We start from the raw sequence: 72,089 nt of genomic DNA, 5'->3' as shown, positions 1-72,089 counted from the left end.
GACGGGAAGTATGCGGTGTGCTTCCTGCAAGAAACCCACACCGTTCCGGGAGACGAGGCCACGTGGCTCCTGGAGTGGCAAGGAGGGGTCAACATGAGTCACCTCTCCAGTGTTTCCAGTGGGGTGGCTATCTTGTTGGCCCCGCATTTTCAGCCGGAGATCTTGGGGGTCAAGGAGCTGGTGCCGGGCCGCTTGCTCCAGGTCACCGTTCGCCTGGGGGGCGTGCCGTTCCATCTAGTGAACGTGTACGCCCCCGGGGCCGGTGCGCAGCAAGCGCGCTTCTTTGAAGAAGTGTCCACTCTTTTGGGCTCCGTCGACGCGGGCGAGTGCGTCGTCCTCGGGGGGGATTTTAATTGTACCCTCGAGGCGAGGGACCGCACGGGTACCCAGCCGAGCCCGGCGTCGGTGGGGAAGTTGAGGGACCTGGTCGGGTCCCTCGACTTGGTGGACGTCTGGCGTAATCTCCATCCCGACTCCAGCGCCTTCACCTTTGTGAGGTCTGGGGGAGGAGCGTCCAGGATCGACCGCCTCTACATTTCCCGGGCGTACGTCTCCTGCGTTCCGACGGCTTCCGTGCGGCCGGTGCCGTGCACGGACCACCACCTGGTGTGGGCGGAGCTCGTGCCGCCGCGCGCCGGGGGGGGGTCCGCGTACTGGCACTTTAACAACCTGCTGCTGGAGGACGCGCGGTTCCGGGATTCGTTCGGTCGGTTCTGGGCCGGCTGGAGAAGGAAGCAGGGGGGCTTCCCCTCCTTGAGGCTATGGTGGGATGTGGGCAAGGCTCACATCCGTCTCTTCTGTCAGGAGTACGCGAAGGGGTCGACCAAGAGGCGGGAGGCCAGGGTCGGGCAGTTGGAGAAGGAGGTGCTCGACCTGGAGTCCCGTCTCGGTCAAGTCGCCGAGGACCCGGCCCTGCGGCTGGCGTACGAAGAGAAGAAGGGCGCGCTGAAGGACCTGCGGCTCGTCGGGTCCCGAGGCGCGTACGTGAGGTCGCGGATCCAGTTCCTGCGGGACCTGGACCGCGGCTCCCCCTTCTTCTACTCGCTGGAAAAAAGACAGGGGGTCCGTAAGCAGCTTTTGGAGCTGCTGGCCGACGACGGATCTCCGGTCTCGGATCCGGAGGGAATCCGCGCGGAGACCCGCGCCTATTACGGGGCTCTGTTCTCTCCGGATCCGTCCAGCGAGGACGCGCGCAGAGTTTTGTGGGAGGACCTGCCGAAGGTCGGCCTGGAGGGCGCCGAAAAACTGGACGCTCCTCTGAGTTTGGAGGAGCTGTCCGGCGCCCTCCGCCAGCTCTCTAGGGGGAAGTCCCCGGGGCTGGACGGGCTGACCGTGGAGTTCCACAGGGCGTTCTGGGGCGTCCTGGGGGGCGACTACGTGCGGGTCCTGGGGGAATGTCTGGCGACCGGGGAGATGCCCCTCTCGTGGCGCAGGGCGGTGATCGTCCTGCTGCCTAAGAGGGGTGATCTCCGCCTCCTCAAGAACTGGCGCCCGGTCTCCCTCCTCAGCACGGATTACAAAATCTTTGCCAGGGCCATGTCTGTTCGCCTTGGCGCCGTGCTGGCCCGCATGATCCATCCCGACCAGTCCTACACGGTCCCGGGCCGGACCATTCACGATAACATCCATCTGGTCCGGGACCTGGTCCACCATTCCCAGAGGGCTGGTCTGTCGGTCGCCTTCCTTTCCCTGGATCAGGAGAAGGCGTTCGACAGGGTGGATCACGAGTATCTTTTCGGGACTCTGCGCGCTTTCGGGTTCGGGACGCATTTTGTCGCCCGGATCCGACTTCTGTACGCTGCCGCGGAGTGTCTGATTAAAGTTAACGGGTCCTTGACGGCGCCCCTTCGCTTCGGGAGGGGGGTGCGTCAGGGATGCCCCATGTCCGGCCAGTTATATGCCATTTGCGTGGAGCCTTTCCTGCGCCTCTTGCGGAAGAGGTTGGCGGGATTGGCTCTGCGAGGGCCGGGCGTGGAGGTGGTCCTCTCGGCTTACGCCGATGACGTACTCCTCGTGGTCACGGATCCCGTTGACTTGCGGAGGATGCGGGAATGCCAGCAGATTTACTCGGACGCATCCTCCGCCAGGATCAACTGGGGGAAATGTTCTGGACTCCTGGTGGGTCAGTGGCAGGTGGACTCTCTGCCGGAGGAGTTCAGGCCCTTCGCCTGGAGTACAACGCACCTCCTCTACTTGGGAGTCTACCTCAGCCCGGCCGAGGACGCCTGGCCGGCGAACTGGCACGAGCTGGAGGCCAAAGTCACCGCTCGCTTAGGACGCTGGACAGGATTGCTCCGAGTGTTGTCCTACAGGGGTCGGGCGTTGGTCATAAACCAACTGGTGGCCGCCATGTTGTGGTACCGGTTGGTTACTCTGATCCCCCCCCCTGCGTTTGTCGCCAAGATACAGAAGAAGCTCGTCGACTTCTTCTGGAACAACAGGAGACACTGGGTCGCTGCCGCGGTTCTGAGTCTCCCGCTTAGGGAGGGCGGTCAGGCGTTGGTGTGCCTCCGCACCCAGGCTGCGACTTTCCGTCTTCAGACGCTGCAGAGATACCTGTACGTCGAGAATCCTCCAAGATGGTGTGCGCTGGCGACGCATTTTTTCCGCCAGCTGCACGGCCTCAATTACGACACGCAGCTCCTGTTTTTGGAGGTGAGCGGCAGGCGTGAGAGCCTGCGGGAGCTGCCTGTCTTTTACCAGGAACTACTATGGGTTTGGAACTCCGTCGCCTCCAGGCGGAGCTCTCCCCCGTCAGGAGCGGCGGCTGTCCTCCGGGAGCCGCTGTTCAGGAATCCGCACCTCCACGTCCGCGAGTTCGGGTGGCTGGCGGAGCGCAGGGCTGTGCCTGGCAGGGTGACTAGAGTCGGGGACCTACTCGATGGCGGAGGAGCGGGCTGGATGGCGCCAGAGGAGCTGGCGCGACGCATGTCGTGGGACGACGTCCGGCTCGCGGTCAATGCCATCGGGGCGGTGAAAGCGATGCTGCCCCCCGGCGCCACGAGGTGCGTCGAGGCGGCTCGGGCACGTGGGGAGATCCCGTCCGAGCTTACTCCCGTTCGGACGGAATTCCTTATCGGCGCCTTGCCCCGAGACTCCCCTCGGGGATCGGCGCCTCACAACTTGAGCCGTCTCGAGGAAATACCCTCCGTGCTTTTTCATTCTGCGCGGAGGGGTTTCCTGTACGGGCTGCTCTTGCATACCTTCCACTTTGCCATCTTCGCCTGCCGTCCGGACACGCCGTGGCGTGCCGTTTTACCTCCGGACGGAGGCGGAGGTCCCCAATGGGGGGCTCTCTATGCGGGAGTCCTCCCCTGTTCTATCGGGGATTTGGCCTGGAGGGTGTTGCACAGAGCAGTTCCGTGCAATAGATTTTTAAGTAGGTTTACGGACTCCCAGACCACCTGTTTGTTTTGCGGTCTGGAGGAGTCCGTCTTTCACATTTACACGGGGTGTGAGAGGTTGCAGCCCCTCTTCCATTTTTTGAAGGGGCTGCTCCTCAAATTTTGGTTGCACTTCAGTCCCACGCTCCTGATCTACGGTCACCCCGTGCGGAGGGGAGCGGGCAGGTCGGAGGACCTCCTCGTGGGCCTGCTCCTGGGCCTGGCCAAGAAAGCCATTAATTGGTCCAGGCAGCGGGCGGTCGAGGGGGTCGTCCGGCCGGATTGCCTCCCTCTCTTCCGCGGCCACGTTCGCGGCCGGGTGGCCCTGGAGATGGAGCACGCGGTGTCCGCCGGCGAGCTCGAGCTCTTTCGAGACCGGTGGGCGCCGCGGGGACTGGAGTGCGTAGTTGGTTTAAACCACCAGATTTTAATTTAATGGGTTAAGTTTTGTTTTGGGGTTTATTGGATTGGGTGTATTTGTTTAATGTTTTTGTTTTATTGATTTAAACAAAAGAGGAGCAATGTGGTCCTGAGTGAGAGGAGAAGGCTGTGCTGGTGCAGAGCTCCTGCTGCTGTGGGGAGAGAGTGTGTGGTTGCCTTGGCCTGGGAGTAAAATTGGAAGGAAGGAGTGACCCCAGGCCACCACCACTACAACCTTCCCACACCAACCCATCTACAGAGGTGCCTGGAGAGGAAGGAGTGGAGGACAGAGGAGGAGGCCAGCATTAGAACGGGAGAGGCCTTTTCCAGCACTGCCTCCCAATTCGGCCTCCAGCCCAGGAGAGGGAGAGAGGGAGAGAGGATACCAACAGCTCCACTTGGAAGGAGGGGAGGAGCTGCAACTCCAACATCTGCAGGTGGGTGTCTCTGTGTATTCCCCCTAAAGACTTTTTGCATTCTAGGCGGGGGGAGGAAAAGAAGAAGGGCCGAAAGCCTGGCCTGGGTTGGCTGGAGCCTGCCCAGGTGAAGCTGCTTCCTGCTCACCGAAAAGACCTGGTGTGGGCTGAACCTGGGCTGTCTCCAGTCTGCCCAGGCGAAGACATCTTCTCCCCCTGCCCGAAGACCACCAGAAAAGACTTTGCTTTGACCATCGGGGGAGTACACCCTGCCGACACCCACCCACCGCCTATCATCGTCGAGTGGGGACCCTGCCTTTGCGGCCCCCCCCTCCTTCCCACCCCCCTCTCTCTCTCTCTTTGTCCTCTCTCTGCCTCTCCGATAGGCACCTCCCTTATTAATTTCCCAATTGAGCAGAGGGAAGAAAGGGCCCCCTCCCAATTCATACCATCAAGGGGAGAGGTGGCCCAGTACATTTACGCTCCCTCTGCTCAGGGAAGACCTTTACCGAGGCCATTTTTAACACCTTCGGGCCTGTGACTTTTGGGGTGTGTGTAGCTCTTTTTTAAAATCCACCCCACTATGGCATCTACATCTGCGGCGGCGACGGGGCCGGCGAGAACTTATGCGGCAGTGGCGGCCAAAGCTTCGGCCGCTCCCGCTTCCGCTGCTGCCCCGTCGCCGTTCCGCCTGCTGACCGAGAAACTTGGGGTGAAGAGCTACACCCACCCCAACATGACTATTGAGGCGTGCGTAAAGGCTATGGCCGGGGTTGTCGGCCCTCCGGCCATAGTCGCCGCCTCAAAAATGTATGGGAAGGCTGTCTTTTTCCTGGAGTCCGAGCGGGCGGTGGCCCTGGCCATCGCTCAGGGGCTCACCGTGGGCGGGACTTTCCTGCCGGTGGACCCGCTGGAGGCCACCGCGCAGAGGGTGGTTTTATCCAACGTCCCGCCCTTTATCACCTGTGAGCTCCTCCTCCCCCACCTACACCAACTCGGGGAGGTGAGGTCGGGGATTTCCCCGATCCCGCTCGGACTCCGGGAGAGCAGCCTTCGCCATGTCTTCTCCTTCCGGCGCCAGGCCTTTATCCAGCTGGCGCGGGAGGGGGAGACGGACGGGGCTTTCACGGTCCTCCACGGGGGGACCTCGTACCGCGTCTTCTGGACGACGGACGGCGTGCGGTGCCACGCCTGTAGGGAGGTGGGGCACGTGCGTAAAAACTGCCCCGCCTCCAAGGCCGCCAAGTCATCTGGCGCCGCCGCCGCTCCTCCTTCCGGGTCTAGCCGCGCCCCTGCTCGATCCAACGCTACCGGGGCGCGGTCGTCGTCGGAGGTCGATGCCATCCTGGCCTCCGGCGGGGGGGAGGAGGGAGGTCCGGTCCGAAAGAAGGCGCGGGACAAGACGCGAAACCGTGGGGTGGGTCCCCCCGCGGAGGGCGTCCCCCACGATATGGAGCCCCTGACGCCGGAGAGCGTCGCCGCGCTGATCGCGGAGTGCGGAGGGGGGGGGGCCCTCGTGGCCGAGCCCGTGGCCGCGACCGCCGAGGCGGTAATGCCAGAACCTGCGGCCGGGCTCGGGCCCGGGGGTCCCAAAGAACTCGCTCCTCCAGAAGGAGCAGGGGAGGCCCCTGAAGAAATGGAGGCCTCCCTTTACCCCTCCGCGCTCAAAAGAAGGCGCGACCCCCTGGAAGAGGAGGAGGACCGGGAGGAGGAAGGTCCCTCCGGTCAGGGGGAGTCGTCGCCCGCCGCGGGCGCTGCGCCCCACCCCACCGCTGACACCATTACGGGCGGACGGCGGGGTTCGCCTGTCCCCGAGGAGGCTGAGGCAGAAGCGTCTGCCCAGCTCGTGCCTCCCGGGGATGGGGACGAGACCCTGCCCGTGGGGGGGGTCGCGGAACAACCCGCGACGGGTTTTTATCCAGTACTGGTGGCATTGCCCCTCGACGGGTCGGGCGGCCAGGGGACCGGGTCGGGCGGGTCGTCTGAGGACGAGCCCGCCCAGAGCGACCCGGATTTTTCCCAGGTGCTGCTCGACCTCGTCGAGGTCTGTAAAGAATTCACCCCGTCTGCTGGGTCAGAGGCCGGTGGCGTCGCAGAGGAGGGCCCTCGGTCTGTGTCTCCGGCGCCGGGCGACTTGGAGGAGGCCCGGTTTTCGTATTCTCCGGTCTCTCCGGCCTCTCCGGTCGTTCCGGCGCCTGGGGCGGAGGGGGTATCCGAACCGCCGCCGTCTTCTGGCCCGGCCCCCCTAGAGGAGCCCAGGGAGAAATCCTCCGCTACCGATCCTGGGGGTGGGATCCGGGCGGAGGCGGGGCCGGCCGTCACGGCCGAGCCGCCCGACGCGCACTGCGTGGCGGACGGTTTGGCCGACGGTGGCGACCCCCCGGAGGAGGACGGGGACTCGGTGGTAGGGGCGGAGGAGGATCTAGATGCCGTCGCCGAGGAGGCGATGGATGACCTCGCGCCCCTCGCCGGGACCCCCCTCGATCTCATTCCCGTCAGGGACCTCCGGGACTTTGTGGCCACGTGCCAGGGTCGCCGCACCACCCGGCGGGCCCTCGACAGATGGTCGGAGCTGGCGCTGCTCATCGGGTCGGCCCGCGTCGCCTACAGGACTATGGGCGAGGACGCGGGCGCGGACCCGCTCGAGCTGCGTCGGTTCCGGCTCTTTCTCACTGGGCTGCTGAGGAAGTGGCGGTCGACTAGCGGCCGCCCTTCCTTACCCCGTTAGTCGTAAGTAGGGGTTGGTTGTGCTTCTGAAATGAAGATAACCATAGCCAGCCTCAACGTCAACGGCAGCAGGGAAGCTAGCCGCAGGTTTAATAACTTTTCGGTCCTTCGGGACGGGAAGTATGCGGTGTGCTTCCTGCAAGAAACCCACACCGTTCCGGGAGACGAGGCCACGTGGCTCCTGGAGTGGCAAGGAGGGGTCCACATGAGTCACCTCTCCAGTGTTTCCAGTGGGGTGGCTATCTTGTTGGCCCCGCATTTTCAGCCGGAGATCTTGGGGGTCAAGGAGCTCGTGCCGGGCCGCTTGCTCCAGGTCACCGTTCGCCTGGGGGGCGTGCCGTTCCATCTAGTGAACGTGTACGCCCCCGGGGCCGGTGCGCAGCAAGCGCGCTTCTTTGAAGAAGTGTCCACTCTTTTGGGCTCCGTCGACGCGGGCGAGTGCGTCGTCCTCGGGGGGGATTTTAATTGTACCCTCGAGGCGAGGGACCGCACGGGTACCCAGCCGAGCCCGGCGTCGGTGGGGAAGTTGAGGGACCTGGTCGGGTCCCTCGACTTGGTGGACGTCTGGCGTAATCTCCATCCCGACTCCAGCGCCTTCACCTTTGTGAGGTCTGGGGGAGGAGCGTCCAGGATCGACCGCCTCTACATTTCCCGGGCGTACGTCTCCTGCGTTCCGACGGCTTCCGTGCGGCCGGTGCCGTGCACGGACCACCACCTGGTGTGGGCGGAGCTCGTGCCGCCGCGCGCCGGGGGGGGGTCCGCGTACTGGCACTTTAACAACCTGCTGCTGGAGGACGCGCGGTTCCGGGATTCGTTCGGTCGGTTCTGGGCCGGCTGGAGAAGGAAGCAGGGGGGCTTCCCCTCCTTGAGGCTATGGTGGGATGTGGGCAAGGCTCACATCCGTCTCTTCTGTCAGGAGTACGCGAAGGGGTCGACCAAGAGGCGGGAGGCCAGGGTCGGGCAGTTGGAGAAGGAGGTGCTCGACCTGGAGTCCCGTCTCGGTCAAGTCGCCGAGGACCCGGCCCTGCGGCTGGCGTACGAAGAGAAGAAGGGCGCGCTGAAGGACCTGCGGCTCGTCGGGTCCCGAGGCGCGTACGTGAGGTCGCGGATCCAGTTCCTGCGGGACCTGGACCGCGGCTCCCCCTTCTTCTACTCGCTGGAAAAAAGACAGGGGGTCCGTAAGCAGCTTTTGGAGCTGCTGGCCGACGACGGATCTCCGGTCTCGGATCCGGAGGGAATCCGCGCGGAGACCCGCGCCTATTACGGGGCTCTGTTCTCTCCGGATCCGTCCAGCGAGGACGCGCGCAGAGTTTTGTGGGAGGACCTGCCGAAGGTCGGCCTGGAGGGCGCCGAAAAACTGGACGCTCCTCTGAGTTTGGAGGAGCTGTCCGGCGCCCTCCGCCAGCTCTCTAGGGGGAAGTCCCCGGGGCTGGATGGGCTGACCGTGGAGTTCCACAGGGCGTTCTGGGGCGTCCTGGGGGGCGACTACGTGCGGGTCCTGGGGGAATGTCTGGCGACCGGGGAGATGCCCCTCTCGTGGCGCAGGGCGGTGATCGTCCTGCTGCCTAAGAGGGGTGATCTCCGCCTCCTCAAGAACTGGCGCCCGGTCTCCCTCCTCAGCACGGATTACAAAATCTTTGCCAGGGCCATGTCTGTTCGCCTTGGCGCCGTGCTGGCCCGCATGATCCATCCCGACCAGTCCTACACGGTCCCGGGCCGGACCATTCACGATAACATCCATCTGGTCCGGGACCTGGTCCACCATTCCCAGAGGGCTGGTCTGTCGGTCGCCTTCCTTTCCCTGGATCAGGAGAAGGCGTTCGACAGGGTGGATCACGAGTATCTTTTCGGGACTCTGCGCGCTTTCGGGTTCGGGACGCATTTTGTCGCCCGGATCCGACTTCTGTACGCTGCCGCGGAGTGTCTGATTAAAGTTAACGGGTCCTTGACGGCGCCCCTTCGCTTCGGGAGGGGGGTGCGTCAGGGATGCCCCATGTCCGGCCAGTTATATGCCATTTGCGTGGAGCCTTTCCTGCGCCTCTTGCGGAAGAGGTTGGCGGGATTGGCTCTGCGAGGGCCGGGCGTGGAGGTGGTCCTCTCGGCTTACGCCGATGACGTGCTCCTCGTGGTCACGGATCCCGTTGACTTGCGGAGGATGCGGGAATGCCAGCAGATTTACTCGGACGCATCCTCCGCCAGGATCAACTGGGGGAAATGTTCTGGACTCCTGGTGGGTCAGTGGCAGGTGGACTCTCTGCCGGAGGAGTTCGGGCCCTTCGCCTGGAGTACAACACACCTCCTCTACTTGGGAGTCTACCTCAGCCCGGCCGAGGACGCCTGGCCGGCGAACTGGCACGAGCTGGAGGCCAAAGTCGCCGCTCGCTTAGGACGCTGGACAGGATTGCTCCGAGTGTTGTCCTACAGGGGTCGGGCGTTGGTCATAAACCAACTGGTGGCCGCCATGTTGTGGTACCGGTTGGTTACTCTGATCCCCCCCCCTGCGTTTGTCGCCAAGATACAGAAGAAGCTCGTCGACTTCTTCTGGAACAACAGGAGACACTGGGTCGCTGCCGCGGTTCTGAGTCTCCCGCTTAGGGAGGGCGGTCAGGCGTTGGTGTGCCTCCGCACCCAGGCTGCGACTTTCCGTCTTCAGACGCTGCAGAGATACCTGTACGTCGAGAATCCTCCAAGATGGTGTGCGCTGGCGACGTATTTTTTCCGCCAGCTGCACGGCCTCAATTACGACACGCAGCTCCTGTTTTTGGAGGCGAGCGGCAGGCGTGAGAGCCTGCGGGAGCTGCCTGTCTTTTACCAGGAACTACTATGGGTTTGGAATCACGTCGCCTCCAGGCAGAGCTCTCCCCCGTCAGGAGCGGCGGCTGTCCTCCGGGAGCCGCTGTTCAGGAATCCGCACCTCCACGTCCGCGAGTTCGGGTGGCTGGCGGAGCGCAGGGCTGTGCCTGGCAGGGTGACTAGAGTCGGGGACCTACTCGATGGCGGAGGAGCGGGCTGGATGGCGCCAGAGGAGCTGGCGCGACGCATGTCGTGGGACAACGTCCGGCTCGCGGTCAATGCCATCGGGGCGGTGAAAGCGATGTTGCCCCCCGGCACCACGAGGTGTGTCGAGGCGGCTCGGGCACGTGGGGAGATCCCGTCCGAGCTTACTCCCGTTCGGACGGAATTCCTTATCGGCGCCTTGCCCCGAGACTCCCCTCGGGGATCGGCGCCTCACAACTTGAGCCGTCTCGAGGAAATACCCTCCGTGCTTTTTCATTCTGCGCGGAGGGGTTTCCTGTACGGGCTGCTCTTGCACACCTTCCACTTTGCCATCTTCGCCTGCCGTCCGGACACGCCGTGGCGTGCCGTTTTACCTCCGGACGGAGGCGGAGGTCCCCAATGGGGGGCTCTCTATGCGGGAGTCCTCCCCTGTTCTATCGGGGATTTGGCCTGGAGGGTGTTGCACAGAGCAGTTCCGTGCAATAGATTTTTAAGTAGGTTTACGGACTCCCAGACCGCCTGTTTGTTTTGCGGTCTGGAGGAGTCCGTCTTTCACGTTTACACGGGGTGTGAGAGGTTGCAGCCCCTCTTCCATTTTTTGAAGGGGCTGCTCCTCAAATTTTGGTTGCACTTCAGTCCCACGCTCCTGATCTACGGTCACCCGGTGCGGAGGGGAGCGGGCAGGTCGGAGGACCTCCTCGTGGGCCTGCTCCTGGGCCTGGCCAAGAAAGCCATTAATTGGTCCAGGCAGCGGGCGGTCGAGGGGGTCGTCCGGCCGGATTGCCTCCCTCTCTTCCGCGGCCATGTTCGCGGCCGGGTGGCCCTGGAGATGGAGCACGCGGTGTCCGCCGGCGAGCTCGAGCTCTTTCGAGACCGGTGGGCGCCGCGGGGACTGGAGTGCGTAGTTGGTTTAAACCACCAGATTTTAATTTAAGGGGTTAAGTTTTGTTTCGGGGTTTATTGGATTGGGTGTATTTGTTTAATGTTTTTGTTTTATTGGTTCAAACAAAAGAGGAGCAATGTGGTCCTGAGTGAGAGGAGAAGGCTGTGCTGGTGCAGAGCTCCTGCTGCTGTGGCCTGGGAGTAAAGTGGAAGGAAGGAGTGACCCCAGGCCACCACCACTACAACCTTCCCACACCAACCCATCTACAGAGGTGCCTGGAGAGGAAGGAGTGGAGGACAGAGGAGGAGGCCAGCATTAGAACGGGAGAGGCCTTTTCCAGCACTGCCTCCCAATTCGGCCTCCAGCCCAGGAGAGGGAGAGAGGGAGAGAGGATACCAACAGCTCCACTTGGAAGGAGGGGAGGAGCTGCAACTCCAACATCTGCAGGTGGGTGTCTCTGTGTATTCCCCCTAAAGACTTTTTGCATTCTAGGCGGGGGGAGGAAAAGAAGAAGGGCCGAAAGCCTGGCCTGGGTTGGCTGGAGCCTGCCCAGGTGAAGCTGCTTCCTGCTCACCGAAAAGACCTGGTGTGGGCTGAACCTGGGCTGTCTCCAGTCTGCCCAGGCGAAGACATCTTCTCCCCCTGCCCGAAGACCACCAGAAAAGACTTTGCTTTGACCATCGGGGGAGTACACCCTGCCGACACCCACCCACCGCCTATCATCGTCGAGTGGGGACCCTGCCTTTGCGGCCCCCCCCTCCTTCCCACCCCCCTCTCTCTCTCTCTTTGTCCTCTCTCTGCCTCTCCGATAGGCACCTCCCTTATTAATTTCCCAATTGAGCAGAGGGAAGAAAGGGCCCCCTCCCAATTCATACCATCAAGGGGAGAGGTGGCCCAGTACATTTACGCTCCCTCTGCTCAGGGAAGACCTTTACCGAGGCCATTTTTAACACCTTCGGGCCTGTGACTTTTGGGGTGTGTGTAGCTCTTTTTTAAAATCCACCCCACTATGGCATCTACATCTGCGGCGGCGACGGGGCCGGCGAGAACTTATGCGGCAGTGGCGGCCAAAGCTTCGGCCGCTCCCGCTTCCGCTGCTGCCCCGTCGCCGTTCCGCCTGCTGACCGAGAAACTTGGGGTGAAGAGCTACACCCACCCCAACATGACTATTGAGGCGTGCGTAAAGGCTATGGCCGGGGTTGTCGGCCCTCCGGCCATAGTCGCCGCCTCAAAAATGTATGGGAAGGCTGTCTTTTTCCTGGAGTCCGAGCGGGCGGTGGCCCTGGCCATCGCTCAGGGGCTCACCGTGGGCGGGACTTTCCTGCCGGTGGACCCGCTGGAGGCCACCGCGCAGAGGGTGGTTTTATCCAACGTCCCGCCCTTTATCACCTGTGAGCTCCTCCTCCCCCACCTACACCAACTCGGGGAGGTGAGGTCGGGGATTTCCCCGATCCCGCTCGGACTCCGGGAGAGCAGCCTTCGCCATGTCTTCTCCTTCCGGCGCCAGGCCTTTATCCAGCTGGCGCGGGAGGGGGAGACGGACGGGGCTTTCACGGTCCTCCACGGGGGGACCTCGTACCGCGTCTTCTGGACGACGGACGGCGTGCGGTGCCACGCCTGTAGGGAGGTGGGGCACGTGCGTAAAAACTGCCCCGCCTCCAAGGCCGCCAAGTCATCTGGCGCCGCCGCCGCTCCTCCTTCCGGGTCTAGCCGCGCCCCTGCTCGATCCAACGCTACCGGGGCGCGGTCGTCGTCGGAGGTCGATGCCATCCTGGCCTCCGGCGGGGGGGAGGAGGGAGGTCCGGTCCGAAAGAAGGCGCGGGACAAGACGCGAAACCGTGGGGTGGGTCCCCCCGCGGAGGGCGTCCCCCACGATATGGAGCCCCTGACGCCGGAGAGCGTCGCCGCGCTGATCGCGGAGTGCGGAGGGGGGGGGGGCCCTCGTGGCCGAGCCCGTGGCCGCGACCGCCGAGGCGGTAATGCCAGAACCTGCGGCCGGGCTCGGGCCCGGGGGTCCCAAAGAACTCGCTCCTCCAGAAGGAGCAGGGGAGGCCCCTGAAGAAATGGAGGCCTCCCTTTACCCCTCCGCGCTCAAAAGAAGGCGCGACCCCCTGGAAGAGGAGGAGGACCGGGAGGAGGAAGGTCCCTCCGGTCAGGGGGAGTCGTCGCCCGCCGCGGGCGCTGCGCCCCACCCCACCGCTGACACCATTACGGGCGGACGGCGGGGTTCGCCTGTCCCCGAGGAGGCTGAGGCAGAAGCGTCTGCCCAGCTCGTGCCTCCCGGGGATGGGGACGAGACCCTGCCCGTGGGGGGGGTCGCGGAACAACCCGCGACGGGTTTTTATCCAGTACTGGTGGCATTGCCCCTCGACGGGTCGGGCGGCCAGGGGACCGGGTCGGGCGGGTCGTCTGAGGACGAGCCCGCCCAGAGCGACCCGGATTTTTCCCAGGTGCTGCTCGACCTCGTCGAGGTCTGTAAAGAATTCACCCCGTCTGCTGGGTCAGAGGCCGGTGGCGTCGCAGAGGAGGGCCCTCGGTCTGTGTCTCCGGCGCCGGGCGACTTGGAGGAGGCCCGGTTTTCGTATTCTCCGGTCTCTCCGGCCTCTCCGGTCGTTCCGGCGGAGGGGGTATCCGAACCGCCGCCGTCTTCTGGCCCGGCCCCCCTAGAGGAGCCCAGGGAGAAATCCTCCGCTACCGATCCTGGGGGTGGGATCCGGGCGGAGGCGGGGCCGGCCGTCACGGCCGAGCCGCCCGACGCGCACTGCGTGGCGGACGGTTTGGCCGACGGTGGCGACCCCCCGGAGGAGGACGGGGACTCGGTGGTAGGGGCGGAGGAGGATCTAGATGCCGTCGCCGAGGAGGCGATGGATGACCTCGCGCCCCTCGCCGGGACCCCCCTCGATCTCATTCCCGTCAGGGACCTCCGGGACTTTGTGGCCACGTGCCAGGGTCGCCGCACCACCCGGCGGGCCCTCGACAGATGGTCGGAGCTGGCGCTGCTCATCGGGTCGGCCCGCGTCGCCTACAGGACTATGGGCGAGGACGCGGGCGCGGACCCGCTCGAGCTGCGTCGGTTCCGGCTCTTTCTCACTGGGCTGCTGAGGAAGTGGCGGTCGACTAGCGGCCGCCCTTCCTTACCCCGTTAGTCGTAAGTAGGGGTTGGTTGTGCTTCTGAAATGAAGATAACCATAGCCAGCCTCAACGTCAACGGCAGCAGGGAAGCTAGCCGCAGGTTTAATAACTTTTCGGTCCTTCGGGACGGGAAGTATGCGGTGTGCTTCCTGCAAGAAACCCACACCGTTCCGGGAGACGAGGCCACGTGGCTCCTGGAGTGGCAAGGAGGGGTCAACATGAGTCACCTCTCCAGTGTTTCCAGTGGGGTGGCTATCTTGTTGGCCCCGCATTTTCAGCCGGAGATCTTGGGGGTCAAGGAGCTCGTGCCGGGCCGCTTGCTCCAGGTCACCGTTCGCCTGGGGGGCGTGCCGTTCCATCTAGTGAACGTGTACGCCCCCGGGGCCGGTGCGCAGCAAGCGCGCTTCTTTGAAGAAGTGTCCACTCTTTTGGGCTCCGTCGACGCGGGCGAGTGCGTCGTCCTCGGGGGGGATTTTAATTGTACCCTCGAGGCGAGGGACCGCACGGGTACCCAGCCGAGCCCGGCGTCGGTGGGGAAGTTGAGGGACCTGGTCGGGTCCCTCGACTTGGTGGACGTCTGGCGTAATCTCCATCCCGACTCCAGCGCCTTCACCTTTGTGAGGTCTGGGGGAGGAGCGTCCAGGATCGACCGCCTCTACATTTCCCGGGCGTACGTCTCCTGCGTTCCGACGGCTTCCGTGCGGCCGGTGCCGTGCACGGACCACCACCTGGTGTGGGCGGAGCTCGTGCCGCCGCGCGCCGGGGGGGGGTCCGCGTACTGGCACTTTAACAACCTGCTGCTGGAGGACGCGCGGTTCCGGGATTCGTTCGGTCGGTTCTGGGCCGGCTGGAGAAGGAAGCAGGGGGGCTTCCCCTCCTTGAGGCTATGGTGGGATGTGGGCAAGGCTCACATCCGTCTCTTCTGTCAGGAGTACGCGAAGGGGTCGACCAAGAGGCGGGAGGCCAGGGTCGGGCAGTTGGAGAAGGAGGTGCTCGACCTGGAGTCCCGTCTCGGTCAAGTCGCCGAGGACCCGGCCCTGCGGCTGGCGTACGAAGAGAAGAAGGGCGCGCTGAAGGACCTGCGGCTCGTCGGGTCCCGAGGCGCGTACGTGAGGTCGCGGATCCAGTTCCTGCGGGACCTGGACCGCGGCTCCCCCTTCTTCTACTCGCTGGAAAAAAGACAGGGGGTCCGTAAGCAGCTTTTGGAGCTGCTGGCCGACGACGGATCTCCGGTCTCGGATCCGGAGGGAATCCGCGCGGAGACCCGCGCCTATTACGGGGCTCTGTTCTCTCCGGATCCGTCCAGCGAGGACGCGCGCAGAGTTTTGTGGGAGGACCTGCCGAAGGTCGGCCTGGAGGGCGCCGAAAAACTGGACGCTCCTCTGAGTTTGGAGGAGCTGTCCGGCGCCCTCCGCCAGCTCTCTAGGGGGAAGTCCCCGGGGCTGGACGGGCTGACCGTGGAGTTCCACAGGGCGTTCTGGGGCGTCCTGGGGGGCGACTACGTGCGGGTCCTGGGGGAATGTCTGGCGACCGGGGAGATGCCCCTCTCGTGGCGCAGGGCGGTGATCGTCCTGCTGCCTAAGAGGGGTGATCTCCGCCTCCTCAAGAACTGGCGCCCGGTCTCCCTCCTCAGCACGGATTACAAAATCTTTGCCAGGGCCATGTCTGTTCGCCTTGGCGCCGTGCTGGCCCGCATGATCCATCCCGACCAGTCCTACACGGTCCCGGGCCGGACCATTCACGATAACATCCATCTGGTCCGGGACCTGGTCCACCATTCCCAGAGGGCTGGTCTGTCGGTCGCCTTCCTTTCCCTGGATCAGGAGAAGGCGTTCGACAGGGTGGATCACGAGTATCTTTTCGGGACTCTGCGCGCTTTCGGGTTCGGGACGCATTTTGTCGCCCGGATCCGACTTCTGTACGCTGCCGCGGAGTGTCTGATTAAAGTTAACGGGTCCTTGACGGCGCCCCTTCGCTTCGGGAGGGGGGTGCGTCAGGGATGCCCCATGTCCGGCCAGTTATATGCCATTTGCGTGGAGCCTTTCCTGCGCCTCTTGCGGAAGAGGTTGGCGGGATTGGCTCTGCGAGGGCCGGGCGTGGAGGTGGTCCTCTCGGCTTACGCCGATGACGTGCTCCTCGTGGTCACGGATCCCGTTGACTTGCGGAGGATGCGGGAATGCCAGCAGATTTACTCGGACGCATCCTCCGCCAGGATCAACTGGGGGAAATGTTCTGGACTCCTGGTGGGTCAGTGGCAGGTGGACTCTCTGCCGGAGGAGTTCGGGCCCTTCGCCTGGAGTACAACACACCTCCTCTACTTGGGAGTCTACCTCAGCCCGGCCGAGGACGCCTGGCCGGCGAACTGGCACGAGCTGGAGGCCAAAGTCGCCGCTCGCTTAGGACGCTGGACAGGATTGCTCCGAGTGTTGTCCTACAGGGGTCGGGCGTTGGTCATAAACCAACTGGTGGCCGCCATGTTGTGGTACCGGTTGGTTACTCTGATCCCCCCCCCCTGCGTTTGTCGCCAAGATACAGAAGAAGCTCGTCGACTTCTTCTGGAACAACAGGAGACACTGGGTCGCTGCCGCGGTTCTGAGTCTCCCGCTTAGGGAGGGCGGTCAGGCGTTGGTGTGCCTCCGCACCCAGGCTGCGACTTTCCGTCTTCAGACGCTGCAGAGATACCTGTACGTCGAGAATCCTCCAAGATGGTGTGCGCTGGCGACGTATTTTTTCCGCCAGCTGCACGGCCTCAATTACGACACGCAGCTCCTTTTTTTGGAGGTGAGCGGCAGGCGTGAGAGCCTGCGGGAGCTGCCTGTCTTTTACCAGGAACTACTATGGGTTTGGAATCACGTCGCCTCCAGGCGGAGCTCTCCCCCGTCAGGAGCGGCGGCTGTCCTCCGGGAGCCGCTGTTCAGGAATCCGCACCTCCACGTCCGCGAGTTCGGGTGGCTGGCGGAGCGCAGGGCTGTGCCTGGCAGGGTGACTAGAGTCGGGGACCTACTCGATGGCGGAGGAGCGGGCTGGATGGCGCCAGAGGAGCTGGCGCGACGCATGTCGTGGGACGACGTCCGGCTCGCGGTCAATGCCATCGGGGCGGTGAAAGCGATGTTGCCCCCCGGCGCCACGAGGTGTGTCGAGGCGGCTCGGGCACGTGGGGAGATCCCGTCCGAGCTTACTCCCGTTCGGACGGAATTCCTTATCGGCGCCTTGCCCCGAGACTCCCCTCGGGGATCGGCGCCTCACAACTTGAGCCGTCTCGAGGAAATACCCTCCGTGCTTTTTCATTCTGCGCGGAGGGGTTTCCTGTACGGGCTGCTCTTGCACACCTTCCACTTTGCCATCTTCGCCTGCCGTCCGGACACGCCGTGGCGTGTCGTTTTACCTCCGGACGGAGGCGGAGGTCCCCAATGGGGGGCTCTCTATGCGGGAGTCCTCCCCTGTTCTATCGGGGATTTGGCCTGGAGGGTGTTGCACAGAGCAGTTCCGTGCAATAGATTTTTAAGTAGGTTTACGGACTCCCAGACCGCCTGTTTGTTTTGCGGTCTGGAGGAGTCCGTCTTTCACATTTACACGGGGTGTGAGAGGTTGCAGCCCCTCTTCCATTTTTTGAAGAGGCTGCTCCTCAAATTTTGGTTGCACTTCAGTCCCACGCTCCTGATCTACGGTCACCCCGTGCGGAGGGGAGCGGGCAGGTCGGAGGACCTCCTCGTGGGTCTGCTCCTGGGCCTGGCCAAGAAAGCCATTAATTGGTCCAGGCAGCGGGCGGTCGAGGGGGTCGTCCGGCCGGATTGCCTCCCTCTCTTCCGCGGCCACGTTCGCGGCCGGGTGGCCCTGGAGATGGAGCACGCGGTGTCCGCCGGCGAGCTCGAGCTCTTTCGAGACCAGTGGGCGCCGCGGGGACTGGAGTGCGTCGTTGGTTTAAACAACCAGACTTTAATTTAAGGGGTTAAGTTTTGTTTCGGGGTTTATTGGATTGGGTGTATTTGTTTAATGTTTTTGTTTTATTGGTTTAAACAAAAGAGGAGCAATGTGGTCCTAAATGATTGGTACAGACACACAGAAAACAACTTAGAGATAAATACATAAAAAGGTAACTTAGAGAATATAGAAGAAAGCTCGGAGGGAGTGGAAGGTTAAGTAATGTTTTACAACTGTTCATAAATTTATGATCTTTATTCTATTAATATTACAGGACTATAGCAACTCCTAATATCCCCGTACCATTTTTAATATTGAGTATTGAAATTTACAGTGTGTGAGATGAAATGTTAAACAATTGAAAGGGTTAAGGACGTCTTGACAGGAGGATATAAGTCAGCTTTTGTTGCCACCTCCTGCTCAAATACTATGTGCAGCCATTTGAGTCTTGTTACTGCCTCAACAGCAACAACTTTAATTGTACAGCGCCTTTAATGTAGGAAAACATCCCAAGGGGCTTCACAGAGGTGTGAGGAAAAACATACATCGCGCCAAGGAAGGAGATATTAGGAGGAGGCTTGGTCAAAGTGCTGAGTTTAAGGAGGGCTTCAAAGGAGGAGACGGTGGCAGAGGGTTTAGGGAGGGATGCTTGAAGGACTTAGATGGCTGAAGGTATGGCTGCCATCGGTGTGGCAAAGAGGGGGCGAAGTGCTAGGTGCCAGAGTAAGAGGAACAGAGAGTTTGAGGTTGGGGGGCGGTGGGATAGTAGAAATGGAGGAGTTTCAGTGATAGGAAGGGGTGAGGCCATGAAGGCATTTAAATATGAGGATGAGAATATTAAAGTTCAGGTGTTGGGGGCCTGGCAGGCAATCCAGGTCACCGAGGACAGGAGTGATGGGCGAGCAGGACTTGGTGTAGGGGATGAGCAGCAGAGTTTTGGATCAGCTGGGTTTATGGAGGCCAGAGGGTGGGAGGCCAACCAGGAGAATATTGGTGTAATCAAGTGTGGAGGTGAGTTTCAACATGGAGTAGAGATGGATGGGAAACACTGAGGTACGGTAGTGTAGTGGTTATGTTTCTGGACTAATAATCCACAGAACGTGATTTCAAATCCCACCACGGCAGTTTGGGCATTTGAACTCAGTGTAAAAACCTGGAAATGAAAGTGACCATGAAGCTGTCGGATTGCTGTAAATAATCAATTCATGCCCTTTAGGGAAGGAAACCTGCCATCCTTACCCCATCTGGCCTATATGTGACTCCAGTCCCATACCGATGTGTTTGCCTCTTAACTGGCTTCTGAATTGGACTAGCAAGCCTCTCGGCTGCAAAGGACTGGAGTGGTTGAAGAAGAAGGCCCACCACCACTGCCACCTTTGCAGGGCTACTAGGATGGGCAATAAATGCCTGCTTTGGTCAATCATTCTCAATCAGTTTGTCTGCCCACTGTCCAATTCTGTCTATATCACCCACAGTTCTTCACGTGTTGCTTTCCTGTCAAGAGAAGAGTTAATCACCTGACTGTCATGCGTGGCTCAGTGGGGAGCACACTCACCTCTGAGTCAGAAGGTCATGGGTTCAAGTCCCACTCCAGAGACTTGAGCACAAAAATCTAGGCTGACACGCCAGTGCAGTACTGATGGAGTGCTGCACTGTCGAAGGTGCTGTCTTTCGGAGGAGACGTTACGACACGGCCCCATCTACCCTCTTAGGTGAACGTAATCAAAGAGGAGCAGGGGAGTTCTCCCCAGTGTCCTGGCCAATATTTATCCGTCAAGCAACATCACTAAAACAGATTATCTGGTCATTATCACATTGCTCTTTGTGGGAGCTTGCTGTGTGCAATTTGGCTGCCGTGTTTCCTACATTACAACAGTGACTACATTTCAAAAACACTTTATTGGCTGTAAAGCGCTTTGGGACGTCCTGAGGTAGTGAAAGGCGCTATAGAAATGCAAGTCTTTCTTTTCTTATTATTCTACACTTATAAGTCCAAAATGCTATTGAACTTTTCTTTAATTCTGTTTGTGATTATTTAAAATTTTGTTCTCTCTCATTACCATCTCACTGACTAATGGAAACAATGGGGTAGAAATGGGACAAGATTTAATATGGACAGAAGAGTGTCCCTTTAATAGGTGCAGTGTCCCTTTAAAGGCTCAGTATCCCTTTACCATGTAACGATGTCGCTTCCTTTTCCTCCCTCTTTTCTTCTCCCCGCCCCTCTGAAGGCACTGAGTCTTGCAAGCCCTAAGTGACCTTATCTAAGCTGTCATTCTCACCTGATAGCGAATGCCAAGAGGCTGACCTCATGGCCGATCCCGATTCCGTTCTCACTTCACATCCACACACGCGTACTTTCCAGCTTTGGTCGCTGGGTGTGATCAGCAGCAGGAGCCCGTTCTCCTGGGGAGCTGTGGCCAATTGGAACCTTGGTCCCTCAGGCTGCAATCAGCTAATTCAGCATAGGACGGGGATCAAACCTGGGACTTGCCTCAGGTTTGGCTTAGATACTCACTGGGTGATCCCTTTCCCCACTAGGCTATAGGAAGCTGCTGTGTATTTTTAACACATTACCGTATCCCCCCTTCAGCTACAATGTCTGTACAACATTCCACAATATGCCGTTAACATGTCCCTTTTACCGTGCAGTATCCCGATAACATGTCCCTTTAACCCTGCAGCATCCCGATAACATGCCCCTTTAACCGTGCAGTATCCCGATAACATGCCCCTTTAACCGTGCAGTATCCTGATAACATGCCCCTTTAACCATGCAGCATCCCGATAACATGCCCCTTTAACCGTGCAGTATCCCGATAATATGTCCCTTTAACCATGCAGCATCCTGATAACATGCCCCTTTAACCGTGCAGTATCCCGATAACATGCCCCTTTAACCGTGCAGTATCCCGATAATAGTCCCTTTAACCATGCAGTATCCTGATAACATGCCCCTTTAACCATGCAGTATCCTGATAACATGCCCCTTTAACCGTGCAGTATCCCGATAACATGTTCCTTTAACCGTGCAGTATCCCGATAACATGTTCCTTTAACCGTGCAGTATCCCGATAATATGTCCCTTTAACCGTGCAGTATCCTGATAACATGCCCCTTTAACCGTGCAGTATCCCGATAACATGCCCCTTTAACCGTGCAGCATCCTGATAACATGTCCCTTTAACCGTGCTGTATCCTGATAACATGTCCCTTTAACCGTGCAGTATCCTGATAACATGTCCCTTTAACCGTGCAGTATCCTGATAACATGCCCCTTTAACCATGCAGTATCCCGATAACATGTCCCTTTAACCGTGCAGTATCCCGATAACATGCCCCTTTAACCGTGCAGTATCCCATTAACATGTCCCTTTAACCGTGCAGTATCCCGATAACATGCCCCTTTAACCGTGCAGTATCCCGATAACATGCCCCTTTAACCGTGCAGTATCCCGATAACATGCCCCTTTAACCGTGCAGTTTCCCGATAACATGCCCCTTTAACCGTGCAGTTTCCCGATAACATGTCCCTTTAACCGTGCAGTATCCTGATAACATGCCCCTTTAACCGTGCAGTATCCCGATAACATGCCCCTTTAACCGTGCAGTATCCTGATAACATGTCCCTTTAACCGTGCAGTATCCTGATAACATGCCCCTTTAACCGTGCAGTATCCCGATAACATGCCCCTTTACCCGTGCAGTATCCCGATAACATGTCCCTTTAACCGTGCAGTATCCCGATAACATGCCCCTTTAACCGTGCAGTATCCCGATAACATGCCCCTTTAACCGTGCAGTATCCCGATAAAATGTCCCTTTAACCGTGCAGTATCCTGATAACATGCCCCTTTAACCGTGCAGTATCCTGATAACATGCCCCTTTAACCGTGCAGTATCCCGATAACATGCCCCTTTACCCGTGCAGTATCCCAATAACATGCCCCTTTAACTGTGCAGTTTCCCGATAACATGCCCCTTTAACCGTGCAGTATCCCAATAACATGCCCCTTTAACCGTGCAGTATCCCGATAACATGCCCCTTTAACCGTGCAGTTTCCCGATAACATGCCCCTTTACCCGTGCAGTATCCTGATAACATGCCCCTTTAACCGTGCAGTATCCTGATAACATGCCCCTTTAACCGTGCAGTTTCCCGATAACATGCCCCTTTACCCGTGCAGTATCCTGATAACATGCCCCTTTAACCGTGCAGTATCCTGATAACATGCCCCTTTAACCGTGCAGTATCCTGATAACATGCCCCTTTAACCGTGCAGTATCCCGATAACATGCCCCTTTAACCGTGCAGTATCCTGATAACATGTCCCTTTAACCGTGCAGTTTCCCGATAACATGCCCCTTTAACCGTGCAGTATCCCGATAACATGCCCCTTTAACCGTGCAGTATCCCGATAACATGTCCCTTTAACCGTGCAGTATCCCGATAACATGTCCCTTTAACTGTGCAGTATCCCGATAACATGACCCTTTACCCGTGCAGTATCCCGATAACATGCCCCTTTAACCGAGCAGTATCCTGATAACATGCCCCTTTAACCGTGCAGTATCCTGATAACATGTCCCTTTAACTGTGCAGTATCCCGATAACATGACCCTTTACCCGTGCAGTATCCCGATAACATGCCCCTTTAACCGTGCAGTATCCCGATAACATGACCCTTTACCCGTGCAGTATCCCGATAACATGCCCCTTTAACCGTGCAGTATCCTGATAACATGCCCCTTTAACCGTGCAGTATCCTGATAACATGTCCCTTTAACCGTGCAGTATCCCGATAACATGCCCCTTTAACCGTGCAGTATCCTGATAACATGTCCCTTTAACCGTGCAGTATCCTGATAACATGCCCCTTTAACCGTGCAGTATCCTGATAACATGCCCCTTTAACCGTGCAGTATCCTGATAACATGCCCCTTTAACCGTGCAGTATCCTGATAACATGCCCCTTTAACCATGCAGTATCCTGATAACATGCCCCTTTAACCGTGCAGTATCCCGATAACATGCCCCTTTAACCGTGCAGTATCCCGATAACATGTCCCTTTAACCGTGCAGTATCCCGATAACATGCCCCTTTAACCGTGCAGTATCCTGATAACATGCCCCTTTAACCGTGCAGTATCCCGATAACATGTCCCTTTAACTGTGCAGTTTCCCGATAACATGCCCCTTTAACCGTGCAGTTTCCCGATAACATGCCCCTTTAACCGTGCAGTATCCCGATAACATGTCCCTTTAACCGTGCAGTATCCCGATAACATGTCCCTTTAACTGTGCAGTTTCCCGATAACATGCCCCTTTAACCGTGCAGTATCCTGATAACATGCCCCTTTAACCGTGCAGTTTCCCGATAACATGCCCCTTTAACCGTGCAGTATCCCGATAACATGTCCCTTTAACCGTGCAGTATCCCGATAACATGCCCCTTTAACCGTGCAGTATCCTGATAACATGTCCCTTTAACCCTGCAGTATCCCGATAACATGCCCCTTTAACCGTGCAGTATCCCGCTAACATGCCCCTTTAACCGTGCAGTATCCCGATAACATGTCCCTTTAACCGTGCAGTATCCCGATAACATGTCCCTTTAACCGTGCAGTATCCCGATAACATGTCCCTTTAACCGTGCAGTATCCCGATAACATGTCCCTTTAACCGTGCAGTATCCCGATAACATGCCCCTTTAACCGTGCAGTATCCCGATAACATGTCCCTTTAACCGTGCAGTATCCCGAAAACATGCCCCTTTAACCGTGCCGTATCCTGATAACATGTCCCTTTAACCGTGCAGTATCCTGATAACATGCCCCTTTAACCGTGCAGTATCCTGATAACATGTCCCTTTAACCGTGCAGTATCCTGATAACATGCCCCTTTAACCGTGCCGTATCCTGATAACATGTCCCTTTACCCGTGCAGTATCCCGATAACATGTTCCTTTAACCGTGCAGTATCCCGATAACATGTTCCTTTAACCGTGCAGTATCCTGATAACATGACCCTTTAACCGTGCAGTATCCCGATAACATGCCCCTTTAACCGTGCAGTATCCTGATAACATGTCCCTTTAACCGTGCAGTGTCCCTTTAACCGTGCAGTATCCCGATAACATGCCCCTTTAACCGTGCCGTATCCCGATAACATGTCCCTTTAACCGTGCAGTATCCTGATAACATGCCCCTTTAACCGTGCAGTATCCTGATAACATGTCCCTTTACCCGTGCAGTATCCCGATAACATGTTCCTTTAACCGTGCAGTATCCCGATAACATGTTCCTTTAACCGTGCAGTATCCTGATAACATGACCCTTTAACCGTGCAGTATCCCGATAACATGCCCCTTTAACCGTGCAGTATCCTGATAACATGCCCCTTTAACCGTGCAGTATCCTGATAACATGACCCTTTAACCGTGCAGTATCCCGATAACATGTTCCTTTAACCGTGCAGTATCCCGATAACATGTCCCTTTAACCGTGCAGTATCCTGATAACATGTCCCTTTACCCGTGCAGTATCCCGATAACATGTTCCTTTAACCGTGCAGTATCCCGATAACATGTTCCTTTAACCGTGCAGTATCCTGATAACATGACCCTTTAACCGTGCAGTATCCCGATAACATGCCCCTTTAACCGTGCAGTATCCTGATAACATGCCCCTTTAACCGTGCAGTATCCTGATAACATGACCCTTTAACCGTGCAGTATCCTGATAACATGCCCCTTTAACCGTGCAGTATCCCGATAACATGTCCCTTTAACCGTGCAGTATCCTGATAACATGTCCCTTTAACCGTGCAGTATCCCGATAACATATTCCTTTAACCGTGCAGTATCCTGATAACATGTCCCTTTAACCGTGCAGTATCCCGATAACATGCCCCTTTAACCGTGCAGTATCCCATTAACATGCCCCTTTAACCGTGCAGTATCCCGATAACATGTCCCTTTAACCGTGCAGTATCCCGATAACATGCCCCTTTAACCTTGCAGTATCCCGATAACATGTCCCTTTAACCGTGCAGTATCCCGATAACATGCCCCTTTACCCGTGCAGTATCCCAATAACATGTTCCTTTAACTGTGCAGTTTCCCGATAACATGTCCCTTTAACCGTGCAGTATCCCGATAACATGCCCCTTTACCCGTGCAGTATCCCAATAACATGTTCCTTTAACTGTGCAGTATCCTGATAACATGCCCCTTTAACCGTGCAGTTTCCTGATAACATGTCCCTTTAAGCGTGCAGCATCCTGTTAACATGTTCCTTTAACCCTGCAACATCCTGTTAAAATGGCCCTTTAAGATGTCCTTTTAACATGCTGCAATATATTGAAATAAGTCAGGATCTAATTCCAAAGTCCAATGTAGACCTCTCTGTTCATGTTGATTCCAGGATCGCTGTCACTCTATGGACAGAGCCTGCTTTATCTCTCAAGCACCTCACACAGCCCCGAGCCATGGGTATCAATCATTCAGATTTATTTGATTTAATACAGATAGAAAAGACACAGTGTTGCTGACTTTATACAAGTATGACAGTCTGATGTACAGCCCTCCTGTAGACACAGAACACTGTCAAGACACTGCGAGAAGCCAGCGGCGTCAGTCATTCACAATCAGGATCACGCATCCTGGTTTTAAAATGTGATCTGTTCTTGGGTACTTCACTGCTAAAAACAAACGCAGCTGGGCTTGTGATCTATCTATCTTTCACTGAGAACTTTGAGAAATGTAGTACAGCACCAGAACACAATGAAATCATAACACAACACTGCATCACAATACAATACAGAATCATAACACAATACTACATCACAATACAATACAGAACCATAACACAGCACGGTGGCATAGTGGTTAGCACTGTTGCCTCACAGCGCCAGGGACCTGGGTTCAAATCCGGCCTCGGGTGACTGTCTGAGTGGAGTTTGCACATTCTCCCTGTGTTTGCGTGGGTTTCCTCCGGGTGCTCCGGTTTCCTCCCACAGTCCAAAGATGTGAGGGTTAGGTTGATTGGCCATGATAAAAATTGGCCCTTCGTGTTAGGGGGGATTAAATACGTGGGGTTACGGGGTTACGGGGATAGGGCTTGGGTGGGATGGCTGTCGGTGTAGGGACCGGGTGCTAGGGTTTGGATGATCAGCCATGATCTCGTTGAATGGTGGAGCAGGCTCGAAGGGCCGAATGGCCTACTCCTGCTCCTATCTTCTATGTTTCTAGCACTGCATCACAAAACAATACAGAATCATAACACAACACAGAATCATAACACAACACTGCATCACAAAACAATACAGAATCATAACACAATACAATACAGAATCATAAAACAACACTGCATCACAATACAATACCGAATCAGAACACTTTACATGGAAATACCTAGAACTTACAACACGGAAGCAGGCCTTTTGACCCAACCAGTCCGTGTCAGTATTTACCCTCCACTTGAGAAAATAGTCCTAATCAAATTAACTCACTCTGTTCCCATATCTTTTGAACTCCTCTTCCTTCATCCACCTCTCCGATCTAATCTTGAATGTTGACACAGTTTCTGCTTCGCCCACTAACCCTGGGAGTGAATTCCCAGCCTCACACCTCTCCGTGTGAAGAAGTTTCTCCTGCCCTCTGTTCTCAGTCTCTTACATTGAATCTTTTATCTCTGGCCCCTGATTCTAGACCCCTCAACTACTGGAGACAGCCTGCTTCTATCTACCTCTCCCATCATTTCACCATTTAAAACAATTCTATTCAATCACCCAAAATCTGCATTATTCTAACAAAAAAAAGCTCCAATTTTTAAAGCCTTTCTTCACATTTGTATTTCCTTTTGCCAGGCAGCCTCCCAGTGAATCTACATATTGTGATTCACAGAAATAATAACACAAAATTGAAAATCATGGCAGGAACACCAGACACACTGCACCTGCTGAGCAATGGGTGTACCTGCAGCACCCAGCTGTATGATTGATACATGCATAACTCATGGGTGTCCAATGCCTAGAGACAATGCTATGACATGGGTAGCGGCATGGTACGATGCAGTGTTGGACAGGGGCTGGATACGATGCATTGTTGGACAGGGGCTGGTTAGGATGCAATGTTGGACAGGGGCTCGATACGATGCTCAGTGTTGGAGAGGGGCTGGATACGGTGCAGTGTTGGACAGGGACTAGATACGATGCTCGGTGTTGGACAGGGGCTGGATACGATGCTGTGTTGGACAGGGGCTGGATACGATGCACAGTGTTGGAGAGGGGCTGGATACGATGCAGTGTTGGACAGGGGCTGGATACGATGCTGTGTTGGGCAGGGGCTGGATACGATGCACAGTGTTGGAGAGGGGCTGGATATGATGCAGTGTTGGAGAGGGATTGGATACGATGCTGTGTTGGCCAGGGGCTGGATACGATGCAGTGTTGGGCAGGGGCTGGATACAATGCTCAGTGTTGGAGAGGGGCTGGATACGATGCTGTGTTGGACAGGGGCTAGATACGATGCACAGTGTTGGAGAGGGGCTGGATATGATGCAGTGTTGGAGAGGGGCTGGATACGATGCAATGTTGGACAGGGGCTGGATACGATGCAGTGTTGGGCAGGGGCTGGATACGATGCACAGTGTTGGAGAGAGGCTGGATGCGATGCAGTGTTGGAGAGGGATTGGATTACTTGCAGTGTTGGAGAGGGGCTGGATACGATGCTCGGTGTTGGAGAGGGGCTGGATACGATGCAGTGTTGGAGAGGGGCTGGATACGATGCAGTGCTGGACAGGGGCTGGATACGATGCAGTGTTGGGCAGGGGCTGGATACGATGCACAGTGTTGGAGAGGGGCTGGATACGATGCAGTGTTGGACAGGGGCTGGATACGATGCAGTGTTGGGCAGGGGCTGGGTACGATGCACAGTGTTGGAGAGAGGCTGGATACAATGCAGTGTTGGAGAGGGATTGGATTACTTGCAGTGTTGGAGAGGGGCTGGATACGATGCTCGGTGTTGGAGAGGGGCTGGATACGATGCAGTGTTGGAGAGGGGTTGGATACGATGCAGTGTTGGAGAGGGGCTGGATACGATGCAGTGCTGGACAGGGGCTGGATATGATGCTCGGTGTTGGACAGGGGCTGGATACGATGCTCAGTGTTGGACAGGGGCTGGATACGATGCAGTGTTGGGCAGGGGCTGGATACGATGCTGTGTTGGACAGGGGCTGGATACGAAGCTCAGTGTTGGACAGGGGCTGGATACGATGCTCGGTGTTGGAGAGAGGCTGGTTACGATGCAGTGTTGGGCAGGGACTGGATACGATGCTCAGTGTTGAACAGGGGCTAGACACGATGCAGTGTTGGACAGGGGCTGGATACGATGCTGTGCTGGACAGGGGCTGGATACGATGCTCGATGTTGGACAGGGACTGGCTACGATGCAGTGTTGGGCAGGGGCTGGATACGATGCTGTGTTGGATGGGGCTGGATACGATGCAGTGTTGGGCAGGGGCTGAATATGATGCTCAGTGTTGGAGAGGGGCTGGATATGATGCTTGGTGTTGGACAGGGGCTGGATATGATGCAGTGTTGGACAGGGGCTGGATACAATGCTCAGTGTTGGAGAGGGGCTGGATACGTTTCTCGGTGTTGGAGAGGGGCTGGTTACGATGCACGGTGTTGGACAGGGGCTGGATATGATGCTCGGTGTTGGGCAGGGGCTGGATATGATGCAGTGTTGGACAGGGGCTGGATACGATGCTCGGTGTTGGACAGGGGCTGGATACGATGCTTGGTGTTGGAGGGGAGCTGGATATGATGCAGTGTTGGAGTGGGGCTGGATACGATACCCAGTGTTGGAGAGGGGCTGGATACGATGCAGTGTTGGAGAGGGGCTGGATACGATGCTCGGTGTTGGAGAGGGGCTGGATACGGTGCACAGTGTCGGGCAGGGGCTGGATACGATGCAGTGTTGGACAGGGGCTGGATACGATGCACGGTGTTGGACAGGGGCTGGATATGATGCTCGGTTTTGGAGAGGGGCTGGATACGATGCTTAGTGTTGGGCAGGGGCTGGATATGATGCAGTGTTGGACAGGGGCTGGATACGATGCTCGGTGTTGGACAGGGGCTGGATACGATGCTTGGTGTTGGAGGGGAGCTGGATATGATGCAGTGTTGGAGTGGGGCTGGATACGATACCCAGTGTTGGAGAGGGGCTGGATACGATGCAGTGTTGGAGAGGGGCTGGATACGATGCTCGGTGTTGGAGAGGGGCTGGATACGGTGCACAGTGTCGGGCAGGGGCTGGATACGATGCAGTGTTGGACGGGGCTGGATACGATGCACAGTGTTGGAGAGTGGCTGGATACGATGCAGTGTTGGAGAGAGGCTGGATACGATGCAGTGTTGGAGAGGGGCTGGATACGATGCTCGGTGTTGGACAGGGGCTGGATACGATGCTCAGTGTTGGAGAGGGGCTGGATACGATGCAGTTTTGGAGAGAGGCTGGGTACGATGCAGTGTTGGAAGGGGCTGGATACAATGCACAGTGTCGGGCAGGGGCTGGATACAATGCAGTGTTGGAGAGGGGCTGGATACGATGCTCGGTGTTGGAGAGAGGCTGGGTTTAACGCTTGCTGTTATGCAGCGGAGGGATGCAATGCTTACAGTTGGGTAAGGGTGGCTTACGATTCTCACTTTTGGTTCATGGGCTGGTTACGACATTTGTGGTTGGGCAGTGCCTGGGAATGTTTGCTATGCCTTTGCCCTATGTACAGGGGCACTACCATATTTTTTAAGCAACATATCAATGGGTAACATAAATATTGCAACTGATCACTCAGCCAATCGCTCTTTCTTTCACCTTTGAACCTCACTTACTATCCAAACCCCACATTGATTGGCACCATCCATATTGCAGGTGCTGGCTGTGATTGGCTGTATCCTGTGTCAGGTTCAGAAACTGCTTGCCTCTTTTGACGGTTTCACCAGGACCAGTGGGCTGTACCGCTTGAATTGAACAGGAGTCACAGTCTGATGCAAAGAGATATCTGTGCCTGGAACCTGTCTCTTTTACAGTGCTTGGGGTGAACTCAGAGTGACAGCAGCTAAATAAAAGCAGATACATTTACACACAGGAGGCCATTCAGCCCACCATGTCTTTGTTGGCCCTTTGTGAGAGCAATCCGAAACGAATCCCACTGTTGTTATTAATGCAACAGTCTCTGACTCAGCCACTCCCTGTGGTAAGACACTTTGCTCCAACTACTCTCTGTGTAAAGAAATTCCTCCGAACCTCTCTCCTCACTCTCTCAGTGACAATTTTAAATTGATAACACCTCATCATTGACTCCCCAACCAGAGTAAATAGTGTTTCCCGATTCACTCTGCCTCCATCATTAAAAAAAAACTCTACTTAATCTCCTTGGAACCTCCTGTGCACCAATAGAAATAGTCCCCGTGTCTCTAATCTCTCCTCACTGCGATAGTTTCCGATCCTTGGCATCATCCTGGTGAATCTAGGCTGTGCACTCTCCACCGGTTTAATGTACTTTCTACTATGGGATGTTCGAAAGTGCACATACTTGTCTCACTGTGACCTAACAAATGATTTGTATAAATTCATCATTACTTCTTTACTCTTGTACACTTTGCTCCTATTTACAAAGCTCAATGTGCAGTTAGCCTTTTCTTAATGGTTTTCGGTACCTGCATGTGCAGATATGTGAATCCTTAGGTTTCTGTATTTATCCTCACCCTTCATTGTCTTTCCATTGTGTGTATTGCCCATTCCTCCCAAAATGTATTACTTCACACTGCTCCACATTAAACTGCATCTGCCACCTGTCTGCCCATTCCTCTCACCTGGCTCTGTCCTCCTAACATCTTTCAGTCTCATAGAATCATAGAATCTGCGCCGGCCAACAAAGAGCTATCCAGCCTAATCCCACTTCCCAGCTCTTGGTCCATAGCCCTGCAGGTTAGCGCAACCCAAGTACACATCCAAGTACTTTTTAAATGTGCTTAGGGTTCCTGGCTCTACCACCCTTTCAGGCAGTCAGTTCCAGACCCCCACAACCCTCTGGGTGAAGAAATTTCCCCTCAAATCCCCTCTAAACCTTCCACCAATTACATTAAATCTGTGCCCCCTGGTTTTTGACCCCTCTGCTAATGGAAACAGGTCCTTCTATCCACTTTATCTATGCCCCTCATAATTTTATACACCTCAATAAGGTCTCCCCTCAGCCTCTTCTGTTCCAAGGATAACACCCAGCCTATCCAGTCTTTCCTCATAGCTAAGATTCTCTACTCCTGGCAACATCCTTGTAAATCTCCTCTGTACCCTCTCTAGTGCAATCACATCTTTCCTGTAATGTGGTGACCAGAACTGCACGCAGTACTCTAGCTGAGGCCTAACTAGTGTTTTATACAGTTGAAGCATAACCCCCCTACTCTTGCATTCTATGCCACGGCTAATAAAGGCAATCATTCCGTATGCCTTCTTAACCACCTTATCTACCTGGCCTGCTACCTTCAGGGATCTGTGGACATGCACTCCAAGGTCCCTTTGTTCCTCTACACTACTCAGTGTCCTACCATTTAATGTGCATTCCCTTTCCTTGTTAGCCCTCCCCAAATGCATTACCTCACACTTCTCTGGATTGATCCCATTTGCCACTGTTCTGCCCACCTGACCAATTTATTGATATCTTCCTGCAGTCTACAGCTTCCTTCTTCAGTATCAACTGTTAGATCTGTGGTTCAGTGGATAAATAATTACACGGATGCTGTACATAAACAAACAACAGGTCTTTACTGGAGGAGGGTCATCTCTAGACTGGAGTACAGAGGCATGCGCACAGCTTATATACCGGTGTGGTTACTGCCGGTACTACAGTATACAGGAGCTGCAAAAAGTATTTCTGACTTAAAGCACATACACTACATCAACCACACAGCCGATTTTAGTATCATTTGCAAACTTCTTAATCATACCCCCTATATTCAAGTCTAGATCGTTGATATATACCACAAAAAGCAAGGGACCTAATACTGAGCCCTGTGGAACCCCACTGGAAATAGCCTTCCCGTCACAAAAACACCCATCAACCATTACCCTCCGCTTCCTGTCTCCGAGCTAGTTTGGAATCCGACTTGACACTTTGCCCTGGATCCCATGGGCTTTTAACTTCGTGACCAGTCTGCCATGTGGAACCTTATCAAAAGCTTTGCTAAAGTCCATATACACTACATCAAATGCACGACCCTCATCTACCCTCCTTGTTACCTCCTCAAAAAATTCAATCAAATTGTGCTGACTATCCTTGATTAATCCGTGTCTTTCTAATGAAGATTTATCCTGTCCTTCAGAATTCTTTCCAATAATTTTCCCACCACAAAGATTAGGCTGACTGGCCTATTGTTTGTCAACCCTTTGCTTTTGCATCATCAGCAAAGAATGTGCTCTCAAGTCTAAATCATCTATATCTACTGAGAGCAAGTGGACCCAGCACTGACCCCTGTGGTCCAGCATAGGAACACAGCAATAGAGGAACATAGGAACAGGAGTCGGCCATTCAGCCCCTTGAACCTGTTCCGCCATTCAATGAGATCATGGCTGATCTGCGACCTAACTCCATATACCTGCCTTTGGCCCATTTCCATTAATACCTTTGGTTAACAAAGTTATCAATCTCCGATTTAAAATTAACAATTGATCTAGCATCTATTGCCGTTTGCGGAAGAGAGTTCCAAACTTCTAACACCCTTTGTGTGTCAAAGTGTTTCCTAATTTCACTCCTAAAAAGTCTGGCTCTAATTTTTAGACTACGCCCCCTAGTCCTTGACTCCCCAACCAGCGGGAATAGTTTCTCTCTACCTACCGTATCTCTTCCCCTTAATATCTTGACAACTTCGATCAGATCAACCCTTAACCTTCTAAATTCTAGGGAATACAACTCTAATTTGTGTAATCTCTCCTCGTAACTTAACCTTTGAAGTCCGTGTATCATTCTGGTAAACCTGCGCTGCACTCCCTCCACGGTCAATCTATCCTTCCTAAGATGTGGTGCCCAGAACTGCTCACAGTGCTCCAGGTGTGGTCTAACCAGGGTTTTGTACAGCTGCAGCATAACTTCTACCCCCTTGTTTTCTAGTCCTCTAGATATAAAGGCCAGCATCCCATTAGCCTTTTTGATTATTTTCTGTACCTGTTCCTGACATTTGAATGATCGATGTACCTGGACCCCCGAGTCTCTGGACATCCACTGTTTTTAGCTTTTCACCATTTAGAAAGTACCCTGTTCGATCCTTTCCACCCTTCTCTAGTCTGAGCAACACCTATTTACCCGAACTCCCTGTTTCCTGACTGCCAAAAAACTCTCTGTCCCCACTACTACATTTCTTAAACCACGTGCCTAACTTTTTCTAAAAAGCTTCTAGTGAGACACCTTATCAAATGCCTTCTGAAAATCCATGTACACTGCATCTACTGCATTTCCTTTATTTATCCAATCCGTTACTTCTTCTGAAATGTCTATTAAATTTGTCAAGCACTTCTAAATCCTCAGTCATTTTATCTCAAATTATGCATTCAGACACTGAGTGAATGTTTAAAAGTCAGAAGGTGAAGGGTTTGGATGTGGTTCGGGGGCAGCTCGACCCAGAGAACTTCCCCAAAAAATGTCCACCAAGGAATTCAGGAGCCAAAGTTCATCAAAAGTACATTTACAACTAAAACTCCCCGAGCTCGGCCCCTCCTCCCTGGGGTCCGTGAGGAACTCTTACTTTCTAAAGCTTCATGTTCCATATTGGTTGCTGCTCGGAGTTTTATTTGATGCTCGTTGCTGTCCCCTCACACGCCCCGTTGCTGATGGGCATCAAACTGCTGTCCGCTCAGTTCTCCAAAGGATGCAAAAATCGTAATTAGCCTGTGTGAGAGTAACAAACAGAATCGGATGAGTCACTGCCCTGCAGCGGGTAGTCAAAACTGCCCAACGCATTACTGGCACCCGGCTACCGACCATAGAGCACAAATACCAGAAACGCTATTTACGGAGGTCACGGTCCATCATCAAAGACCCTACCCACCCCAGCCACAGTCTGTTCGCCCTCCTGCCATCTGGGAGACGCTACAGATGCATTGGCACCCGTACGACCAGATTTAGGAACAGCTTCTTTCCCAGGGCTGTCATCCTACTGAACTCCACAAATAAACTCTAAAGCCTGCACATCTGCCAATGCACTTTATTATGGCTATGTTTATGTTAATGTATTACAAGCCAAATGTATGTTGAATGTTTAAATGTCTTAATCTAAATGTACACTCTCGGGAGCCGCAAGCCTACATTTCGTTGTACTGCACTTGTGCACTAACAATGACAATAAAAGTTGATTTGATTTGATTTGATTTCAGGTCATGGAATTCAAACCCATCATTGCAGCAGGAACTGCAGAACTTCACACTCAAGCTTAGCAGGCAGGTATCCAGACAGTGAATTAAAGAGACTTTGCCACCTCCTCGGGGATAGTCACACTCACCCAGTCCCATTACAGGACCTGTTACACTCCCCTGTGCCACCTCCTCGGGGCTAGTCACACACACCAACTCCCAGTACAGGACTTGTTACACTCCCCTGTGCCACCTCCTCGGGGCTAGTCACACTCACCCAGTCCCACTACAGGACTTGTTACACTCCCCTGTGCCACCTCCTCGGGGCTAGTCACACACACCCACTCCCAGTACAGGACTTGTTACACTCCCCTGTGCCACCTCCTCGGGGCTAGTCACACTCACCCAGTCCCACTACAGGACCTGTTACACTCCCCTGTGCCACCTCCTCGGGGCTAGTCACACTCACCCACTCCCACTAGAGGACTTGTTACACTCCCCTGTGCCACCTCCTCGGGGCTAGCCACACTCACCCTGCGCTATGGGAACAAGAGGGGGCCATTCAACCCCTTGAGCATGTTCCACCATTCACTTCGATCAGGACTAATCTGTACCTCAACTCCATTTACCTGCCTGGAACATTTTAATTGTCCCCCAGCATCCACAGCCTTTTGTTGGGAGAGAGGGTCCAGGAGCTCCATTAGACTTTGTGTGAAAAAGTGCTTCCAGATTTCGCTCCTGAATGACCTAGCTCTAACTTTAAGATTGAAAGCAGGTGATCCTGAGAGCTTCTGTTCCTCAGCTCCTCTCCTGACAGCTACTCCCCGCCCTTTCAACAACTCAGAACTCTCCGCCCGTACACAACACTCTGTCTCAAGCCCTGAGGAAGAGTTGGCAGAACTCGTCCAATGACAGTAGACTTCTAAAAGCAAAGAGGAGGATTTCACTTCACCAGAAGAGTTAACAGAATTTTAATTCCATCTAAGCTAGTTTATTGATGCTTGTCAGTGTTGCCTGTGGGTCAGTGGGTCGCTCTCTCGCCTCTAGGACAGAAGGTTGTGGGTTCAAATCCCATTCCAGGGACTTGAGCACAGTTCTAGGTTGACATTCCAGGACAGTACTGAGGGAGTGCTGCACTGTCGGCGGTGCCGCCTTTCAGATGAGACATTAAACTAAGGCCCTGTCGCCCTATCAGGTGGACGTAGAAGATCCCAATGGTACTATTCAAAGAAAAGCAGGGGAGTTCTCCCCAGTGTCCAGGCCAATACTTACTTCTCAACCAATGTCACTGAAACAGATTATCTGGTCATTATCACATTGCTGACTGTGGGACCTTGCTGGGCATATTTCCTACAAGAGCACTGAATTGGCTGTAAAGTGCTTTGGGATGTCCGGAAGTTGTGAAAGGTGCTATAGAAATGCAAGTCCTTCTATCTTTGGCTGTTTTTTCCTCCTAAATAATCCTGCTCTGACCCAGATATTTAAAATGACATTATATTAACACTGAGCTTAAAAGCCAAAAGGCAATTCTGAACCTGTATAAATCATTGGCCCAGAAATTCAGGTCTCCACGGGTGAGTACGCACGGGGTACTCACCCGTAGGCCCGATGGAAGTGTCGGTTCCTGCATGCACTGCGCATGCGCGGGAAACCGGCACTTCCGTTCCTCTGAACAAAGAGGTTCAGAGGTCGAACGCGTGCGCGGGAGAGGCTGCGCATGCGCATTAAACTTACGTTTTTTTTTTACAGGTTTTCCCGGGAACGTAAGCCTGCAGAATAAAAAGCAGGCGTAAGGCTTGCTTTTTGAAAGGTAAGTGGTGAATTAATTAAAATTAAAACATTTTTTCCACAGGTTTAATATTTTTAAATACTTTAAAGCATGGTAAGTTTATTTTTAGCCCCATTAGAATAAAAAATTATTTTTTTCAAAAATGTAAATTATTGTTTAAAATAGTTATTTCATGCAATTTATAGTTTATTTAAAAAATGTGATTAAAAAAAAAAATTATTTGAAGATTTAGTGCTATTTTGGGTCCATAGTATTTATAAGTCTTGACAGCATTTCCTGTCAGACCTAAGAATGGAGCATTCCCTGCTCCGATTGGCTGCCCATGGCCCACGTGATCCCAGGGGATGCATCAAACTAACTGCGTCCCTGGGATACGCAAGCACTGCGCTCCGGCAGCTGGACCAGGCCCTGGATCGGAATTCCACGGGGGTCCACAGCTCAACGGCCGGCGCACTAGGTAAGTGCAGGTCGGAGGCTTGCACCCGCGGGAAGCCTCCGACCCAAATTTCTGGGCCATGGTGTTCAGTTTTGGTTACCCTACTTTAGGAAGGATGTCAAGGCCATTGGGAGGGTGCAGAAGGGATCCACTCTGGGCGGATGGGTAGTGGTGGGAGCTAGAAACCCAGGCTATTTTAACTCCCGGGCCTCATGCAAATCCCGCCGGCCGATTTACCGCCCATTCCAGGAGTGATGTCAGCAGGAAGTGAAGTGATTCTGAGGCCACGAGCCGACACCCATGTAAGTACCCCCGCCACACAGTACTGCCCCCCGATTATCAAAATCCACGACAAGGCCTTGGACAAAGTGGGCCACTTTCCATACATCGGGAGCCTACTGTCAACAAGGGCAGACGTCGATGACGAAGTCCAACACCGACTTCAGTGTGCCAGTGCAGCCTTCGGTCACCTGAGGAAGAGAGTGTTTGAAGGCCAGGACCTCAAACCCGGCACTAAGCTCATGGTCTACAGAGCAGCAGTTATACCTGCCCTGCTGTATGCCTCAGAGACATGGACTATGCACAGCAGGCACCTCAAAGCACTGGAGAGGTACCACCAATGCTGCCTCCGCAAGATCCTGCAAATCCATTGGCAGGATAGGCGCACCAACGTCAGTGTTCTCGCTCAGGCCAACATCCCCAGCATCGAAGCTTTGACCACGCTCGATCAGCTACGATGGACGGGTCACATTGTCTGCATGCCCGATACGAGACTCCCAAAACAAGCGCTCTATTCGGAGCTCCGGCACGGCAAGAGAGCCCCAGGTGCGCAGAGGAAACGCTTCAAGGACACCCTCAAAGCCTCCTTTAAAAAGTGTAACATCCCCACCGACACCTGGGAATCCCTGGCCCAAGACCGCACAAAGTGGAGGAGAAGCATCCGGGAAGGCGCCGAACACCTCGAGTCTCTTGGCCGGGAGCTAGCGGGAGCCAAGCGCAGGCAGCGCAAGGAGCGCACGTCAACCCAAGCACCCCACCCACCCGCCCCTTCAAACACAGTCTGCCCCACCTGTGACAGAGACTGTAGGTCCTGCATTGGACTCATCAGTCACCGGAGAACTCATTTTTAATGTGGGAGCAAGTCATCCTCGGTTCCAAGGGACTGCCTAAGAAGAAGAAGAAGAAGAAGTAGCGGGATTGGCTGCGGGGGCTGTCACACGGGCGCCTCACGATGTGGATGGGGGTGGGGGTGGGGGGGGGTTAATCCGCTGTAGAGGAAGCCTAAGCTTTCCTTGTGGGGCCAGGAGAAGCAGGAGTTTTTGACCTGTTTGGGCCTGTTCTGGCCCAGATCCTCTCCTCTGTTATCCTCACCACAGTGGTTTCCTGCTCGTACCCATTGAGTTAAAATTGCAGTCAGGTCCTGATGACGTTATTGGGACCTGACATGCACATGTGAAATAGGACCTCGCTACCTTTGGGCGGGAGTCCTTGCAGGTTAAAATTGGGAAGTCAGTTCCCGGTGTCTCCAGGGTGACTAAGTAGCCTGGGCGATTTTAACTGCCCACTCACCCGGTTTCTGCCAGGCGAATAGGGTTAAAATCCCCCCCCCCCACACCCCCAGGACTCTATAGCAATAGGGCAGCCAAAGTTAAAAAGCCATCACCAGGTTGAACGAGAGGATAGAAGGATGGAGCAAAACTTGAAGGGGGATAAATTGAATAAGGCTTGAAAACAGGCGTAGAGATGGCAATGCTGCCTGCTGTTTTAAATGATTGCTACTCGCATCCAGCACCAGGGGAGGTGTATTGTGGCTGAAAAAGGTGGTGGGAGTCCTTTGTGAGCTGAATCTGTGCTGTCAAAGATTGAAGAATGGCTGAACATGGTAGAGAGCGTATACCAAGGTATTCTGATGTGTACTGGAGGCCATGGTGGAAGAGGTTGAATGGAGGAGAGCCGTCCCGAATCAGAGAGATGCAGGAGGCCCTCCAGACACATGCCCAGGAGGCAGTGGGACCAAGTAGCAGCAGAGGTCAATGCCAGGAGTGTTGCTCCAAGAACATGGACGCAGTGCAGGAGGAAGTTTAACAATCTCACACGAGTTGTCAGGGTGAGTAAGCTAATCTTCAAATGGTGTGTCCTACCAAATGCACCACTAGCCTCATCCACTGCTCAATCACCTCAGCCCCATCACTCACCTACCAACAATCTCTATCAGTCCGTGCTCAACCCTAACATTCATCTGCTTTGCCTCGCACTCACAGCTCGCACACACCGGCAGCTGTTCAACCATGACAGCCACATCACCCAAACGTATTGCAGGACACTCCCTCTTTCTTGCAGGTGTAGGTGGCGCATAAAAGGAGGCAGCAGCAAAGAACTGGAGGAGGGCAAGTGCGCCTGCAATGTTTAACTCCCATGGAGGAGACTGTGCTGGCCATCGTGGGAAGGGGCATCGCTGAGGCTGTGGCCACCGGCGGGGCTGAAATGATCAATGATGAGGGTATCTGCGTACCTAATCCTCCTTCTCTCATCCACTTCCCCCTCATCCCTCAATCTCTTCTGAGTGAGAAGCTGCAGAGGGTGTAAGCACACACTTCGTACTTTCTCCTCTACTCCCATCACAACCCAACCCTTGTCCCTTTTCCATTTCAGATACCCAAGAACTGGAACCTGCCCAGTCAGTGGAGGAAGAGGAAGAAGACAGTGAAGATGAAGAGACACCATCACTCGTTCTCACACTCGCAGCCAACAGCTCAGATACTGAGTGTAGTGTATGTACCCGTCTACCTTTAAGGGAACGATTGAGTGTAACCGTTCACCTTTAAGAGAACTACTTTAGGTGTGGCACTATTTGATTGGCTTCTGTATACGGTAATACCGACAGTGACCACACCAGTATATAAGTGATGTTACAGGATAACTAGGGCAGATTCGCCCTGACCTCTGAATAGTAAAGACCTGTTTGTTTGTACTTCAAAAGTCTGTGTATTTATTTACTGCACAACCCACAGACTTTACAGTGGCGACGAGTCCGATCGTACCCTGCGGCAAGAATAGCAAAGTAACAAAGAGCGTCGAAGAGAGGCAACCGCCCTCGTCGTGCTACCAAAAGAAAACACGAGGCTACAACAACAGAAAGTGTGGTACTTTACAGAAGCTGGAAGACTAGCAACAAAAGCTTCATCAGCAACAGGCACGGATTACCCTGCTACCACGGTGTGGAGTGAGCCGACCAGCAAGAAACAAGGCGGCCGAAGAGACTGTGAGTAGGGGAAGGGGTAGAAGTATCCGGAGGAGAAGGACAGAGCACTCGACCTCGGTCGAGGGGGAGCTGTACCGGCCAAAAGTCGGGTCCAACGGCGTCGGGTGACAGCCGGACCGCGATCGGCGGGAAAAATCCGGGCAGCGACCGCAGCCACGAAGCGCTGAGCCTGCGAGTAGGCGCGGGAGGAGAAACCCAGCCGCAGCCGGGGAGGGAAACACCGGTCTGCGAGAGGGCTGGGGAGGCGAACGGGAACCGTGCGGGTGAGAGCCGGGTGCGGAGTGAGAGACTGCGAGGAGCCAGTCCAGCGGCTGAGCTGTTCTCCACCAACGGGGTACTCAGAGCCGGCAAAACCGAACGTGCGGGAGTGGGAGAGCGAACAGGAGCCGAGAACGGGGAGAGAGACTGCGCGAGAGCCAGTCCAGTGGCTGAACTGTTCTCCACCTACGGAGTACCCAGAGCCGGTAGAACCGAACGTGCGGGAGAGGGAGAGACAGAGCCGAGCACGGGGAGAGAGAGACTGCGCGAGGGCCAGTCCAGCGGCTGAACTGTCCTCCGTTAACGGGGTGTACCCAGAGCCGGTAGAACCGAACGTGCGGGAGAGGGAGAGACAGAGCCGAGCACGGGGAGAGAGAGACTGCGCGAGAGCCAGTCCAGCGGCTGAACTGTCCTCCGTTAACGGGGTGTACCCAGCGCCGGTAGAGCCGTGCGGGCGGGAGGAAAAGACAGAGCCGAGTAAGGGGAGCTGTGCGAGAGCCAGCCCAGCGGCTGAACCTGTCCGCTGTGGGGAAAGCGTACCCCTTACACCAGGGAGCAATGCGGAAAGCCGCCATTAGGCGGAGAAGACGACAGAGGCGGGAAACCGCCATTGAAGTGGGCGGGGAGAGAAAGGAAGAGCGGGAAACCGCCATTTTCGCGGGAAAAGAACCGCCATCTTAACTGCCATTGAAGTGGGCAGAGAGAGAGAGAGAGAGAGAGAGAAGGGAAGAGCGGGAAACCGCCATTTTTGCAGGAAAACCGCCATTTTAGAAAAAAGAAGATAATAAATAATACTTAAAGAAATACTGTGCTGCTTCAAAGAAAGAAAGATGCCTAAGCGAGGGAATATTAACGATTTTAATTCTGAAATAGAAGACTGGGCCACGTACGTGGAACGCATAGAGATCTATTGCGAAGCCAACAAAATAGAGGAAGACGACAAGGCGATAACATTGCTAAACTCGATGGGGGCAAAAACATATGGGCTCTTGAAGCATCTAATAGCACCAGCTAAACCAGCGGATCAGACCTTCGAAGAAATTGTGGCTGTGCTGAAGGACCACTTGAACCCCACACCGTTGATGCTGGCTGAGCGATTCAAATTCTACGCAAGAACGCAGAGGAAAGACGAAAGCAATGCGGAATACTTGGTCGAACTGCGTAGGCTAGCGAAATACTGCCAGTTCGGAGGGAATCTGACAGAGGCACTGCGGGACAAGTTCGTATGCGGATTGTCCAAAGAAGGAACGCAGAAGCGACTACTGGAAGAAAACGACCTCACACTGGACAGGGCTGTCCTCATAGCTGCATCACACGAAGCCGCAGCGAAAGGAACGGCCGAAATGCAGCTAAAGGCGGCGGCACTCGGGGTGGACCAAATTACTTCGAGCACAACAAAATGCTACCGTTGTGGGAAGACCACGCACGACCAGAATCACTGCTGGTTTAAGAACCAAGAGTGTCGGAAATGTGGCAAACTGGGTCACATCGCGAAGGTATGCAGGTCCGGGAAAAAGACCAACAATCAACGGAAGCCACCACAAGAAAAGTACAACAAGGTACACAAGGTGGCTGAAAAGAGTTCAGACAAACAGAATTCAGACTCAGACCCAAACAACCAGGAGCTGGGTAGTCTGAAGATCCACAATGTGGGGAAAGAAACTGATCTACAAACGATTTGGGTCGTACTAAAAATAGCTGGAGTCCAAGTACGAATGGAGCTGGACACTGGATCAGCTCTATCAGTCATCAACCGAAGGGACTACCACCGGCTATTCTCTCACATACCTTTGAGAAATACCAAGTTCGTATTACAGACATACACGGGGCATAATGTATACCCCATGGGGAAAATAAGAGTCAAGGTGAGAGATAGAGGGAAAGAACACCCAAGAATGAATTTGTACGTATTACCTGAGGGAGGACCACCACTTCTAGGGCGGGAGTGGATTAAGAAAATAGACATGGAATGGCACTACCTAAAAGCCATAATGAAGGAGGATTCGGTGCAAGCTATCAGCTCAGATTCTGAGATGGATGACGATAAGACCAATTCAAATATGCATGACAAGGCTAAAGGGGACTTGCCGATGATGGGGAAGGAAACAAAGACATGCAGAAAGACTTATGTCACCAAGAAGAATAAAGTTACAGAGCAGAACTCCAGGTTGACAGAGAATTCTGAGCCTGTTCAAGCTAAGGATTCATCCACGACGGAAGAACACCGAGCTCGGACTCAAACTTATGTCAAAGTACGACAACAATTAGAACAGTGGAGTGACCGTCTCGTACAAGAGATGAAAAATATGGAAAAGTTCTGGGACACTGAATGGGAGAACCTGGAAAGACAACAGAGACAGCTAGCTCAAGAAAAGAGCGACCACAGAGCCATCGTGGCCAAGTACCGATCACATTTCCCTGAAACTGTTCAGGAACTAGACTATTTACAGAACGACCTAAAGGAAGAGGAATCTTCAGGAAGCCAGGATTTTATCCCAGTTGATCTCTACGACTCGTTGCAAGCAGAGTGTAACAAGTTGAAGGAACAGTATGAACGGGCCCAGACTACAATCCTGGAAGGGGTTAACTCGGCAATCCTCTGAAAAGCTAGTTTTAGTGAAAGCATATGAACAACTAAAGTTTGAACATGAGCGAGAATTACAAAGGCTGCAGGAAATGTTTGACGAGCTCCAGGCCAAGACAGACTCATCGGTAGAGATTCCATCCGTAGATGGAAAATTAGAGGTGGAAGACAGAGCAGAACGTGAAATTCAAGGTGTCCAAGAACTCGTTAAATTATTGAAGGAAACCCAAAACAAATATGAGGCGGCAATGGCAGAGGTCCAACAACTTGAAGAACATATTCAACTAGGAATCCGGGCAGTGGAAGGAAAGGCCAATGGAAGGAACACAGAGACTGTAGGAATGGCCCCTGATCAGGAGTTAGAGAACACCAAGGCGCAATTTCTTCGAGCGCTTAAAACCAAAGGACCGGAGGAAAGGAAGGTGAAAACATTGGAGGGCAAGGTGGATGAAATGGAGAAGGCGCTAATCCACAGTGTCCCCGTAGAAGAGTTAACGGCCAGCCAACTCTTATACACGCTGAGGGACAAGACTCCAAAATGGGAACACGAGTTTCAGGTTTCAAAGGGAAAGAATTCGGAGCTTCCAAAAGTCACGGAGAGAGCTGAGGGGGCAACACAGCTTGCACATGGATGTCAAAAGTATGCTGAATTACATCAAGGGGAACAGAAGAATGCGGAAACAGCTACTTCAGTAGAAGGATTAAATAGCCTGATAACGGAATCCCCGATGGAAGGGAAGGTATTGAACTCACAAATGAGGCCAGGCGTGAAGGAATGGCAGACATCCCAGGAAGAGCGGGATGAATATGAATGCTTGAAAAAGTCTTTTCAAGAAAGATGGTCAGAGAAGGAACCACCGTCGGCTAACGTCCAGTTGGATAAGAAGGAAGTAGAAGGGCCCCTCACTGGCCTAACTCAGGATGACCCCGAATACTATCGTGGCCTATTGAGTGACACTGAATATTACGAGGATCTGGTCTGCCCAGTTTGTGATGAAAACTCCCAAAGTACAGAAATCCGCATGAAGCACTTAAGGTCTAATGAACATAGAGAGTTGGTGGCGCTACAGATGGCCGCAGAGAAAGGAGCTCCGAGAGTTTCAAAAAGGCAGAAAAGAAAAAGAAGAAGCAGGAGATAATAACTGTCTAAAATACTATCATCTCAGGCGGGACACCATGAAAGGAGCTAAATTAGTTGAAAACCCGAAAATTATCAAGACAGCCAGTTGGTTGTAAAAGTCCGCACTGCTGGTTCAACAGGACGGAAGGTCAAGCTGTTACGTTAAGAAAAAGGCTATGGAGGAGTCACGCTAGCCATGTGAACCGGCTACACCAAAGAGATGCTGTTCGGAATGAGTCAAGATCAGAGACTGAATCTATGAACTGTTTCCGCAGAGACTGAACCTGTGAACTGTTCCCACTGAAAGTATATCTGTAAACTGTTTTATATGACGTTGACTCCACCGGAATTATCTCTGTAAATTGTTTGTTCTCCACCGAGAGTATATCTGTAAATTGTTATGTGAAGTTGAAGATATGTATGTTTAACGGGGACCCTGTAAGTAATAAGCTAAAAAGGGAGGATTGTAGTGTATGTACCCGTCTACCTTTAAGGGAACGATTGAGTGTAACCGTTCACCTTTAAGAGAACTACTTTAGGCGTGGCACTATTTGATTGGCTTCTGTATACAGTAATACCGACAGTGACCACACCAGTATATAAGTGATGTTACAGGATAACTAGGGCAGATTCGCCCTGACCTCTGAATAGTAAAGACCTGTTTGTTTGTACTTCAAAAGTCTGTGTATTTATTTACTGCACAACCCACAGACTTTACACTGAGACTGTGTGTATTTTAGAGGCTAGGATGGAGGAGGAATCTGCACGTGGTGAGACACCGGGCACAAGTGCATAGGAGCCAGGACGGGGGGGGGGGGGAGAGGATAACGCGGGTGCCAGCTCACCGGAGGGCAAGGTCGCACACTAGTTCTGCTGCAGAGGACTCAGATGATGACTTCGATGGGCCGGATTACAGAAGAAGGCTGATGGGTGTACACACCAAAATGCTTGGTGCCTGCGCTCAATGTCAAGGAGCTTGGAGGGGTCCAGCACCAACTTGGCACAGGGCTTTGCGAGGAGCTTGGAGCCCATCCTTTCCAACATGGAACCTCAATCAGTACACCTGTGGAACTCACCATGATGCAGCGTCTGATGGCCGATGTCACAGCCTCCATCACAGCACAAGCAGCTTCCACCAAAGGTCTGAGTGCTGCAGTGGAAGCTCAGACTGCTGTCATCATGGCTCTGGATACCAGTGTTCAAAGGGTCTTCCAGAGCATACCAGCAGTCCATCAATCTGTTCACTAACAGATTACTGGAATTGCTGAGGCACCACCCCGGGGGAGTGGCAGTGCCTCCATGGAGGACAAACCTGTTGTCCTCACTCAGGAGGACAGCATTCGTGCGCCCACCACTGCCACTCCGCCAGTGACCTTGCTGTTGCCCGTCAGCCAGCCAGCCCAGACGGCTGCAGCACAGATGGTGCAGTCTGAAGCCATGTCTTCTAGGCCCAGAGCTGCTCGAGGTCGCCCTTCAGGGCCATCTGCAGTCTCCTCAATTGGAGGTCAGCAGCCATCCACCACCCATATTGCAGCCACTGAGGAAGCACCTCGTAGGGGCACTGGGACAGCAAAGGCACATGGAAGAGGCACTAAGGAATACACAAGGGTGACTAGTTTATTTTTGTATACATTATGTCATAATTTAATTTATAAATGTGGATTGGATTGTGCATTTTCTGGTGGTTTTTATTTTTGTGTTGTCGGAATGAGGACGATGTGATGGTCAGTGATAGAGGAAAGGTAAGGAGTGTGGGACTGTTGGTGAATGGGGAGGTGTGGTTGAGATTACTGGTAACGCTCATTAATTATTTGATCACGTAGTGCCCAGGCAGAAAGGGACTGTCGACATTCTAGGCTCCCTTCTTCTTCCTTTTCCTCCACTTCCTGCTGCTCTTCCTTCTCTTCCTCCTCCTCCTCGTGCTCCTGCTCCACAGCTTCTCATCTGATAGGTGGTGTCCAGGGCTGTTCCCTCACGATGGCCAGGTTGTGCAGCATGCAGCAAAACACCACAAATCCTGATACCCGCTCAGCTGAGTACTGCAGAGCTCCTCCAGGCAGCGGAAGCGTTGCTTGAGGATGCCGATGGTCTGCTCTGTAATGTTCCTGTGGCAGCACGGCTCTCATTGTAGGCCTGCTGTGGACGTGTGTGTATGTTCCGGACCGGAGTCATGAGTCATATCATCAGTGGATAACCCTTGTCACCAGTAACCAGCCTTTGACTGCCGTGGTGGGCTAAATACAGCCGGCACAGAGGACTGCCGCAGAATGAAGGAATCATGACTACTGCCAGGATAACAGGCATTGAGCTGCATGATGCACAGCCTGTGGTCACACACCAGCTGCACATTGAGGGAGTGGAATCCCCTTCAGTTCAGGAAAATGGCAGAGTTCACATGGGGTATGCAGCCAATGGCACGCTCCACTATGGGGAAGCCTGCAATCTGAGCAAACCCTTGTGCTCGTGCCGCCTGCTTGTCTCTGGCAAGAGGGAACGAGATGAAGCTGTCACTCTGTGTATAGAGAGACTCACTGACCTCCCTTACAGTGCACTGTAAACTGTGAGATGTTGCTTAATTCTCCAGCAGCAGCCTGGAAGGAGTCAGATGCATAAAGGTTAAGAGTCACGGTCACCTTGACAGCCACAGGCAATGCTGTCCTTGCCCTGCTTTGAGGTTGCACTGGTGGGGCTGCAGCAGTTTACAGATTTCAATCATGACCTCTTTAGTGAAGAGAAGACGTCTCATGCTTTGGTCCTCGCTGAAGTTGCTCCCTAAAGACCCTCGATGGATATGGCCTCCTGCTGAGAGCCCTTCTCCTCCTCCTCCTCCCTCTTCTAGCAGCTTGTCCAGCTCTGCATGGCCTCTCTTCACTCTCCCAGTCATGCTCAATTCCCAGAGGAAGCCCTACCAGGCCACCCATGTCTGGAAGCAACTTGTTTCAGCACAAGTTTATAAATCAACATAAAAGTACTTCAGCACCAGCCAGAACACTCCTTGTATTCCATTGAAACTTTAGACAAGAATAGGAAAGCTCCAAAAACATGTTCTTTATACAAACGCATGGAGTATAAGTAATAAATTGAATGAACAGTAGGCACAAATTCAAATTGGAGGGTATGACATGGTAGCCATTACTGACACATGGCTGCAAGACAGTCAGGACTGGGAACTAAATATACCAGTTTATAAGGTCTACAGGGAAGATAGGGGAAATGGCAGAGGGGGAAGAGTAGCCTTAGTGATTAAGGATGAAATCACTTCAATGATAAGAGAGGATTTAAAGAGAGGTAAGCAGGCGGTGGAGACTTTATGGGTAGAATTAAGAAATAGGAAAGGATCTAAGACTGTAGTAGGAGTTGTGTATAGGCCCCCTGGTAGCAGCTGTGAAGTGCTAGATTGTATAAATGCAGAGATTAGACAAGCGTGTAGCAAAGGCAGAGTGGCTTTAATGGGGGATTTTAACTTTCATATAGATTGGGAAAAGCAGACGAGCAACTGTCAGAAAGGTAGTGAATTTCTTGAGTGTGTCCGGGATAGTTTTCTACAACAATATGTCCGAGAGGCAACAAGGGGGCAAGTCAATTAGATTTAGTAATGAGTAATGAGCCAGATTTAGTTAACAGCCTAACTGTGTGTGAACATTTATCCAATAGCGATCATAACATGATCGAGTTCAACGTAGTGTTTGAAAGGGAGAAACGCGAAACAGTGACTAAGATTCTGGATTTGGGTAAGGCCGACTTCAATGGAATGAGGCAGAGACTGTCCCCAGTAAACTGGGCAAATCTGTTACATAAGAAATAGGAGCAGGAGTAGGCCATTCGGCCCCTCGAGTCATTCAATAAGATCATGGCTGATCTGATCTTGGCCTCAAAGCCACTTTCCTGCCCGCTCCCCATAACCCTCGACGTTAATGGGTAAAATGACAGAAGATCAGTGGGAGATGTTCAAAAAAGAATTTAAGGTGATACAGAACCAGTTGATACCCCTGAGGGGCAAGAGATCTACTTCCCAAAAAAAAAAGCCGTGGACAACTAAAGAGGTAAATGACAGCATAAAACTAAAGGAAAGGGCATACAAAAATACAACAAATAGCAGAAATCCTGGCAAATGGGAAAGATACAAAGAACAGCAAAGGGTCAGAAAACAGATAGTAAGAGCTACAAAAAGGGAGTATGAAAAGAGACTTGCAAGGGATATCAAAATCAACTCAAATTTTTTTTACAATTATATTAGGAAAAAGAGAGTGGTCAGGAGCAATATGGACCCCTTAAAAACTGAAAGTGGTGATATTATCAGTGATAATAAGGAAATGGCGGACATGTTGAATAATTACTTTGTGTCAGTATTTACAGTAGAGCAAATCCCAAGGAATCAGGGACAGGGTCTCAATAAAGTTAATGTAAGTAAAATAACAGTAATGAAGAAAATAATGGCAGTAAAGAGTGACAAATCCCCAGGGCCAGGTGGTTTCCATCCCAGGGTTTTAAAGGAAGTAGGTGAGCACATTGCAGATGCCCTAACTATAATCTTCCAAAGTTCTCGCGATTCAGGAACCGTTCCCTTAGATTGGAAAATTGCGCATGTCACTCCACTATTTAAAAATGGCGAGAGAGGGAAACCAGGGAATAATAGATCAGCTAGTCTAACATCTGTTGTTGGGAAATTGCTAGAGTCTATAATTAAGGATAGGCGGACAGAACACCTTGAAATTTTCAGTTGATCAGAGAGCCAGCATGGATTTGTGAAAGGTAGGTCATGCCCGACAAACCTGATTGAATTTTTTGAAGAGGTGACTAAAGTAGTGGACAGGGGAATGTCTATGGATGTTATTTATATGGACTTCCAAAAGGCATTTGATAAAGTCCCACATAAGAGTCTGTTAACTAAGGTAGAAGCCCACGGAATTGAGGGCAAATTATTGACCTGGTTAGGAGATTGGCTGAGCGGCAGGAGACAGGCAGTAGGGATAATGGGTAGGTACTCAAATTGGCAGGATGTGACTAATGGTGTCCCGCAGGGATCTGTGTTGGGGCCTCAACTATTCACAATATTTATTAATGACTTAGATGATGGCATAGAAAGTCATATATCAAATGTGTCGATGACACAAAAATAGGCGGCATTGTAGGCAGTGTAGACGGAAGCATAAAATTACAGAGGGATATTGACAGATTAAGTGAATGGGCAAAACTGTGGCAAATCGAATTCAATGTAAGCAAATGTGAGGTCATCCGCTTTGGACCTAAAAAGGATAGAACAGGGTACTTTCTAAATGGTGAAAGGCTAAAAACAGTGGATGTCCAAAGAGACTTGGGGGGTTCAGGTACATAGGTCATTAAAATGTCATGAACAGGTACAGAAAATAATCAAAAGGCTAATGGAATGCTGGCCTTTATATCTAGAGGACTAGAATACAAGGGGTAGAAGTTATGCTGCAGCTGTACAAAACCCTGGTTAGACCACACCTGGAGCACTGTGAGCAGTTCTGGGCACCACACCTTAGGAAGGATAGATTGACCTTGGAGGGAGTGCAGGGTAGGTTTACCAGAATGATGCCCGGACTTCAAGGGTTAAGTTACGAGGAGCGATTACACAAATTAGGGTTGTATTCCCTAGAATTTAGAAGGTTAAGGGGTGATCTGATCGAAGTTTTCAAGATATTAAGGGGAACAGATAGGGTAGCTAAAGGGAAACTATTTCCGCTGGTTGGGGATTCTCAGACTAGGGGGCATAGTCTAAATTAGAGCCATACCTTGGAGGAGTAAAATTAGGAAACAATTCTACACACAAAGGGTGGTAGAAGTTTGGAACTCTCTTCCACAAATGGCAATTGATGCTAGATCAATTGTTAATTTTAAATCTGAGATTGGTAGTTTTTTGTAAATCAAAGGTATTAAGGGGTCTGGGCCAAAGGCGGGTATATGGAGTTCAGTCACAGGTCAGCCATGATTTCATTGAATGGCGGAACAGGCTCAAGGGGCTGAATGGCCTACTCCTGTTCGTACGATCCTACACTTAGAATTATATCAGCAACCAGAAGAAATAATCTAGCAACTAAGCTGTAAGTAGTTCATGATCCCTTCAAGTAGCACGGGTGGGGGTGGTCCTTCATACCAGTTAGCGTCGTGTTGAGCTGTGAGGGGTTAGGACAGAGCATAGGATATTGTAAATATGTTGCTGCAGTGAGGTTATTTTACCTCACCTCGCTTCTTAATCTGTTGCCAGAATTTCCTGGAGGAAGTTCAAGTAACTTATTCCACAGAACTCTGAAGATGTAATTGATTCAATTATTGTAAAATAGAAACATAGAAGATAGGAGCAGGAGTAGGCTGATCATCCAAATTCAGTCCCCTGTCCCTGCCTTCTCCCCATATCCCTTGATCCCTTTGACCCATACTTACAACAAAAAATAAAAATCCTTTGCTAATTTTTGACGTTTCAAAAATTGACATCAGAATCTGCCTGCTCTGCATGCTGCCGGCGGTGATTAGGTGCTCGCACGCAAACCCCTTTACCAAGATTGCGTCCAGAGCACTTTGAGCGTTAGGAGGCTGATTAGTCCCTACAAAACGGATGCTACAGAGCACAATTTCTCCCCCAGATGAGACCCACTTTCTGCTCCCTCGACCCTATTCCCATCAAACTGCTGACCACCCAGCTTCCTTTACTGGCTCCCAAGTTAGCTGACTCCATCCCTCTCCCTAACATCTGTCTGAGGCTGAACCACACTGTTTGCAACCTTGGTGTCATCTTTGACCCTGAAATGAGCTTCCGACCACATATCCGCGGTGTAACTAAGAAATCCTATTTCCACCTCCGTAACATCGCCTGTCTCTGCCCTTGCCTCAGCTCATCTGCTGCTGAAACGCTCATCCATGCCTTTGTTACCTCTAGACCTGACTATTCTGACACACTCCTGGCTGGCCTCCCACATTCTACCCTACGTAAACTTGAGGTCATCCAAAAACTCAGCTGCCCGTGTGCTATCTCGCAGCAAGTCCCGTTCACCCATCACCCCTGTGCTCACTGACCTACATTGGCTCCTGGTTAAGCAACGCCTCAATTTCAAAATTCACATGCTTGTTTTCAAATCCCTCCATGGCCTCGCCCCTCCCTATCTCTGTAATCTTCTCCAGCCCCACAACCCTACGAGATATCTGCGTTCCTCTAATTGTGGCCTCTTGAGCATCCCTGATTATAATCGCTCCACCATTGGTGGCCGTGCCTTCTGTTGCCTGGGCCCTAAGCTCTGGAATTCCCTCCCTAAAACTCTCCGCCTCGCTACCTCTCTTTCCTCCTTTCAGACGCTCCTTAAAACCTACCTCTTTGACCAAGCTTTTGGTCACCTGCCCTAATTTATCCTTATGTGGCTCGGTGTCAAATTTTTTGTCTGAAAATACTCCTGTGAAGTGCCTTGGGACGTTTTACTACGTTAAAGGCGCTGTATAAATACAAGTTGTTGTTGTTGTTGTCTACCCAGGTAACTCTTATCCACCACCTAATGGCTGACAACGATGCAGCACCCTCCGAGGTCAGCGAGTCGGTGACCCGGCTCCCTTCAGTCACAGAATAGCGCCTGCTGGAATGTACAAAGAATGATCTGTTGATATATTTTGTGAGGGGAAAAAATGAAGTCAGAGAGGTTTCTGAGCCAGTTTACCTCCGGTTTTTCATGACATTTTGAAATCCAAGTGTTTTGAATGTTCAAAGCAACATCTTCACCTTGGCTTCTTGTCAAAGCCTCTTTCTGCTCATTCTGTTGAGAGTTAACCCCTTCCTGAAAAGAAGGAAAACATCTCACAAAAATTGGACAAAAAAAATAAGTTACATTTATATAGCACCTTATCGCATTGACACGTGTCAAAACGGTTCAGGTGTTGATTTGGTGTAACGTGCACAGACTATTGTTATTTAGACAATGAGACAGCCATTCTGCACTCGCTACATCCCAAAGACATGTCATGAGACAAGGAAGCAGATCCTCTGTATTTTTGGTGGTGATGATTAAGGGAGGAATGTTGGCCAGCAGTTCCTGCCCTTCTTGAAATGACGCCATGGGATCGTTTACATCCACCTGGATCCTCTGAAACTGTTGAACAACTGGAGCAGAGCAGCATCGCCAAAAGCAGCAACCACTGGAGGGCCAGCCTAGATTAGAAGCTCAGTCCCATGGTGTGTAGATTCTAACCACAGCCTGCTCTCCCAGAGTGAAGACTGATACCGAGTGAGCCAAGCAGACACGCGAGGGGTGAGTCACTCGCTGGTGAATGCTTGGTTTGGGATTTGTTTTATCTTGTACAATTTTCTCCCTTCTCCTCTGAAGATACCATCTATGTTGGGATAACATAAATGGTACAATTTTAAAGGGGGTGCAGGAACAGAGAGACCAGGGGGTTTAGGTACTGAAATCTTTGAAGGTGGCAGGACAAGTTGAGAAGGCTGTTAAAGAAGCATATGGGCTCCTTGGCTTCATAAACAGAGGCATAGACTATAAAGACAAGGAGGTTATGCTCAACTTTAATGCAACACTGGTTAGGCCCAAGCTGGAGTATTGTGTCCAATTCTGGGCACCGCACTTTAGGAAGGATGTCAAGGCCTTGGAGAGGGTGCAGAGGAGATTTACCAGAATGGTGCCAGGGATGAGGGACTTCAGTTATGTGGAGAGACTGGAGAAGCTGGGGTTGTTCTTCTTAGAGCAGAGAAGGTTATGGGGAGATTATTAAATTGCCCCGTAACCGAAAAAGGTGTTCAAAATCATGAAGGCTTTTTAATAAAGTAAATAAGGAGAAACAGTTTCCTTACTGGCAGAAGGGTTGTTTAATAAAGGACACAGATTTAAAATAATTGGCAAAAGATGCAGAGGGGAGATGAGAGAATGTTTTTTACGCAGCGAGGAGGACACAAAGAGGCTGGAAAGGGATATAGACAGGTTAAGTGAATGTGCAAGAACATTGCATTTGGAATATAATGTGGAGAAGTATGATTTGGTAGGAAAAATAGAAAAGCAGAATGTTTTTAAATGGCGAGAGACTGGGAAATGTTCAGAGGGACCTGGGTGTCCTTCGGAACATAGGAACAGGAGTAGGCCATTCAGCCCCTCGAGCCTGCTCCACCATTCAATGAGATCATGGCTGATCTGCGACCCAACTCCATATACCTGCCTTTGGCCCATATCCCTTAATACCTTTGGTTAACAGAAAGCTATCAATCTCTGATCTAAAATTAACAATTGATCTCGCACCAATTGCCATTTGCGGAAAAGAGTTCCAAACTTCTAACACCCTTTGTGTGTAGAAGTGATTCCTAATTTCACTCCTGAAAGGTCTGGTTCTAATTTTTAGACTATGTCTCCTAATCTTAGAATCCCCAACCAGCGGAAATAGTTCCTCTCTCTCTACCCTATCTATTCCCTTTAATATCTTTTACACTTTGATCAGATCACCCCTTAATCTTCTAAATTCTAGGGAATACAACCCTAGTTTGTGTCATTTCTCCTCGTAACTTAACCCTTGAAGTCCGGGTATCATTCTGGTAAACCTACGCTGCACTCCCTCCAAGGCCAATATATCCTTCCTAATTCTGCCATTGCCATTTACATTTCATCTAGACTCATCTTTTGTTTCTTAACTTGTCCCATTACCACCTCCTTTGGCCTTGCACCATCTCTTAATGTCTCTTAATCTCTCCTGCCTTCCATCCTATCACAGGCCTTCCCTTTTGTTCTTTCCCCCACTTTCCCCGCCCCTACACTTGCTTAAAAACCTTTTACATCTCCAGCTTTTTCCAGTTCTGACGAAGGGTCATCGACCTGAAAGGTTAACTCTGTTTCTCTCTCTACAGGTGCTGCCGAACCTGCCGAGTGTTTCCAGCATTTTCTGTTTTTGTTTCATATTTCAAGCATCTGCAGTATTTTGCTTTTGTATCCTTCCGAGGGTGTGGTGCCCAGAACTGCTCACAGTGCTCCAGGTGTGGTCTAACCAGGGTTTTGTATAGCTGCAGCATAACTTCTACCCCCTTGTATTCTAGTCCTCTAGGTATAAAGGCCAGCATTCCATTAGCTTTTTTGATTATTTTCTGAACCTGTTCATGACATTTGAATGATCTATGTACCTGAACCCCCGAGTCTCTTTGGACCTTCACTGTTTTTAGCCTTTCACCATTTAGAAAGTACCCTGTTGTATCCTTTTTAGGTCCAAAGTGGATGACCTCACATTTGCTTACATTGAAGTCCATTTGCCACAGTTTTGCCCATTCACTTAATCTGTCAATATCCTTTTGTAATGTTATGCTTCCATCTACACTGCTTACAATTCCACCTATCTTTGTATCATCAGCAAATTTGGATAGATGACTTTCTATGCCATCATCTAAGTCGGTAATAAATACTGTGAATAGTTGAGGCCCCAACACAGATCCCTGTGGGACACCATTAGTCCCAGCCTGCCAATTAGAGTACCTACCCATTATCCCTACTCGCTGTCTCCTGCCACTCAGCCAATTTCCTAACCAATCAATAATTTGCCCTCAATTCTGTGGGCTTCTACCTTAGATAACAGTCTCTTATGTGGGACTTTATCAAATGCCTTCTGGAAGTCCATATAAAGAACATCCATAGACATTCCCCTGTCCACTACCTCTTCAAAAAATCCAATCCGGTTTGCCAGGCCTACCTTTCACAACGAATCATAGAAAGTTAACATGCAAGTACAGCAAGCAATTAGGAAAGCAAATGGTATGTTAGCCTTTATTACAAATAGTTTGGAATACAAGAATAAAATGTCTTCCTACAATTATATTGATTTTTGATGAGACCATACCTGGAGAACTGTGTACAGTTTTGGGGGGAGAAATTGGGTGAGTAGCGCCACTTGTTAGCGCTTAAAGAGGCAGGCAGTGGCTGTAGCGCCACTGGCTGCGCCTCCCGTGATATTGAGTTGAGGTGATAATGGTGGCGTTAGCCTTTTGCGCTGCACCGCCACCGATGACATCATCGGTGTGCGCAGCGCCCCGTTCGCGATATTTGGTAGCGAACGCCGCAGTTGCACCGTTCGCTACCCGCGCCCGGTTCACGGGGCCTTACTGTGCCGGCAGCGGCGCAAGTTAAGGTGGAGGTGCGGGGCTGCCGCCTTAGTCGGCGGCCGCCTGCCAGCACCTCCGTCCCTGGCCTCCTGACCGCCCCCCCGCGACATTGCCGGCTGTTTCCCAAGAGCCCGGCACTTCTCCTCAGTGCCGGGCTCTTTTGCCGGCATTCATGAGCGGGGACCGCGCTATTGCAGGCCCCTCCCCCTTAACAATGGGAGGAAGGCCTGCAGTACCGCAGCGTGTGGCGCTGCGGCAAGTTGCGCTGCGATATTCAGTTTCAGCGCCCTAAGAGGTGCGCGGAGCGCCTCGAGCCTCGCCCCGTCTCCCTCTAGGGGCAATGAAACGGAATATCGGACGATCGCTGAGGACTCGAACGCTGCACTAAATCCTGCGCTCAGGCGAACTTGGCGCCAGTTTGGCGCCTCAACCCAATTTCTAGGCCTTGGTCTCTTTGGAAGGATATACTTGCCTTAGAGCGAGTGCAACGAAGGTTCACTGGACTGATTCCTGGGATGGGGGGATTGTCCGATGAGGTGAGATTGAGTAGACTAGGCCTATATTCTCTAGAGTTTAGAAGAATGAGAGGGGATCTTATTGAAACATATAAAATTCTTAAAGGGCTTGACCGTAGATGCTGGGAGGATGTTTCCCCTGGCTGGAGAGTCTAGAACTAGGAGTCACAGTCTCAGAATAAGAGGTCGGCCATTTTGGACTGAGATGAGGAGAGATTTCTTCACTTAAAGGGTTGTGAATCTTTGGAATTCTCTACCCCAGAGGGCTGTGGATGCTCAGTCACTGAGTATATTCAAGACAGAGATCGATAGATTTTTGGGTACTAAGGGAATCCAGGGACATGGGGATAGTGCAGGAAGGTGGAGTGGAGGCCAAAGATCAGCCAAGATTTTTTTGAATGGCGGACCAGGCTCGAAGAGCCGAATGGCCGACTCCTGCTCTACTCCTTATATTCTTATTATGATCTGAAATGCACTGTCTTAAAGGGTGGTGGGAGCAGATTCAATCGTAACTTTGAAAAGTGAATTGGATATATACTTGAAAAGGAAAAATTTGCAGGGAATGGAGAAAAAGAGCAAAGGAGTGGATCTAATTGGATAGCTCTTTCAAACAGCCGACGCAGACACGATGGGCCAAATGGCCTCCTTCTGTGCTGTATGATTCTATGGGGGAAAAATTTGGTTGCTTTGCGCCTCCCATTGGCACCTTAAGATGGCGCTAATGGGGCGCAAAGCAACAAGCGCCTGGGCGCGCCGATGTTTGAGCCGCTCCCGAAATTGACCACACATTTTGCGGCGGCACTAAACACTACCGCCATGATCTCCTGCACCCACAGATCGTGACGTCAGTCGAGCGTGCAATGACCCGGTAGCACCCCGGACCAGATTGGCGCCCCCTGCCTTACTGCCTGCCACTAGCAACAACAGGTTGAGGGGAGCGTTTTGTAGTCGGGAAGGGACTGGGGGAGCGCTATTTAAAGGAGACCGCTTCCTGCCATTTTTTGTCGGCGACATTTTTGCACCACGCATTCTGAGAGAGAGTGAGAGACTTCTGGAGAGATTCAACGCTGTGTGAAGGAGTTTTGGGTACTGAGCAGCACTTTGCAGGTTCATTTTGATTTGACCTTCCTTGTATCGATTTAGAAGAGACTATGGGGGCTGCACTCTGAGCTCTTTCCCTGGGCCTCTCCATTGTTCTTTCCAGCAGATTTGGTGTACAGGTCTCTCCAGGCCGAGATTCAAGGCTGCAATGAGCAGAGTGTGGATGGAGAGCAAGATCGACCCTCCCCTTTAAGAACTGGCCGGCGCCAGTGTCATAGAGTCATAGAGTTATAGAGTTATACAGCACGGATAGAGGCCCTTCGGCCCATCGTGTCCGCGCCGGCCATCACGCCCTGTCTAATGTAATCCCATATTCCAGCATTTGGTCCGTAGCCTTGTATGCTATGGCATTTCAAGTGCTCATCCAAATGCTTCTTAAATGTTGTGAGGGTTCCTGCCTCCACAACCCTTTCAGGCAGTGAGTTCCAGACTCCAACCACCCTCTGGGTGAAAAAGTTCTTCCTCAAATCCCCTCTAAACCTCCCGCCCTTTACCTTGAATCTGTGCCCCCTAGTTGTTGACCCCTCTACTAAGGGAAAAAGCTCCTTAGTATCCATCCTATCTATGCCCCTCATAATTTTGTACACCTCAATCATGTCCCCCCTCAGCCTCCTCTGCTCCAAGGAAAACAAACCCAATCTACCCAGTCTCTCTTCATAGCTGAAGCGTTCCAGCCCTGGTAGCATCCTGGTGAATCTCCTCTGCACCCTCTCCAAAGCTATCACATCCTTCCTGTAGTGTGGCGACCAGAACTGCACACAGTATTCCAGCTGTGGCCTAACCAGTGTTTTATACAGCTCCATCATAACCTCCTTGCTCTTATATTCAATGCCTCGGCTAATGAAGGCAAGTATCCCATATGCCTTTTTTACCACCTTATCCACCTGTTCCGCCGCCTTCAGGGATCTGTGTACTTGCACACCCAGATCCCTCTGACCCTCCGTCTTGCCTAGGGTCTTACCATTCATTGTGTATTCCCTTGCCTTGTTAGTCCCCCCAAAGTGCATCACCTCGCACTTTTCCAGGTTTAATTCCATTTGCCACTGTTCCGCCCATCTGACCAACCCATCTATATCGTCCTGCAGACTGAGGCTACCCTCCTCGCTATTTACCACCCTACCAATTTTTGTATCATCCGCGAACTTACTGATCATACCTTTTACATTCATATCCAAGTCATTAATGTAGACCACAAACAGCAAGGGACCCAGCACCGATCCCTGTGGTACCCCACTGGCCACAGGCTTCCAGTCACAAAAACAACCTTCGACCATCACCCTCTGCCTTCTGTCACTAAGCCAGTTTTGTATCCAATGTGCCAAGGCACCCTGGATTCCATGGGCTCTTACCTTCTTGACCAGTCTCCTGTGCGGGACTTTATCGAAGGCCTTACTGAAATCCATATATACCACATCCACTGCGTTACCCTCATCCACACACCAAGTCACCCCCTCAAAAAATTCAATCAAATTAGTCAGACATGATCTTCCCTTGACAAAGCCATGTTGACTATCCCTGATTAATCCTTGCCTCTCCAAGTGGAGACAAATTTTGTCCCTCAGAATTTTTTCCAATAATTTTCCTACCACTGATGTTAGGCTCACTGGCCTGTAGTTCCCCGGTTTTTCCCTACTTCCCTTCTTGAATAATGGTACTACATTAGCAGTTCTCCAGTCCTCTGGCACATCCCCTGTGGTCAGAGAGGTCCTGAATATATGTGTTAGAGCCCCCGCAATCTCTTCCTTTGCCTCACACAGCAGCCTGGGATACATTTCATCCGGGCCTGGGGATTTATCCATTTTTAGGCCAGCTAAAACCGCCAATACCTCCTCCCTCTCGATGTGAATATGTTCCAGCATATCACAGTCCCCCCGCCCTATTTCTATGTCTACATCGTCCTTCTCCATAGTGAAAACAGATGCAAAAAATTCATTTAGAACCCCTCCTACATCTTCCGGCTCCACACACAGATTGCCACTTTTGTCCCTAATGGGCCCTATTTTTTCCCTAGTTATCCTCTTACCCTTAATATACTTATAAAACATCTTAGGATTTTCCTTTATTTTGTTCGCCAGTGTTATTTCATGGCCCCTCCTTGATCTCCTAATTTCTTTTTTAAGTATCCCCCTGCACTTTTTGTACTCCTCTAGGGCTTCCTCCGTCTTTAGCCTTTTGTATCTGCCAAAAGCCCTCCTTTTTTTCCTAATCCATTCTCGTATATCCCCTGACATCCAAGGTTCCCTGTGGTTTTTGGAACCACCCTTGACCTTTACGGGAACATGTTGCCATTGTATGATCCCAATCTCCCTTCTGAAAGCCTCCCATTCCTCTGATGCGGATTTTCCTACAAGTAGCTGATCCCAGTCCATTTTGGCCAGATCCTGCCTTATCCTATTAAAATCGGCCTTCCCCCAATTTAGAACCTTTATTTCCGGCCCATCCCTGTCCTTTTCCATGACCACCTTAAATCTTACCATATTATGGTCACTGTCACCAAAGTGCTCACCTACTAGCACTTTTTCCACTTGGCCGGCCACATTCCCTAGAATTAGGTCCAGTACCGCCCCCTCTCTTGTAGGACTTTCTACATGCTGGCTCAAAAAGCTCTCCTGGATGCACTTTAAGAATTCTACACCCTCTGAGCCTTTCACACTCTGACTATCCCAGTTAATATTGGGGAAGTTGAAATCCCCCATTATTATTACCCTATTATTTGCACATTCCTCTGAGATTTGCCTACATATCTGTTCCTCTATCTCCCCCTGACTGTTTGGAGGCCTATAGTACACTCCCAGCAAAGTGCTTGCCCCCTTTTTGTTTTTAAGCTCCACCCATATGGCCTCATTAGAGGAACCTGCTAATATATCATCCCTCCTTACTGCAGTAATTGACTCCTTAATTAATATTGCGACACCCCCTCCTCTTATACCTCCCCCTCTGTCTCGCCTGAAGATTCTGTACCCCAGAATATTGAGCTGCCAGTCTTGCCCCTCCCTCAACCACGTCTCCGTGATAGCAACAATATCATACTCCCATGTGTTTATCAACACCTTCAGTTCATCCACCTTACTTGCAAGACTCCTTGCATTAAAATAGATGCCATCCAGCCTTGCCCTTATATATTTGCCCTGTCCACCAAGCTGACTTGTTTTTTTCTCTATAATTGGCAGCACATCACCCCCTATTTCAGCTCCCCTCTGTATCCCATCCCCCTGCCAAGTTAGTTTAAACCCCCAACAGTGCCAGCAAACCTCCCCGCAAGGATATTTGTCCCGCTCTGGTTCAGGTGCAACCCGTCCGACTTGTACAAGTCCCACCTTTCCCAGAAGCAGGCCCAGTGATCCAGGAAAGTAAAACCCTCCCCCCTACACCAACTCTTTAGCCACACATTCATCTGCTCTATCCTCCCATTCCTATACTCACTAGCACGTGGCACTGGGAGTAATCCAGAGATTACAACCTTTGAGGTCCTGCTCTTTAATCTGTTACCTAGCTCCCTAAATTCTTGATGCAGGACCTCATCCCCCTTCCTACCTATGTCGTTGGTCCCAATGTGGACCACGACCTCTGCCTGCTCCCCCTCCCCCTTAAGAATGCCCTGTAGCTGCCAGTGTGTCTGTGTTCCATTGCTAACTGACATCACATGAGCTTCGCCAGCGATCTGAGGTAGCGCCTGGCTCCTCGGCGTTAGCACCTTAAGAGAGGTGTGTGGCGCCTGATTTAGTGCTCCAATCACCTCCTCCAGGGGCGATAGAAGCCAAGTTTGCAGTCAGAGACGATGGGCTAGATTTTCGTGGAGCCGTCAGGTGGGGTTTCAGGCATATGGGGGGGGCGGAAATCCCGAATTTGGGGGTCCCGACACCATCCCACCCAAAACCCCGCCCCACTTAAGTTTCAGGGGCGGCGGGTACCCGCCCCGCACTGGGACCTGCCAAAACCAGGCAGGAAGGGATTAGTGCCAATTAACTGCCTGTTAACAGGTAGTTAACAGGCAGTTTTTAGCCTAATCCCTATTTTGAGGGGTTTCGTGTGGGTTTCCCGACGGCTCCAAACCACGCCAGGTTAGAGCAGGCGGGCTGTTGGGTTGAAGGAGTTGGAGGGGTCGCGATGTTGGCGCTCAGGTGAATGATGGGTGCATGAGTGTAAAGGTAAGTGTGTTTGGTGTGTCTAAAGTGTGTAAAGAACTTTTACTTACCTGTACTTGCCTTCACAGCCTTTCTTCCTGTAGCCATCGGGAGCCCATCACTCAGCCGGTACTTAAAGCTGAATGGCTGCGATCTGTGAAAAGTGACAGCCTTCAGCTTTGAGTGCCGGTAAGAGTTCTAACTGAGTTTGTGCAGAATGACTCATGGTAGAACTCAGACTGTCAGTGTTTGACAGCTTCAAACAGCTGTGAAACACTGATATTTCATCTGTCAAAAACTCTTGACAGATGAAATTTCAGTCTGTGACGTCACCTGTTGCCGGGTGGCCCTTAATTGGCCTGCTGAGCCCGCTGGGCGGGTCCAACAAGGTCAATCAAGGGAAAATCGCGCGGATTGGCCGGACGTCGAAGTAGGCGGGTTTAAAACCCGAAAGGGGAAGTCCCGCCTTCTTCCCGACAGGTTCGGGAAAATCTACCCCGATAATTAGCGCCAGGCGCTAAACTTTGCGCCCGGCCGATAATTGCGGCCCAAACGGGGTGATATGGAATTTCTCCCCCTATGATTCTAACAGGGTTGATCCTGCAATCCCACAGTCCCAATGGGGAGCAATTGTTCAGGAATCAGCCCCGTCGTTCCAAGGGCACCGATCACTCTCAGGTCCCATGGCCAAGTGGGTAACCTTCATGTTCCTCAATATCGAACAGTGACAGGCTGTGTGAGACACCATGAATGAACACGGCACTGTATTCACCAGGCTCCTCATGTCTATACCTCCACAGGGTCACTGCATAGTGACGAGGATTTTCTGATTTTCTCTTCTCTAACCCACAGCCCATTATAGCGCCCCAACTTCTGCCCCGTTGAGATTAGCTCATTCAACAGACATTGGGGATGGAATCTGAGACTTTCTGGTCTTTATCACTGCCTTAACGAGCTGAGCGCCTGGGAGGATCTCGCCAACCTTTACTCCCGGGGTTGTGAAAGAGGCTATACTGCCCTCTATGGTGAATACCCCACCCACACACACATTGTCTTGGCTCAAGTGTGAAGAATGTGGTTAAGGTAGTGGCAGACTGGTGGCAACTGTCGAACTGTATTCCAGCAACACTGAGTGCCTTCAGGAGAGGAGGGGAGTTAAGGGCCAAGCTGATCCTGATGGCCACACCTGCACACTTTCCTGCAGGCGTCACTAGAAAAGAAACTGGGACCGTGGCTGATTTTTCTTTTCTATAAATGAGGGTGCTGAGGCCGAGGATCGTGCCCAGATACCATCCTGACAGAGAGCAATTAACTCAGTACAGAAAACCCCAAATAAGGAACAACCAGCTTCCAAATCCCAGCTCATAACTTTGTTTTATTATTCTCAGGATATGGTCATCGCTGGCCCTTATTGCCCATCCCTAGTTTCCTTCGCATGACTGAGTGGCTTGCTGGGTCTCTAAAGGGGGCAGTTAAGAGTCAATTATGTTGGTGTGGGACTGGAGTCACACATAGGCCCAGACCAGGCATGGACGGCAGATTTCCTTCCCTATAGGACATTAGTGAACCAGTTGGGATTTTAAATCAATCCGACAGCTTCATGGTCACTTTTACTGAGACCTGCTTTTTATTTGCAGATTTTTAAAATTGAATTCAAATTCTCAGACTGCCAGTGAGGGCATTTGAACTCACGTTCTCTGGATTATTAGCCCAGTAGCATAACCATTAAACTCATAGAAACATAGAAGATAGGAGCAGGAGTAGGCCATTCGGCCCCTCGAGCCTGCTCCGCCATTCAGTGAGATCATGGCTGATCATCCAAATTCAGTACCCTGTTCCTTCCTTCTCTCCATATCCCTTGATCCCTTTAACTTAACATCAAAAAACAGATTATCTGGTCATTATCTCACTGTTGTATGTGGGAGCTTGCTGTGCACAAATTTGCTGCCGTGTTTCCTACATTACAACAGTGACTACACTTCAAAAATACGTCATTGGCTGTAAAGCACTTTGGGACGTCCTGAGGTTGTGAAAGACGCTATATAAATGTAGGTTCTTTCTTAACATTATGGATTATTGTATACTTGCATCAGGACTTCTACACAATAGAATGATTGGGAACAGATTTGGTGCACTGTGATTTTGTATATTAATGGGAAGGACCTTGTCCATTGGGATGGGATATGTTTTTGTGTGGAGCTGATGGTGAATTAATATGGCCGTAGACTGTTGTAAGCTTTATATATCCCTGTCTCTATGGAATTATCAATGCATTTAGGGCTAAATCTTCCAAGACCCCTAAACCACCGATGGGGCATCTCGCTGGAGGCCACTTATGGGAGAGTGGACAGGAAATCATGGACATTGCGCCCATGATTGTCTGATAGGACTCTCATTACATGCAAGATCTCGCCAGTGACTTGGGGGTCTTGGAAATTCTTTCTCGTAGAATAGCAATACTTTATGAAAGTGACTTCATGAACCTTCATAATATAGCATCATTTGCGTAACGATGAATCTTACAGCCATTCGGCCCATCGTGCCTGTGCCGGCTCTATGAAAGAGCTCTCCAATTAGTTCCACTCCCCAGCCCTTTCCTATAGCCCTAAAAAAAAATCCTTTTCAAGTATCTGTCCAATTCCCTTTTGAAAGTTGTAATGATATCAGCAAATAGAGATGGTATTTGCCTGTTCGATTATGATGCCTTAATAGCATGTTTGCAGGTATTGATTACTTATGCCTGACCAGCAGAGGTCATGTGAGAGACAAGCAGTTTGGGTTTAGTTTCAGTTTCGTTCTAGATGCATCACTAGCCTGATGTCTCCTGTAAATGCTGTTGAAAGAGTTGAACAGACTTTAGATTAAAACTCATTCTCTTTCATAAATGTCTCGTCATTGAACCCACAAAGAAATCAATACGTGGTGTCAGAAGTGGCTGAAAGAGATGAAGAGAAAAAATCTGAAGTTAAGTCAGCTCTCCACAAATTAGCAAGCCAAAAGAGAACATCGTTACTTACCATTGGAGAATAGCAAACGAAGTGAAAAAATGGAAGGTTTACACCCACCGGCGACGCTTCAGTTGACAGGTAATGTGGCTGAAAATTGGAGGAGATTCAAACAACGTTTGGAGTTGTTTTTATCAGCAATCGGAGCTGACGAGAAAAGTGATAATAAGAAATCGTCAGTGTTCTTACATGTCGTGGGTGATGAAGCGCTGGAGGTGTATAATAACTTCACATTCGCTGCTGATGGAGACAAAATGAAGTTATATAAAATAATGGAACAGTTTGAGGCCTACTGCATACCTAAACGTAACGTGACGTTTGAGGCACAGATTTTTCACGTGTACAGAAAACGGGTGAGACTATTGATCAGTATGTGACTGAACTGAGAAACAGAAGCAAATCGTGTGAATTTGGGGGACTGACAGACTCGCTGATAAAAGACAGACTGGTGTGTGGTATTCCAGATAATGGTCTAAGGGAAAGACTGCTAAGAGAGCAAGATCTAGACCTGGGAAAAGCCATAGCACTGTGTAGGGCTACAGAGACTGTGAAGTTGCAGGCAAAGGAGCTGTTCAGTGACAATAGCTGCAACGTGGATGCAGTGAGTATGAACGGACACAAACCGTTTAACAAAAAGAGCGCCAATGTGAAAAAAGAGGCGTGGCCAGCGAACAGAAATGAAAGACAATCGAAAGACATGTAGTCGATGCGGTACACAGCATACACCAAGAAAGTGTCCAGCATATGGTAAAAAATGCAATAGTTGCAACAAAAACAACCATTATGCCCGTTGCTGTAAGAACCAAGCGCAACAAAGCAAGGTCCATACAGTAGATGAAAGCGACATAGAGGAGTTCTATGTAGATGTTGTGTCTGAAAACAAAAAAGAAGAAAGAGACTGGATGTTGACACTAAAAGTGAATGACATACACATTCCATTTAAATTGGATACTGGAGCACAAGTTAATGTGATATCAGAGACTGATTTTAAGAAAATTAGACCCAGACCAAAGATACATGGAATAAAAGTGAAAGTGACTGGATACTCAGGTACTGATATACCAGTGAAAGGAAGATGCATTGTCAAAGTAACACACAAGGACAGAGAGCACACGCTAGCATTAATCGTGGTGCCAAAGGATGTGCAAGCCATACTAGGTTTAAAAGCCTGTGAGAGACTGAACCTGGTAAAGAGAGTCCTCGTTGTGGAAAGCGAAGGAGAGACAGTCTATGATGAACTCATGAAAGAGTACAAAGACCTATTTAAGGGTCTAGGCTGCATTCCAGGAGAACACACGATCAGAGCAGATAAAAGTATGACACCGGTCATACATCCATGCAGAAAAGTTCCGTTTGCTCTTCAAAAGCAACTGAAGGCAGAGTTGGACAGGATGGAAAGCCTGAATGTGATTCAGAAGATAGATGAGCCAACTGAGTGGGTGAGTTCCCTCGTCGTAGTGGACAAAAAGAATGGAAAGCTCAGAATTTGCCTGGATCCAAGAGATCTAAACAGAGCAATAAAGAGAGAGCACTTCAAGCTTCCTACATGTGAGGAAATCATGGCACAGTTTGCAAATGCAAAATATTTCAGCAAGTTAGATGCATCATCAGGATTTTGGCAGATGAAGCTGGACGAAGCAAGTTCAAGACTGTGCACGTTCAACAGTCCATTTGGCAGATACAGATTCCTAAGGTTACCATTTGGCATTGCCTCAGCTCCTGAAGTGTATCACAAGACTATCCATATGATCTATGAGCACCTGGAGGGAGTTGATACATCAATGGATGACATCATAGTATGGGGAACCATGAGAACTGAGCATGACGAGAGACTGAAAAAAGTGCTGGAAGCAACAAGGAAAACAAACCTGAAGCTGAATAGAGAGAAATGCCAGCTCGGGGTGACAGAACTGACATTCGTGGGAGATATCCACAGCGGTGAGGGCGTCAGACCAGATCCCAGAAAGGTGTCCGCCATTGAGAATATGCCAAAGCCACAATGCAAAAATGACGTGCAGAGGTTTAATGGAATGATCAACTACATGGGTAAATTCGTATCCAATCTCTCAGAAAAGATGGCGCCACTGGAAGACTAACTGAAAAGAACATAGAATGGGAATGGAATCATGAGCATGAGAAGTCATGGAGCGATCTAAAGAAACTGCTCACAGAGGAACTAGTTCTGAGGTTTTATGACCCAGCGAAACCCATCAAGATATCATCAGATTCATCACAGAGTGGGCTCGGTGCCGTTCTTCTGCAACAATATGACTACTGGCAACCTATTGCATATGCATCGCACTCAATGACAGATGCAGAGATGCGATATGCTCAAATAGAAAAGGAGCTGCTCAGTATCACATACGCCTGTGAAAGATTTCACCAGTTTGTGGCAGGACAAGCAATCAGTGCAGAGACTGACCATAAGCCCTTGATTGCATTGTTCCAAAAGCCACTAAATAGCTGTCCTCTTAGAATACGAAGAATGATGATCAGGCTGCAACGCAATACACTGAATGTTGCGTATACACCGGGTAAACTGATGTATACAGCAGACACGTTGTCCAGAGCTGTTGACCCAAGTGAGCCCACAAACACCACAATGGATGAAAAAGTGAACGCCTACGTGGACATGACCACAAGTGCACTGCCCATAGCAGATGCAAAAATGGAGCTCATTAAGACTGAGACAAACAAAGATGAAACAATGAGACGACTGAGAAAAAGCATCTTGGATGGATGGCCCAACATGAAGCAAGACTGCTCACCTGACATGGCAGATTACTGGAACTGCAGGGCGGAACTATCAGTGGTCGAAGACATCATCTACAAAGGAAGTAAAATAGTTATCCCAAAGAGTCTGAGAAAAGAGATGTTAAAAAAGTTCCATGGAGGACATCTGGGAATCGAAAAGTGTAAGAAAAGAGCGCGAGAGGTGATGTACTGGCCATGAATCAACCAAGATGTGACAAATGAGGTGTCAAACTGCACAATATGCCTGAAATATTGAGCAAGCAATCCGGTAGAACCACTAAAGCCACACCCAGCACCAGACAGACCTTACCAGAAGGTAGGCGCTGACCTATTCGTATGTCAAGGGAAGGACTATCTTGTAGTCACAGACTATTACTCCCTGTATCCAGAGGTTTGTAGACTGTACACCACCACTGCAGTTGCTGTGATAACATGTATGAAAGCCATATTCTCCAGACATGGCGTGGCAAGCGAGGTCTTCACAGACAACGGACCCCAGTTTTACAATGCAAGTTTCCGACACTTTGCCAAAGAGTGGGACTTTGTCCACACAACGTCAAGTCCTCACTTTCCACAGTCCAATGGTCTAGTGGAAAAATCGGTCCAGACAGTGAAAAGACTGATGTACAAGGCAAAAGACAGCGGAACTGACTTCTACCAGAGCATGCTTGTATACCGCACAACACCGCTCGAGTGTGGTATGTCACCAGCCCAACTCCTGATGGGACGTCGGCTAAGGTCAAACCTACCCATCCCGGAGAACCTCCTGAAAACAAAAGAGGGGGAGAAAGTGAGGAAGTTCAAACAGAAAGAAAAGCAAAAGTACTACTATGACAGAGGAACACAAAACCTACCTGAACTCCACACTGGTGACCAAGTAAGGTTCAAAGACAAAACAAACACATGGACTCAGAAGGGAACTGTCCTGAGTGAAGTTCAACCAAGATCATACACCATTCAGACAGATGAGGGTGCTGTTCTGAGAAGAAATCGTCGAGATCTTCTCATGGGACCAGCCACAGCAGGTCAAGAGACTGATACTGTTGAACAACCTGATCACACAGCTGAGAACACATCATCTGAGGCAGCAACTCAGATTCAAGGACAATCAATCAGAAAATCCTCAAGACAAGTGAAGCCTCCTGAGAGACTCATTGAGCAAATTTAAGGACTATTGTTATAGAAGGAAGTAATGTTATCTTATTCTTTCTTCAAGTTCTAGTGTATTGACATATTTCATGTGAACACACAAAGCAAGGTTAAAAAACCTTGATCATGACAATGATAATGTAAGTTCATTAAGTGTTACAGTTAAAATGCAGATTAATACAAAGAAAACATGTTGTTAGTTAAAAGTAAAATACTTTTGTGTTAAGGAAAGGAGATGTAATGATATCAGCAAATAGAGATGGTATTTGCCTGTTCGATTATGATGCCTTAATAGCATGTTTGCAGGTATTGATTACTTATGCCTGACCAGCAGAGGTCATGAGAGAGACAAGCAGTTTGGGTTTAGTTTCAGTTTCGTTCTAGATGCATCACTAGCCTGATGTCTCCTGTAAATGCTGTTGAAAGAGTTGAACAGACTTTAGATTAAAACTCATTCTCTTTCATAAATGTCTCGTCATTGAACCCACAAAGAAATCAATACAAAAGTTACTATTGAATCTGCTTCCACCGCCCTATCAGGCAGTGCATTCCTCGCTGCGTAAAAAAAATCTCCTTCCCTCTGGTTCTTTTGCCAATTATCTTAAATCTGTGTCCTCTGGTTACCGACCCACCTGCCACTGGAAACAGTTTCTCCCTATCTACTCTATCCAAACCCTTCATGATTTTGAACACCTCTATTTAATCTTTCCTTAACCTCCTCTGCTCTAAGGAGAACATCCCCAGATTCTCCAGTCTCTTGCCCTTTTAAATACCAGGGGCTGCAGTTCAGATGGTCGTGGAGAATGGTGCTGGTAGACATTGCCTTTATTTAACATCTTCATGAGCAAAGAACCAATGGAGGGAATTCCAGAGCTTAGAGCCGAGGCAGCTGAAGGCACGGCCGCCAATGGTGCAGCATTGAAAATCAGGGAAGCACAAGAGGCTAGAATTGGAGGAGTGCAGAGGTCTCGGAGGGCTGTAAGGCTGGAGGAGATTACAGAGATAGGGATGGGCGAGGCCATGGAGGGATTTGAACACATTGATGAGAATTTTTAAATCGAGGCGTTGCCGGACCGGGAGCCAATGTTAAAGGAGAAACAAACAGGGTAAAGGCAACAGCTAGAGGCAAACAAAGTTTAAAGAAAAGAATTGATAGAGAAAATAGTCTGAAGGAGTGATTACCTGAGTCAGGTGATTCTCACTGACTGGTGTGGACTGAGTGTCGGGGGTATGTCTAGCCAATGGGGAGTAATTTCCCTGTTGACTTAGTTCAGACAAAAAAGAGGAGTTGACTTGGGGCTCCGAGGAAATCCACAGCTTGCTGAATAAATAAAAGAACAAGTTAGAAGACCAGCCTCGCCCAATGGTCCCGTCACCTTCTTGTCCACCTGAACGTCTCCACTTACAGCACATGAGTTCTGCCCGGACAATCAGGTCAACCAGGCAAAGGGAGTTTCCCCAAACCAGATGTATTAAAAGAAAGGTTCAACCTGATAGGAATAACAAGTTATAAGGACATTTCTCTACTCATACTGGTGGAATATTGTTGCAGGAAATGATGATCAAATAGCCTCAATTTGACCAGCTGGAATTCTTTTGCTCCGTACAATGCAGTGGGATTGACTACATTCTGCCCCAATGCCTAAACATGATGCTGACATATTGCATCACTAACGTCTGCCAATTGACTCATATGCTTGACACAAAAGGCATTGCTTTAGGATAAGGGATGAATAAATTAACCTTGTTTATCTGAAGCATCACAAAGGGGTTTATTTTTCCCCTCATCTCCAAAAGGTATTGATTCTTGCCAAGATACATCTCCACGTGTCCACAGAGTCTTGTACTATCTAACCCCCAAGGGACCGTTGTATATGTGTGCACCTGAATCTGGACAGTGAGCGTCGGGAGGCTCTTCAGCCAAGCCCAATCCTATCATCGTGCAATGCCCATAGTGATCGTGTCCCAGTAGGGGTTACTGGATAAGGAACAGAAACAGGAACTGACTGATTTCACCACTCCCTAGGCCAGGAGCACTGAGGCAAATTGTAAGACCCAACTGCTGCCAATTCTGAGATCAATAAACACAGCACAGACCGAGAACCAGACCTGCATCCTTCTGGTTTATATGGTCCAGTAGCCCATATATAGTGCATTCACCCATTCAGCCATTTAAATGTCAGCTTGGCTCAGTTGATAACACTCTTGCCTCTGAGTCAGAAGGTTGTGGGTGAAGCCCAACAATAGACTTGAGCATGTAATCTGGGCTGTTACCTCAGGGCAGTGTAGAGAGCAGTGCTGCATTGTTGGAGGTGCCGTCTTTTGGGTAAGATGTTAAACTGAGGCCCCGTCATCCTGTGGACATTAAAAATCCCATGGCACCTAATGGGAGCTCTCCTGGTTTTCCGGCCAGCATCTGGTCATTCTTTCATTGGCCGTTAAGGGTGATTATACGAGCATTCGCCTGCCTGCAGCATCTATCAGAAGTCCACAGGCAGCGTGTGCCCGAATTTCCAATCAGCACTGTCGGTGATCAAAGATCCCACCAGTGGTGCAGGCTTGTTCAATTACACCAACAGCTTTCTAATAGCTGACATCCTGATAATGAAGAGTGTAATCAGTCACCAACCTTCTGGAATCAAATCTTTGCTGTTCATTTTTTAGAGATTGCAGTTTTATGGCAAAGGTCACCATCAGTGCGAGGAATAGGAGAGCGATAAGCAAGGATGCCCCAATCAATATGCACGTTAGCTGAACCTCAGTAACAACTGATTGGCAGCGTTGGCCTTTGTACCAGGCATGATCCTGCTCACTGCACCGAGTCACAAAGGCAAAGAGTTAGAAAGAACCATGAATACCTGGCATCGAAAAGTAACTGAGCAATGTTGAGGGTTAAAGATGAGATGGGATTGGATTGGATTGGACTGGAGTGGACTAGATAGGATGGGATTGGATTGGATTGGTCTGGAGTGGACTAGATAGGATGGGATTGGATTGGATTGGATTGGAGTGGACTAGATAGGATGGGATTGGATTGGATTGGACTGGATTCGGCATGACTGAACCGGACTGTAGTAGATTGGATTACATTGGATTGGATGAGACGGGATTGGAATAGTCTGGACAGGACTGGATTGGATTGGATGGGATTGGATGACACTGGATTGGATTAAATTAGACAGGATTTTTTGGGGGAGAACAATATCTACCATTTACTGTTTGTTTTTTTCACACCACTCCCATGCTCCAGGCCTCTGTCTGGGGAGTAGGGGAAGGGTGAGTGGGAAAGGGGTGGGGGACACCCCGATGAGCCCCAACAATGATACTGCCATTGGGACAGTGTCTATGGCTTCAGGAGCAGGATAATTAAAAGTTTGACCCCACTTTTATTTTTAAACAAAGTTGAGAGTTCTCCCTACCTGCAAAATACACCAATGTTTTCTATGATTCCACATTCGCCCCCATTGTAACAGTAATCAGGAATCGCTTGGCACACAGACCAACAGGAGTTATTTGCATGGACATATCCTGGATTACAGACACTCCAGGAGTCATTCGAGTCCTGGTCTATATTCAGTTCAGTGCCCAGCACTGGTTTGATAGGCCAATGGTTTTCTGATGTTTCTCTTGGGCTGTTTGCTTTCATTCCTGAAATTGTGTTGCTGTCGTTGTCCTTCCTGCTGTTGGCTGGTAACCCATCCATTGGCGACATGGGTCCTCGCAAACCATTATTGGGTTTTGTTGGGGTATAGCCATGGTCTAGCCAAGCATTTGATGCGTGCAATGTAGTAAGACTGTATTCCGGTTTATTTTCTTTGAAAGGAGGGGTAACCACGGCATTGGATCTTTGAGTGGTGCCTTCAAATTCCAACCTGATTATTCTTTGAGATTCAAGATTGGTGTAATCCGGATCAGACACCAGTCCATGCACCTCACCACTCCCCTCTATCATCTCATTGAAAGTGGGAGTAGGAGAAGTGTTTGTCCGAGTAGGAACTCTAGAATTTAGATTTGAGTGGCCCTTAGTCTGAGGAGATGGGTTAGAATTCCTTGGAAATCCAGAATTGAGAGTAGCATCGAGAGCACAGCCAGTTGATATGCATGTGTCAGAGTGTCCGACCTCATTATATTCTCTGTCTCCATCTCCTATGGGATCATGTGGAACAGGGTTGGATGTCAGGCTGGTCAGGTCAAGGATGGCATCTCTGCTTTCAGTTTGTGATTTGTGAATAACAAAGGTTTCAAACTGAGGACTTTCATCAAAGACAAGAGGCTCTTCCAGGTCAGGATGGTCTACTCTGGCCGAGTCAGGCACATACTGAGAGTGAAGAGACGCATAGAATGTGCCTGGTGAATGGTCTGGAGATTCATTGTAAGAGGCCTTCACACGGGCAACAGCAGAGGCTCCATCACCTGTTCAATATGACAACACCAAATACAAGTGATTGGAACACATCTTCCGTCTGTTAGCCTCACTACAACATAACAAGTGCTAATGTGGGGGTCTGAACCAGATTCTCTACTTGTCCGACTAGGATGCTGTATTTTAAAGATTTGATTGTGTGGTGACACATGTCTACAGTTTTCAAATCGCTTGTGACACAGTGAAAGCCACATCGCAATATAT

General features: G+C 51.3%; 1 long non-coding RNA gene across 1 annotated transcript; it reads right to left on the bottom strand.

Annotated features, from left to right (window-relative positions):
* Positions 1-31,686: 31,686 nt before the first annotated feature.
* Positions 31,687-35,916, bottom strand: LOC147101484 (uncharacterized). Its single transcript, XR_015073481.1, has 2 exons — positions 35,555-35,916; positions 31,687-33,821 (listed from the first exon to the last, which is right to left on the bottom strand). It is a non-coding gene; the product is annotated as an uncharacterized LOC147101484 (long non-coding RNA).
* Positions 35,917-72,089: the final 36,173 nt, after the last annotated feature.

Source organism: Somniosus microcephalus, chromosome 24 (genome assembly GCF_052327205.1).
Source record: "Somniosus microcephalus isolate GS21.2 chromosome 24, FLI_Smic_1.0, whole genome shotgun sequence".
NCBI classification, from domain to species: Eukaryota; Metazoa; Chordata; class Chondrichthyes; order Squaliformes; family Somniosidae; genus Somniosus; species Somniosus microcephalus.
The sequence above is the reverse complement of the archived record's forward strand: the minus strand, read 5'-3'. Positions and strand labels throughout refer to the sequence as shown.